Genomic DNA, 72,089 nt, shown 5'->3' on the forward strand with positions numbered 1-72,089 from the left:
TGTAAGATATTTAGTTGTTACTAGTAGTTTATTTTTCTGTGAAACCTACTTTATTTAATGCTTAAATGAGTGTTTCTGCCTCTTTTTGAAATTAATGTAGAAAGGAAATATTTTGTCCTTTTAATGGCAACCTTTCTATATCATTTTTGAATTTACTTTTTTTAATTAATGTATATTTATTTGACAGGTAGAGTTTTAGATAGTGAGAAAGAGAGACAGAAAGAACGGTCTTTCTTCCATTGGTTCACCCCCCAAATGGCCGCCGTGTCCAGCACTGTACCAATCCAAATCCAGGAGCCACGTGTTTCCTCCTGGTCTCCCATGCGGGTGCAGGGTCCAAGCACTTGGGCCATCCTCCACTGCCCTCCTGGGCCACAGCAGAGAGATGGACTGGAAGAGGAGCGACCGGGACCAGAACCCAGAGCCCATATGGGATGCCGGTGCCGCGGGTGGAGGGTTAACCAAGTGAGCCATGGCGCTGGGCCCCTGAATTTACTTTCTAAAATAATAAATATACTTATAATAGTTTCCCATTGCACTAGTCTTTGCCTTTGCACTCATCTACTAAACAACCACTTTAAGGTACTCATTAACATGTTGAGTCTTCAGTTTGCCAATTTGTATGTTTTCTGTTTGTTTCATTTCTTGCTTTTTGTTTCTATTTCTTTTTATTTTTGTTCATCATCCTCTGAATTACTTGAATTTTTAAAAACAATTTAATCTTATTTTTTAAGGCTGTTGATTTGTTTTGTTATAATGTATTGCATCATGTTATAGTGGTTGTAATGATTATGATGTTCAAGGATAAGTTATCACGATTTTTGAAAATTTTACCACATATAAAGTGTAGAAAATATATCAATGGTCCCTCTTCTCTCCCAGTTATTACATTCAATTATATTAAGTACTCATTCTGCATACAATGACATAACATCAGATGGTGTTAAAATTTTTAAATTATTCCAAAATCTAACTAATTTATGAGAACGAGAATCTTGTAGACTCAGCCCCAAAATTTCCTGTTCTGATAGTCTTAACTATTTTTATAACTTTTACCCCTTTGCAGAAAGATTATCTGTGTTTATTCATATTATGGTATTCTTGGTTCTTAGTATTTTGTAGTTACTTTTAGTGTTTTTAAAATGTATTCTGGCAAATATGTTTAACATTTTAGAAGTCCCAGGACCCTATTAAAACGTATTTCAGTCGGCATTAACTCTATGTTGATTGGGAAAAAAGGCCTGGACTTATTTTTGTGAAATATGGTTTTAATAATCATTTGATTTTCAAAGCTTTGGAAGTATTACTTTGGATTCCATGTTGGATCTTTTGCCACTGGGCCTGATCTGTTAGAGATAGTGCACGTTTCATGAGCCAGCAATTCACTTACCCTAAGACTTCAATATTTTTAGTTGGGGAGGGTGCCATGCTTTCAGACTCTACAAGCAAAGACAGCATATCCCATACTTACTTTCTGTTAGAGTTTGTCATTCCTCTCTTGACAATAATTCCAGACTTTTATGGTGATAGGAAATCATCTTTCATTGAACTGGGGTGGTGAGGGGGGAAGATAAGCTTACTGCAATGCCTTTTGTTGTGCATTTGGAGAAAGGAAATGATAGTTCTGTATCATCTTATTCTTATGGGGAATGAAGAGGGAATTAAGATGCTCTGTTGCTTTGTATTTCTCCTAGTTGTGTAGCTTTACTCCAATTTGTCTGCTTCTTTTCACATGTCAGAATTAACCTTGTTTGTCTCATAATTGCAAGGGTCTTTAGATTATTTAGTGGAGAAGAGCTAAAAGACACTGTTCTTAATCATCTTATCTAGATCTGAATTCTCTATTTTCTGCCTCAAATTTCAAGCCTTTGCTTCCAACATCTTTAAATTTTGAGAATGTCCTTTAGCTATTTTTTTAAAAATATATTTACTGTCAAAATTTCTCTTAGATTTCTATGATCTGAGAATTTTAATTTATCTTTCTTTTGACATATAATTTATATAAGTATATAGTTCGAGACCATTGCTGTGGCATAGTTGGTGAGATTGCCACTTGTACCAGCATAAAATATGGGCACTGTTTTAAATCCTGGCTCTCCCACTTTCTATCCAGATCCCTGAAAATGTACCTAGGAAAGCAGAGGAGGATGGCCCAAGTGCTTGGGACCTTGCAGCCATGTGGAAAACACAGAAGAAGCTCCTGGTTTCAGACCAGCCCAGTTCTGACCATTGCAAACATTTGGGAAGTGAATCATCGTATGGATGACCCCGCTCCCCATCTCTCCCTCTGTCTTTATGTCATTCTGAATTTAAAGTAAATAAATAAATCTAAAAATATAAGTATATAGTTTGAGTTTATTATTTTCTCCCTAAGGTTTGTAAAATATTGTACCACGTTCTTCTGTCCTTCATAATTTTATATAAAAAATCAGCTGTAATTAGACATAGTCATATTTTATAATGTAGAATTTATCTCTAGCTTCTAGGAATCTTTTTTCTTTGTCTTAGCTACCAGAATTTTAATTATGATATATTCGTTGTAGATTTCTTTTATCTTCTTTTTGGATTTCACTAAATCTGTTGGATGTATAGATTTATCTTTTAACAAATTTGTAAAGTGTGTTTATTTCTTTGAATATGTTTTCAATCCTGCTCTCTCCTCCTGCTCTCTATCCAATGGCACAAACCTTACTTCTGGTTTTTGTCTTTGTGGTTCTGAGGCTCTGTTTCTCAGTCTGTTTTCTCTGTATATTCAAATTGTATATTTGATGGTAAATTCTATTTTCTGCTGGTGAGTTTATTTTTATATCTGTTTATGGTTTAGATCATCAATCAAGTTTATTATTAATATTATGTTCTATTTGATATATTTGAAACATAGATTTCACTGCTAAAAAGTACTGTATTTTTAGTTTCCTTCTAAATAACTCATATTTGCTAGTTGTAATGTTTCATGAAAGCTGTTAGGAATCATGGACCAATAATCTGAGTTTCTACTACCTGTGCATATTTATTTCTTGAGATTGTTATTTATTTATTTATTTATTTATTTTGACAGAGTGGACAGTGAGAGAGACAGAGAGAAATATCTTCCTTTTCTGTTGGTTCATTCTCCAATGACTGCTGCAGGAAGCGCACCGTGCTGATTCGAAGCCAGCAGCCAGGTTCTTCTCATGGTCTCCCATGTGGGTGCAGGGCTCAAGGACTTTGGCCATCCTCCACTGACTTCCCGGGCCACAGCAGAGAGCTGGACTGGAAGAGGGGCAACCGGGACAGAATTCGGTGCCCCGACTGGGACTAGAACCCGATGTGCCGGCATCGCAGGTGGAGGATTAGCCGATAGAGCCATTGCGCCAGCCAAAAACAGAAGATAAAAAAATCACTGTCTGCATGGTTAGGGAATAAGCTCATCTCTTCTAGGAGGTGATTCACACTGGTGGCGAGGGTGGTCAAGCAGTGTCAAATAATCTGGCTTTGCATCACCTTATTCTACTTTCTCTGTAGCAGGTAGGTGGTGAAAGCTGAGTTCCTCAGAAGGTTATATCTATTCTGAAATGGGAGACACTGAAACACACAACAATGCTGACATACACTGCCTAATTCAGATCCATTAGCAATTGCTGTTGTTTTCAGGTACCCACTGAGCCTTAGTGGCCCCAGGAATGTATGGAGATTAGAATGTTGACTAAATTGAGCTCTCATTACCTTATTACATTTCCTTGAAGCTGCATGGATGTGTGTGGATGCAAGCACACAGGTGTATATAGAAGGCACCATAGCCTCTGTCCCTCATAGAACATTCTAAACTCTGGAATTTCTAAAAAGGTTATATTAGCTGGCAAATGGAACATTGAAGATATAATTAATGTTATGGACATATAGATTATATATGTAGGTCAAATAGGATAGCATTGTCTTTAAATATGGAAAATTTCCCCTTCCTAGATCTAAGGCCAGAGAGAAGCAGTAAAAGAAGTGTAAGAAGTTAAAGAGGTCAGACATAAGGTAGGGGTCTTGATTCATACTTCCATATCTGGACATCCAGTTTTCCCAGCACAATTTGTTGAAGAGACTTTCCTTGATTCAGATATTGGTTTTAGTTCCCTGATCAAATATAAATTGCTTGTAGACATTTAGATTGATTTCTGGTGTTTCTATTCTGTTCCATTGGTATATACATCTATTTTTTGTACCAGTACCAGGCTGTAATGATTATAACTGCCTTGTATTATGTCTTGAAATTTGGTATTGTGATGCCATGGGTTTGTTATAAATTGCCTTGATTGTGTTGAAAAATGTTTCTTCTATACCCAATTTACTTAGTGCGCTTACTAAGTGTATTGTAAAAATAGTGTATTGTATTTTATCAAATGCTTTCTCTACACCTATTGAAATAATCACATAGTTTTTGTTCAGTAGTCTGTTTATTTGATACATTGCATTGATTGATTTACAAAAGATGAAAAATCACTGCATACCAAGGATAAATCCCAGTTAGTTTCGGTGGATAATCTTTCTGATGTATTGTTGGATTTGATTGGCTAGAATTTTGTTGAGTATTTATTCATCTGTGTTCATCAAGGAAATTGGTCTATGATTCTCTTTCTCTCTTGCACCTTTTTCAAGTTTAGTATAAAGGTGATACTGGCTTCATAGAAAGAATTTGGGAGGATTCCCACCCTGTTGATTGCTTTTAATAAACTTAGAAGAATTGAAGTTAGTTCTTCATTAAATGTCTGGTAGAATTCAGTAGTGAAGTCATCTGGTCCTGGGTTTTTCTTTGTTAGGAGGGCCTTTTTCACTGATTCAGTTTCCTTCTTGGTTATGGGTCTGTTTAGGTTTTCTAGGTCTTCATGGCATGATTTAAGTAGGTTGTATGTATCCAAGAATCTATTAATTTCTTCCAGGTTTCCCAGTTTGTTGGCATGCAACTCTATGTAGTAATTTCTAATGATTCTTTTTATTTCTGTAGTGTCAGTTGTTATATTTCATTTTTAATTTCTAATTTTAAGGTTTTGATCTCTCTCCTTTTTTTTGGATTGTTGGGCCAATGATACATCAATTTTGTTTATTTTTTCAAAAAAAACCAGCTCTTAATTTTGCTGATCTTTTCTATTTTTTGCACTCAATTTTGTTGATTTCTTCTCTAATTTTTTTTCCTCTTACTAGTTTTGGGTTTGGTTTGCTGTTGTTTTTTGAGATCCTTAAGATGCATTGATAGCTTATTTATTTAGTACCATTCCGATTTCTTGATATAAGCACCTATTGGTATAAACTTTCTCCTTAGCACTGCTTTTGCTACATGCCATAAGTAGTGTTGTCTTCATTTGTTTCCAGAATTTTTTTTATTTCTTTTTTGATTTCTTCTAGGAATCACTGTTCATTCAGGAGCATGTGTTCAATCTCCATGTGTTTCCATATTTTCAAGAGATTTATGAGTTCATGATTTCTAGCTTCATTCCATTGTGGTCAAAGAAGATGCATGGTATGTTTTTGATTTTTTTAATGTGCTGAGATATGCTTTATGGCCTAATATGTGGTCAGTCCTAGATAACGTTCCAAGTAGTGCTGCAAAGAGTGTGTATCTGCAACTTTAGGATGAAAAGTTCCATTGATATCTGTTAGGCCCATTCTGTCTATAGAGACGATTAAATCTGCTGTTTACTTGGTGATTTTCTGTCGGAATGATCTGACCATTGCTGAAAGTTGAGTATTGATTTCCCCCAATTCTATTGTAATGGAGTATAAATCTCCTGGTAAATCTTGTAACAATTCTTTTAAATAGCCACATGACTTGTAATGAGGTGTATATATGTTTATAATAGCTACATATTCTTGTTGAATTGATTCCTTAATCATTACATAGTGCCCTTCTTTCTTTTATTCCATTGTTCCACATATATGTCCTCATTGGGGTATCACAATGTTTTTATTATTAAGCTTGTAATTTGAAATTAAGGGGTATAAGATTTCAACTTTATTATTATTAATTTATTTACTATTGTTTAATGGGATTCCTGGACATTCCCCATACACTTAATTTTTTTCTTCTTTTGTCAAAGGATGGTATTGGATGTTTGATAGATATTGTATTAAATTTCTAGGAAAATTATAGTAGTGTGAATATTTTAATGAGCCTTAAATTTTCCAATTTCTGTGCACCGCATTTTTCTACTATTTGTGCTTCTTAGCTCTTTAATTTATTAGAATGTTTTCATTGTAAAGTAGTTTGCCTACTTTGTTTATTATGAGATATTTTAATTCTATGCTACTGTAAGTTAAATTATTTTCTTAATTTCTTTTCAGATCATTTATGGATACTTTTTAGAAATGTAATTGATTTTTAAATATTCATTTCTATACTATCTCCTTTATTTCTCTTGTATGTATCTGTGTAAGCATGCACACTATATAATGCTTCACATATTAAACAGTATCATTTGAGAACAGAGAATATCTTACATTTTCCTTTATACATTGGATGGATGACTTATTTTTTTCTTTTTCTTTTCCACCTCCCCTAATTAGATATTTCAATACTATGTTGAATATCAGTGGTGAATATGAGCACTTTCGTCTTGGTTCTAGTCTTAGAAAAAAATCTTAGTTTTCACCATTAATTACAGTGTTCACTGTGGTCTTTATACTGTTGCAGTGGTTTCAATCTCTTCATAGTTTGTTGAGTATTTTGAAATTTTAAAGTGGTTTGAAATTTGTCAAATGCTTTTTAAGAATCAATTGAGAAGGCCCTGAGATTTCTGCCCAACACACTGTTACTCTGCTGTCTTACATTAATTGCTTTTTGTATATTTAAGCAAAACAACACTTCAGACAAATGTGGTCATGATCAATTTAATTTCTAGTCCTTCTTAGGGATGTTTCCCCTGACAGTCACCATAGTTATTGACCTATCAGTTTCTGTTCATGCAATATGCTTATTAGGCTTAGGTATCAGGTTAATTTTGGCCTCATAGAAGGAGTTTGGAAATATTATCCATTCTTCAATTTTTTATCAGTTGCATAGCTTGTGAATATTTTCTGTTATCCTATTGGTTGCTTCTTCACTTTGCTGAGTGTTTCCTTTGCAGTTTAGAAGCTTCTTAGCTTGATGTAATCAATTTGATGGTTTTTATTGCCTGCTCTTCCTGGGTCTTTGTAAAGATAATTTTGCCTATGCCAATATCTTGCAGCTTCCATGATAGATTTAGATCCTTGATCCATTTTGAGTTGATGTTTGTATAAGATATACAGTAGAGAATCTTGTTTCATAATTCTGTATGCAGAGATCTGATTTTCCCAGCACCATTTGTTGAAATGATGGTCCTTTCTCCAAGGACTGATTTTAGCTCACTTGTCAAAGATAAGTTGATGTAGATATTTGGGTTAATTTCTGGAGTTTCTATTCTGTTCCATTGGTCCACATATTAATAAAGTAACTGTTTTGCGTTGATTTAATTAATAATTTTAGGAATCTTATGGTAGGAAAATTACAATAAACTTATCTGAAAATTAATGATAGAATAATTAATAAATAAAATCAAAGAGTCCAGATAGCACCCATCAAGATTAATAGAACATAAGGTCACTTAAGTTAAACATGTGATTGAATAGAGAAAGCTGTTTTCTATTTTTTTGTCAGATTTATTTTAAAAGTATAAACTAGGGAAAGTAAAAGAGACACATTCTCTGGTTACTAGGATCCATTGTGTTTCCCATTGCTTTCTAAACTATTGTTAGATAATTGAAAAATATTGTGTTGTTCATATAACTCCATCATTGCTTCTTTTTTTTTTTTTTTTTTTTTTTTTTTTTTGACAGGCAGAGTGGACAGTGAGAGAGAGAGACAGAGAGAAAGGTCTTCCTTTGCCGTTGGTTCACCCTCCAATGGCCGCCGCGGCAGGCGCGCTGCGGCCGGCGCACCGCGCCGATCCGGTGGCAGGAGCCAGGAGCCAGGTGCTTTTCCTGGTCTCCCATGGGGTGCAGGGCCCAAGCACCTGGGCCATCCTCCACTGCACTCCCTGGCCACAGCAGAGGGCTGGCCTGGAAGAGGGGCAACCGGGACAGAATCCGGCGCCCCGACCGGGACTAGAACCCGGTGTGCCGGCGCCGCTAGGCGGAGGATTAGCCTAGTGAGCCGCGGCGCCGGCCTCATCATTGCTTCTTAGATTATAGTGTCAAACCTCTCAGTACACACAAAGATTTATCTCTCACCTATGACACAACACACTATTTTAGTACATGTATATTTTTAATATAATTTTATGAAAATTTTAGCTATACAAGCATTTGAAGATTCCATTATAATTGATTTCTAAGTGATATTCAAAGTTAGTTATACAGAAAACCATAATTGCCGATTTTCCTGAAAATGTTTGTTTTCTTATTATTAATTATTTTATTTCATTTGCATAGTTATGCTTTAAACACGATTTCCACTCAGAACACTCCAACTGGGGCCAGTGTTGCAGCACAGGAGGTTAAGCATCTACCAGCATACCATATGTGAATCACCTCCAGTCCTTGCTACTCCATTTTGGGTCCAGTTCTCTGATAATTCATCTGGGAAAGTATCAGACGATGATTCAAGTTCTTGGGTGCCTGCATCTACATGGACACCTAGATGGAATTTTAGGTGCCTGGCTTTTACCTTGCTCAGTTCTTGCCATTGCAGCCATTTATGGAGTGAACCAGTAGATGAAGGATATGTCACTCTCTCTCTTTGCTTTTGAAATACATAAATAAATCTTTAAAAAAGTAATTCCAACTAACTTCTTCAAATTTCTCTACCATTTTGAAATGGATAAGTGTTATATAAATATTGTATAATAAATTAAACACCTCCCAATCCAAAAGTTTGGCTCCAAATTTAACAGGTTATATCATATACCCTGGACACACCTGTCATCTTATTTTTCTTGTCTCTCAATGTGGGGACTCCATTTTTTCTTTTTTTTACTGGACAAAAAAATAGTGTGTAATGTATACTATGCCTCTTTCATTTTGTTTATATATTCATTTTGGTTGCACACATCTTCTACAACTTTCTGAGGGAGGATGTCTCAAGAAAGTGTTTTTTTTTTAATATTGATGACTAAAAAAATCTATATTCTATATTCAAAATTGATTACCAGTTTGGCTAGGCATAAAATAGTATATGAGAAATATTTTTTATTCATATTATTTATTGAAATTCTTTCTTACTATAAGGGTAAACCTTACAAATATCAGGTAAAATGAAAACAGATTGCTGTAAAAATTCAGAGAAAACAGGACTAAGAGGAGAAAGAAGGCTTTGAGCATGGGCAGGAGGGGCAGTAGGGTGGAAAGTATCACTATGTTCCTAAATCGCTATGTACATAAAATGTATTAAACTTATATAAAATGTATGAAACATATAAAATAAAAAATCATATATGAGGAATAACAAAGGACATAAAGGAAGAGAGAGTTTGACCTCATTTCAGACATTGTGCAAATACACATGAAATTGTTTCAATGGGGAACAAGATGACACATTTACATTCTTTGGAAATCAATTTGACATATGCAAAATGGAATAAGGTGGAGCAAGTGGGTTGTCAGTGAGAAAAATTAAGAGTAAATTGTAGGAATGATTCTAGTCAGCTGGGAAAAGTAGAAGTGTCATTGGAAGGCAACAGCACTATTTTTGTAAATTTGACCATTTATATATAATATATAAATGAAGAGAGTAAATAAATGAGAAATAAGAATTGTTCTCTTATAAGGGAAAATGGTAACCATGACCAAACTATGGAAAATCACCAGAATGGAATAGTTTGGGATATTGCTGTGATTGAAGAGCCCAACATCATTAACATAATTCATCTAATTATACAAAATTTCTTGCTCTCTTATTCCCACTCTGATATTTAATGGGGATCACTTTCCAGTTAAATTTAAACACCTAAGAATAATTGTGTGTTGATTAAAGAGTTCAACCAATGGCATTAAGTAGATCAAAAAATACTAAAGTAATAAATAGTAAGTTGTTCTTCAACAGTCAGAACAAGGGTTGAACAAGACATTGTTTTTCATAGTGTCCTTTTACTTCAACAGGTTTTCTTTTAGGTGCTCCATTAGTTGTCACAGAGCAGGGAAAACATATGATATCTGTCCCTTTGGGACTGGCTTATTTCACTCAGCATGAAGTTTTCCAGATTCCTCCATTTTGCTGCAAATGACCAGATTTAATTGTTTTTTATTGCTGTATAGTATTCTATAGAGTACACATCCCATAATTTCTTTATGCAGTCTTCTGTTGATGGGATTTGGGTTGATTCCAGGTCTTAGCTATTGTGAATTGAGCTGCAATAAACATTGAGGCACAGAGAGCTCTTTGATTTGCAAATTTAATTTTCTTTGGGTAAAAGCCAAGGAGTGGGATGGCTGGGTTGTATGGTAGGGTTATATTCAGATTTCTGAGGAATCTCCAGACTAACTGCCATAGCGGCTTTACCAATTTGTATTCCCACCAACAGTGTGTTAGTGTCACTTTTTCCCCACATCCTCGTCAGCATCTGTTGTTAGATTTCTGAATGTGAGCCATTCTAACCGGGGTGAAGTGAAACCTCATTGTGGTTTTGATTTGCATTTCCCTGATTGCTACTGATCCTAAACATTTCTTCATGTGTCTGTTGGCCATTTGGATTTCCTCTTTTGAAAAATATCAATTTAGGTCCTTGGCCCATCTCTTAAGAGGGTTGTTTGTTTTGTTGTTGTAGAGTTTCTTAATCTCTTTGTAGATTCTGGTTATTAATCCTTTATCTGTTGCATAGTTTGCAAATATTTTTTTTCCCAATCTGTTGGCTGCCTCTTCACTTTCCTGACTGTTTCTTTTGTAGTACAGAAACTTCTCAATTTGATACAATCCCAAATGTTAATTTTGGCTTTGATTGCCTGTGCCTATGGGGTCTTTTCAAGAAGTCTTTGCCGGTACCTATATCTTGCAGGGTTTTTCTGATATTCTCTAATAATTTGATGGTGTCTGGTCATAGATTTTGGTCTTTAATCCATGCTGAGTGGATTTTTGTTTAATGTGTAAGGTAGGGCTCTTGCTTCATACTTCTGCATGTGGAAATCCAGTTTTCCAAGCACCATTTGCTGAATAGACTGTCCTTGCTCCAGGAATTGGATTAGATCCTTGATCAAATGGCTGTACGTGTTTGGATAGAGATTTCTGGTGTTTCTATTCTGTTCCATTGGTCTATTCATCTGTTTCTGTACATGCTGTTTTGATAACAACTGCTCTGTAGTATGTCCTGAAATCTGGCATGTGATGCCTCTGGCTTTGTTTTTGTTGTACAAGTTTACTTTAGCTATTGGAGGTCTTCCATGTCTCCACATGAATTTCAGCATCATTGTTTCCAGATCTGAGAAGAATGTCTTTAGCATTTTGATTGGTAATGCATTGAATCTATAAACTGCATTTTGATGATATTGATTCTTCCAATCCATGAGCATGGACGATTTTTCAATTTTTTGGTATCCTCTTCTAGTTCTTTCTTTAAGATTTTGTAATTTTCATCATAGAGATATTAACGTCCTTGGTGAAGGTTATTCCAAGGTTTTTGTAGCTATTGTGAATGGGATTGATCTTAGAAGTTCTTTCTCAGAGGGTTCTTTGGATTCCCTTAATAAAGAATCATATAATCTGCAAAGAGGGATAGTTTGACTTCTTCCTTCCCAATTTGTATCCCTTTAATTTCCTTTTGGCTCTGGTAAAAACTTCCAGAACTATAATTAATAGCAGTGGTATGATTGGCATCCTTTCTGGTGCCAGATCTCAGTGGAAATACTTACAACTTTCCCCATTCAATAGGATGCTGGCCGTGGGTTTTTCAGGGATTGCTTTGATTATACTGAGGAATGTTCCTTCTCCACCCAATTTGCTTGGAGTTTTCATCATGAAAGGGTGCTGTATTTTATCAAATGCCTTCTCCACATTTAGTGAGATATTCATATGCTTTTTCTTCTGCAGTTTGTTAATGTGGTATATCACATTGCATGATTTGCAAACATTGAACCATCCCTGCATACCAGGGATAAATCCACACTTGGTCTGGGTGGATGATCTTTCTGATGTGTTGTTGCATTCTACTAGCCAGAATTTTGTTGAGGATTTTTTCATCTATGTTCATGAGAAATATTGGTGTGTAATTCTCTTTCAATGCTGCATCTTTTTCAGGTTTAAGAAGTAAGGAGATGCTGGCTTCATAGAAAGAATTTGGAATGATTCCCTCTTTTGTGATGTTCTGAATAGTTTGAGAAGAATTGGAGTTACTTCTTTAAATGTCTGGTAGCATTCAGCAGTGAATCCATCTGGTCCTGGGCTTTTCTTTGTTGGGAGGGCCTTTATTACTGTTTCAATTTCTGTCTCAGTTATGGGTCTGTTTAGGTTTTCTATGTCTTCATGGTTCAATTTATGTAGGTTGTACATATCCAGGAATCTATCCATTTCTGATAAGATGCAGGATACACACCAGACTCATAGAATGGCAGATGTCCTGAACAGCACTCTGGCCTCAGAATCAGCCCTTAAGGTATTTGGATCTGGATGAAGAGCCCATGAGAGTATTTTATACATGGAAAGCCAAGATACTCTGGCAAAAAACCTGACTTAAATGAAAAATCTCTGTGAGTGAGATCCCAGTGGAAAGAACGGGTCATCAAAGGAGGAGTTACTTTTCTCTAAAGGGAAGAGAGAACTTCAACTTTGACTATGGCCTTGTCTAAATGAGATTGGAGTTGGTGAACTCAAAAGGCTTCCATAGCCTTGGCAACTCATAACAAGAGCTAGGTGATAGCTGATGTCATTAATAAGATCATCAGTTGTTAAATAACACCAGGAGTCACTGTGCAATTACTCCCCATGCTGAATCTCTGTCCTTAATATGCTGTACTATGTGACTTAATGGTATAACAAGTACTCACACAGTACTTTATACTTTGTGTTTCTGTGTGGGTGCAAACTGTTCAAATCTTTCCTAGTATATACTAAATTGATCTTCTGTATATAAAGATAATTGAAAATAAATCTTGATGTGAATGTTATGGGAGAGTGAGTGGGAGATGGGAAGGTTGTGGGCTGGAGGGAGGTTATGGGGGGAAAAAGCTGTAATAATCCAAAAGTTGTACTTAGAAAATTTACATTTGTTAAATAAAAGTTAAAAAATGTCCTTGCAAGTAATTAAGTTACACTGAATTTGCACTGCCGTTTATTATACTTTTTCAAATTTTCAAAACATCAGAAAATTGCTTTATAACACTCAGTTGACCTCAAAATTGGATTATCCATTTCTTAGTAACATAGAGTAAAAAATATAAGCAGGTACATTATAATCTAGTTTGGGAATGAGCGTTTATTTTTCTATGTGAACCTACACAATTAACTTATTTAGTGTCTCAAAGACCTAGTATTTTTATCTGACCAACAATGATCACAAAGATAGTATAAATCCATCCCCACTTCATAGAATGATTATGAAAACTAATTTAATTAAGACACACGAGATGCTTAGAAGAGTGCTTGGCATTACCAAGTATCAATTATGTTTTTTATTGTGTTATTCATTTTAGCCCACAGGTTCAGTTATCCAAAAGTATACTAAATATTATATTAATAAAAATATTGTATATTAATTACATATTAACACCTCTATATTTTACTTACAAATATATATTACCACTTAATACATACAAAAGTGCAGAATTGGGTCCTGGTAGATCTATTAGCTGTGATCTTTATACAATATATCAAAATATTTATCTTTGTCAGAAAAGAGATCAATAATTTTTCAAATATTTACAGAATATATAAATCATTTTATAGCTATTTAGTCTTATTGAAATAGGAAAAAATCCTCTGTTCATTATCACACCACATGAAAATCTTTATTTATGAATTTCTAACCAAATGTAGTGCAAGTAATATGATCACAGCCTAATATGCACCCTTAGGAAATTATAATTTTTTGAAAGCTATGTTGACCTTTCTAAGCCACTAGGGTATCATTTAGTGTAATGAGTTCTTATTTCCTAAGTGGTATCCCGGTGACCTAAAATAGTTTGCACAATTTCTAAAAGTTCTTCTTCATCCCTACAGTATAGTTAGAATAGTGGAAAAATACAGTTCACTATCTCACAAACATACATTACAAAGTACTTAATAGACACAAGGACATTTTGCTCAGATTAAACTGATTAACTATATAAGAAATGTGTTTCTAAAAATAAATAAAAGTTATCTGCAGAAAATAAAATATCATCCATTTTTTCATTTTGCTGAATTTTACCAAAAAGTATCCATTTATAAAGTAAGTTTGTTATTACTGTTAATTATAAAGTATAAATGAGCATTGGAAGGAGGGAATATCTGAAACTAACTTCTTTAGTATTCTCAGAATGATGATTTTCATCTTTTCTTATTGCTCTCTAAGGCCTTTTTCTGGTTCTTCAAACTGATGTTTTGCTGTTTTCAAGCATAAATGGCAATCAGAACATATTTTTTGCTTGAATGAATTTGTACCCAGGCAAATTCCTAATTGCCTTCCATGAACAAATTCTTTGAGATTTCTGTAGAAAATATTCCTATAGAAATTATTGATGCTGCAGAATTAAACGTTAATAATAGGAAAAAAAGAGTAATGGAATTAACAACACATTATAAATAATATATTTATCTGGCATTTCCCTTTTGTACCATAATTATGAAGACCTAACTTAAGACTTTCGAAAATACCCTTTTTCTGTTTAGCATCTTTAGGCTAAAATCATAAAAAAATATTTTCAGAGTAATGATTCATTTTGAAACCATTGCTTTAGAAATGAGAGTAGACGGGGATGGCATTGTGGCACAGTGGTTAAGCTGCTTTCTGCAATGCCAGCATCCAACATGGATTCTGGGTCGTGTTCTGGCAGCTCAACTTCTGATCCAACTTCTAGATTATAAGCTTGGTAAAGTCAGTGGAAGATAGGCTAAGTTCTTGGCCCCTGCACTCATGTGGAAATTCCAGAAGAATCTCCTGTTTCCTGGCATCAGCAGTCTGAACGTATTACGTAGCTTAACAAATCCTTTTTTTAAACCTAAATTGTGGAGTGCTGTTTAGGACATCTGCCATTCTATGAGTCTGGTGTGTATCCTGCTTCCCATGTTGGATTGTTCTCTCCTTTTTAATTCTATCAGTTAGTATTAGCAGACATTAGTCTTGTTCACATGATCACTTTGATTCTTATTCTTATCATTATGAACAATTATGAATTTAACTGATCACTTTGATTAGTAAAATGGCATCGGTATATTACACTCATAGAGATACTAGAAATAAAACTATTATGCATTTTTTGCTTCATACTTCTGCATGTGGAAATCCAGTTTTCCAAGCACCATTTTCTGAATAGACTGTCCTTGCTCCAGGAATTAGTTTTAGATCCTTGATCAAATATAAGTTGGCTGTAGATGTTTGGTTTGATTTCTGGTGTTTCTATTCTGTTCCATTGGTCTATCCATCTATTTCTGTACCAGTACCATGCTGTTTTGATAACAACGGCCCTGTAGTATATCCTAAAATCTGGCATTGTGATGCCTCTGGCTTTGTTTTTGTTGTACAAGATTCCTTTAGCTATTGGAGGTCTTCCATGTCTCCACACGAATTTCAGCATCATTTTTTCCAGATCTGAGAAGAATGTCTTTGGCATTTTGATTGGTAATGCATTGAATCTATAAATTGCTTTTGGGAGAATGGACATTTTGATGATATTGATTCTTCCAATCCATGAGCCTGGAAGATTTTTCCATTTTTGTTATCTTCTAACATTTCTTTTTTTTAGGTTTTGTAATTCTCATCGTAGAGATCTTTAACATCTTTGGTTAAGTTGATTGCAAGGTATTTTTGTGGCTTTTATGAATGGGATTGATCTTAGAAGTTCTTTCTCAACCATGGCATTGCCTGTGTATATAAAGGCTGTTGATTTTTGTGCATTGATTTTATATCCTGCTACTTTGCCAAACTCTTCTATGAGTTCCAATAGTCTCTTAGTAGAGTTTTTTGGATCCCCTAAATAAAGATTTTCCTGTTTGCTGGCATACAAGTCCTTGTAGGAATTTCTGATGATTCTTTTTATTTCTGTGGTGTCTGTTGTTACATTTCCTTTTTCATATCTGATTTTATTGATTTGGGTCTTTTCTCTTCTTTTTTTAGTTAGTTGGGCCAAAGGGGTTTCAATTTTGTTTATTTTTTCAAGAAATCAGCTCCTCCTTTGGCTGATCTTTTTTTAATGTTTTTTGGATTCAATCCTGTTGATTTCTTCTCTGATTTAATTATTTCTCTTCTCCTACTAGTTTTGGGTCTAGTTTGCTGCAGTTTTTCTAGATCCTTTAGATGCATTGAAAGCTCATTTATTTGGTGCCTTACCAATTTCTTGATGTAGTCACCTATTGCTATAAACTTTCCTCTTAACACTGTTTTTGCTGTATAACATAAGTTTTGGTATGTTGTGCTGTTATCCTTATTTATTTCCAGAAAGTTTTTGATTTTTCTTTTGATTACTTCTATGACCCAGGGTTCATTCAGGAGCATGTTGTTCAATCTTCATGTGTTTGCATATACTCTAGGGATTCCTGAGTTGCTAAATTCCAGCTTCATTTCTTTGTGGTCTGAGAAGCTGTATGACATGATTTCAATTCTTTTGAATTTGCTGAGACTTGCTTTATGGCCTAGTATGTGTTCAACCCTAGTGTAGCTTCCATGTACTGCTGAGAAGAATGTAAATTCTTTATGTGTAGGATTAAAAGTTCTGTAGATATCTGTTAGAGCAATTGGGCTATAGTGTCAATTAAGTCTGCTGTTTCCTTTTTGATCTGTCCGGTTGGTCTGCCTTTTTCTGAAAGCGGAGTTTTGACGTTCTCCAATCCTATTGTATTGGGGACTTAGTCTCCCTTTAAGTCCCTTAACATACTTTTAAATAAACTGGTGCCCTGTAATTAGGTGCATACACATTCATTATAGTTACATCTTCCTGTTGAATTGATTCCTTCGTCAGTATATAGTGCCCCTCTTTGTCTCTCTAAACAGTTTTTGTGTTAAAGTTTATTTTGTCAGATATTTAGATGGCTACACTAGCTCTTTTTTATTTCTGTTGGCATGGAATATCTTTTTCCAACCTTTCACTTTCAGTCTGCAGGCTTCTTTGTTGGAAAGATGTGTTCTTGTAAGCAGCAAATAGATAGACTTCATTTCTTAATCCAGTCAGGCAATATTTGTCTTTTAACTGGATAATAGTGGCCATTAACATTCAATGTGTCTAGTGATAAGTAGCAAAAGATATTTCTTACATATTCTTTGAACTTTCTGTGATCTTTTATTGTGAGGTTTTCTTCCTTTACTTTCTTTCATATTGCTGGCCGTGTTTCTGTGTTTCTAACACATCTTTAAGCATCTTTTGCAGGGCTGGATGAGTGGTGACAAATTCTTTCAATTTCTGTGTGCTATGAAACATCTTTATTTCACCTTCATTCACAAATTAGAACTGTGGTGGAATGAGAAGGCCATACCAAGTTGGCTGCTGGTAAGCGAGCGTCAGTTACTCAGGAATGGCTTTGAATCTCACATGGCCAACGGAGCCTGCCTGGCAACAGGCTGTGATTGGTTGGGGCATAGACCGCCCCTTGACCCGATTGGCTTTGGCTGGTCTTGGCTATTTAAACTGTTGTACTAACTGAAATAAGTGAGTTTGCAGGCTGCTTTCCTCAAGCCCGCTTTCACCCGACTCCCAGGGTCTGTGTGGTGACTCCGTGCCTCTTGCCCCCACCACACTCCTCCTCTCAGAAATTAATCTACTGCAACATTGTTGAGAAATCAACTGCAACAGAGAACTTTGAAGGATATAATATTCTGGGCAGGCAGTTTTTTTCTCTTAGTACCTGGACTATATTTTGCCATTCCTTCCTAGCCTGTAGGGTTTCTGAGGAGAAGTCTGCTGTGAGTCTAATTGGAGATCCTCTGAGAGTAATCTGACATTTCTCTCTTGCACTTTTTAGAATCATTTCTCTATGTTTTCCTGTGGTGAGTTTGATTATAATGTGTCGTGGTGAGGATCTCTTTTGGTTATGTTTATTGGGGCTTCTATGAGCTTCCAGTACTTGGATGGCTCTGTCCTTCTCCAAACCCGGGAAGTGTTCTGCTAGTATCTCACTAAAAAGGGCTTCTAATCCTTTTTCTCTCCCATGCCTTCAGGAACTCCTAGAACCCAAATGTTGGGTTTTTTAATAGTATCCTGTAGATTCCCAACAATATTTTTTAGATTTCTAATTTCCTCTTCTTTTCTTTGGTTTGATTGTATACTTTTCTGTGTTCTGTCTTCTAAGTCTAATATTCTCTCTTCACTGAATCTGTTTTTAGGCTCTCTAATGTGTTCATCATTTGATCTATTGCATTCTTCATTTCATTATGAATTCTCTTCAATATCACAATTTCATGTTCTACTAGATTCTTCATTTCATTTTGATTCCTCCTTAAGATTTCATTTTCATGAGAGAGATTTTCTATCTTGTCCATTAAGAATTTCTGTAGTTCAAGAATTTGTTTTTGAGAATTTCTAAATGTTCTTATCATAAATTTTTTGAAATCCATATCTTGCATTTCTTCTATCTTCATAATCTTGAATTGAAGTGTCATGTTCATTTGGAGGCATCATAATGTCTTCCTTTTTCTTGTTTCATCGGTTTCTGAGTTTGTTGTTTGGCATTGTGGAGATATTCTTTGGTTTCTTCTTCCCTCGCTGTGGTGTTTTTTTTTTTTTTTTCTCATTATACTATGGTTGTATTTAGTGGACTGTATGATTTTGATGGATCCTTAGAGGCTTATGATGGGTGTGGCCAGAGAGTTCTGTTCATTTCTTCAGAGTTAAGGGTGTGTCAAAGGTGACACACCCAGGATTGGCATGGTAAATCTTCTCTCTCTCTCTCTCTCTCTCTCTCTCTCTTTTTTATTCAGGAGGGAAGTAATTCTGCGCAGCTGTGCTATTTTACTTGAAGGCAATCAGTGTCTGAGCACTGGCCCCTGTGGGTATAATATTCGTCTAATCTGTAACGAGAACCACACAATGGATCTGTGCAGTCCTCAGTGTAAGCTCAGATTCTCCTGCAATCTCCCACCAGGTTGCCAAGGTTACTGAGTTTGTGGCATCTCCCAGTGAGTACTCATGTCTCAGGCACTCCGTGAGTTCTCTCACACACCCTCAGTTTTTTTTTCACAGTCTCAGTTCATAAACTCCACACATTCACTAGGTCTTAACCTCCTATTATTTCTCACCACCAGAGTCAGATTTTTCTGCTTGGGTGAGGGCGGGCCCAGCCCTGAGGTGGCACAGCTCTTACGTCTATCCAAATGGCACCTGCTCTTTGTCTTGCTTGGCTTTGTAAGGTGAGTGGAGAGAGAGAATCGTGTCCATACCACTCCCTTTATTTTTTTTTTCTCTCCTCTAGTTAGCCTGGTGAATTTCCCCCACGGGGTTTCAAGCCTCATTCCCTCTAGGCTCTTCCTGCTGCTTCTCCGCCAGTGTCTCAGGCTACTGAAGTTTCAGCTCACCTCCCTTTCCAGCACTGGTGCATAGACTCGGTGGCTGGGGTCTTGATCTGTGGGCTCCCGTGCCCTCCATGTAGGTCCACTGTGTCCCACTAGTTCCAGAAGAGTTTCCTCTGCAGTTTTTTCCTAACTCTTCCCTGAGACTACAGCATCTCCACTTTTATTAAACTATCTTTTCCTAGACTACCAGTGCACTTCCTCCCTATTCCGCCATCTTGAAGGACTCCCAAACTAGCTTTTTAAATAGATTTGGGTATTGTTTCTCTCCTTGCATTCCTTCCTGAGATGTCTCACTGGGTGAGAGACTTTCCTGAATTTTCTCCCTGAGCTTCCTATTGGACCTAAAAGTTCCTTGAGGTAAGGCAGATGAGCTTCCCCTAAGGTGCCCCCAGTTAGAGGGCTAAGACCTAGTGAACAGAGCAATTGAACAATTGCAAAATTGTGAAAACAATAATACTTGTTTGTTGCTACATTTGTTCTCCGTTCAACCACACAAGATACCACCCAACAAGGTTATCAAATAAGAACAAGGCTCAGTATGTAAATGCTGTTCTCTACCCAAGGCTTATTTTCTTGTTCCATCACACAAAAGTTCCCAATTTTATTCAAAACACTTTCCATCTTTGCTGGTTCCTTATACACATGTAGGCTAATGCCTACCTATCAAACTAATATTCCCCTCTCAAGAAATGTAACCCATAATCCTATGGAGGTAACATGGATGAAGCATTTTCTTTGAGCAGAAATATGAGTATAGAGCTGCATACATGTATTCTCCTTTGTTGTCTGTTCTATGGTGTTTGGAAATGGCCTGGGAAAATATTGTCATGAATGGCCCATGGCCCTGTTCAAATCACCCAAAAGAATAGGCAGGGAACTCTGTATCATGACTAGCAGGAACAAGAAAGCTTTTATTCAGTTACAGACAAAATGAACAGGAACATTGAAGACTCATGGTATAAAGAGAAGCAATTAGAGTGAGGAAGCTATAGGATTAAATAGATACAACAACCAGATTTCTATGATCCATTGCTGAGCCAGAAATTCTGTGTTTGTTTTGATCCTGGGAGTTGTATGGCCTTATTCATGAAATAGCAAATATGGTTTTGCATCTGTCTCTTTTGATCCCAAAACAACATTTTTGGAAGATGGCATGGATACCCACCTGGGTAGCAATTAGCATGTCTAGTTGGCCACTTTTAAGTAGTGGGTTTGTCAACCCTAGCACAGATGCCCTAGTCATAATAGTTTTTACCTTGGTAAATATTGTGTTTTATTCTTTCCCAGAGGAGGGATGATTGTTCCAGCTTGGTTTCTGGATCACTAGGTTATGATCCCTGGGTACAAAGAAATAGCAAAGCTCCTGTATGAGTTTTCCCAGAGCAACATGTGTACCTTTGATTCCTTCTTATCACACATGTTACCTTCTGTAAAGATATAATCAAAGTCCTATCCTGCCACTTACTGTTCTCTAACAATTCTGATATTACTGGCACACTATTTTGAAATTTTCCTACTCTATGTTTGGGATTTTTTTTAAGTTCTAATATTTCATTCTGTACAAGTTCCTTATTCTCCCTGCTTGTACTTTCCTTGAAGTTACCTGTTCTTTTTTTTATTTTTTCTCCATTTATGAGGCAGATATGGTAAAATGTGCCTGCTCATAGTCTCCAAAGTTTTCTCATCCCTATTCATATACATCCTATGGCATCATTTTTTTTTCATTCATTTGCTTCTTGTTGTTAAATTTCAAACAGTTTTTATTCTAGTGTCAGTTTTTTGATATCACATTTCCCTTAAAATTTAGTGTCTTCTAATGAATTTGATTGCCATTATCTCCATGGAATAGTTACCATACTCAATATTTTTCTGAGATATAGTTCTATGTTTAAATTTGCTTCATTTCTGGGAATTTTCACTTCTTTGTCTCACCTCACCACCCTTCATGTAGTAGAAACTACCTAGAACCTATAAGTATTATGAGTTCTTAAGCAATGCAACTTATTATTTATTTATTTTGGAGACATATAGAGAGAGCTGTAATTCACTGTTTCTTTCCCACAATGGCCACAACAAGCAGGGCTGGACCAGGATGAAGCTGGGTACCCAAAACTAAATCCTGATTTCCCATACTAGAAGTGGTGTCTTAACCACTTGAGTCATTGCATGCTACTTCACAGAGTGCACAAACTGAGTCTTAAAGACTATGCAAAAATACGCACCACATATCACTTTTTAAGACATTTTACCTGAAATTTTTCCAATCTTTGATAATTTTCTAACTATTTGAAAGGTAGCAGCTATTGATTTTACAGCTCTATCAGCTATTGAATTTGATAATGTTAAAGTTCATCTGAACCCTGAGACCCTGGAGAAAAGTCATGGTTAAAGAAACTCCCTATCATTATATTTTTGGAACTAGTTTGTTGAAAAGAACTGTTCTTCCCCTAAAAATTAGCATAATATTTATGGAAGACCCTCTTGATCATTTTCAATGCAGTCTTTCCAATATGCTATGCCTCAATCAAGATTTGGAATATTTATTTGCTCCCACTGATTTACAGGAATAAAATTCTAATTAAATGACTTGACCAAGGTTTATTCAAGATTCTTTCCTCTTCACAGGACTATGAACATTCATGCAACCAGAGCCTGAATACTGTCTTCTTTAAGAAGAATCTATTGCCCTCAGCAAAGTGGCATTCATTCCTTCATTGTGTCACAACTCTGTACATGGTTCATTTTTATAGTTTTTATTGCTTGTTATTAAATAAAGCTATTTTATGCATAACATTTGAGATGCATGAAGATATTATGATTGGAAATTGCCCCTTGAAAAATATTTGAACTCTTTATTGCCATAGTGGGTTCCTGACCATTGCAAAAACTTTTTAAAATAAAATCTTCTTGTGATTATATTTGTTTTCACTCTTACACTTGTAAATGGAGCAGTTGGCTTTAGAAATTGTCACTGTCTTGTAAGAGCTTGCTAATTGCAAGCCATATTGTTGTTCACACATTATTGACATTATGCTTTCCAACCTCTTCCCCTTGGGGATTTCAAGATTAGAAGGCATAAGATTTGCTTGCCAGTTGATTCCAGGCAACAATTTACTACATATTTTGCTGTGGCTAACATGGATTTATATCTGTTAAGGTTTGGCTATCAGTTTAGGTGCTATATAATTATGTTTCTCTTTGTGCTTACATATTTGTAAACATTATACACAGGCTCAACTTTCTACAAGAATAAGCATAATATTAAGCATGATACAGAATGGGCACTCCATACAACCTGCAAATAAAATGTTTTGGTTTTTGTCTGTTCTGTGTTCACTAAAGGCACTCGGTTTTGCTTTACCTGCAAATTAGATAAGTGATTCCCAAAGTTCTCATCTCCCCTTCCCAGGTACAGACAGACATCATGTCCATCTACAATCTACTGACTAGAAATAGACACTTGGTGGGCCAGCGTTGTGGCTCAATTAGTTAATCCTCAACCTGCGGCACCGGCATCCCATATGGGCACTGGGTTCTAGTCACAGTTGCTTCTCTTCCAGTCCAGCTCTCTGCTGTGGCCCGGGAGGGCAGTGGAGGATGGCCCAAATGTTTGGGCTCCTGCACCTGCAAGGGAGACCAGGAAGAAGCACCAGGCTCCTGGCTTCGGATCAGTACAGTGCCGGCTGTAGCGACCATTTGTGGGGTGAACCAACGGAAGGAAGACCTTTCTCTCTGTTTCTCTCACTGTCTATAATTCTACCTGTCAAATAAAAAAAAAAAGAAATAAACACTTGGCCCAATGTAGCCAGTCGAATAACTGGTAATGTACTGCTGTAATGATATTTTGGGGACAGAAAATTTTCTCAGACATAACAATATTAATGAATATTTTGAAAATTTCAGAATAATTCACATTGAGACATGTACACTGCTTCATCAATTGAAAATGAAATGTGTAACATGAACTATTTTCTACTTTAATGCATGATACTTCAAAAATTATGTAAAGCCCCTGGGCAAAGCATATTCACAATCTACAGCTGTGTCTCCAAAAACTTCTTCTGCAAGGCCCAGTCATCATTATTGCCTTCCTTCTGTGAAGGCAGGTCATCATTCAGGATATCGATTGCATATCTCACTGAAAATGCTGTTCATTGCTGAGGCTAAAAATGTGAAGAATAAGTTTGTGTGGTGAAAACAATCTCTGATAAGTAATTAAAATGGCTTGAATAAATTGCTTCTGAATTGAGAAACATTTATTCTTTTGTTATAGATTATTTTCCAGATAAATGTGTGTTGGTCTTACTTGTTTGGTGATGATCAAAGGATGCACTATTATAGGTAACTTGAATACAATTCATTAGAAGTGAGATATCAATATATTGTAATTTTTTTCATAAAAATTACTATAATTAAAGTGACATATTCTTAACACTCTCCCTCCTGGATTTAAAATTACAAATAAAAATATTTCACATCTCCTGAATTCCTACCACAGTTTAAATTCAACCCTGCTTGATTAAAATCTGTTTACTCAACTCTTCACCAAAAGAAAATATCAGAGTCAACTAATTTTAAGGAGTTTCACATCCAAAATCAGGCAGCCTTATTATTTTGGCTCTAATGAAGGAGGTAGATAGCAGTGGTAGAGTGTGTGTGCAAAGAAAGAATTACATGAGAAGCCAAGAAGCTAAGAGAATGTGGGGGCCCAGACTTGGGATTTATAATGACGTCATTATAACTGAAGAAGTCAATGAAAGCTGCCTTCTCAGTGCACACCTCCAGTGATCCTAAGGTCTTCTGTTACGCCCCAGTTCCTAAAGATTCTACCACGTCCAGTAATTCTTCTGTGGGGATCAAGCTTTAACACATGATACAGTGGGGGCCTTCGACCTCCAAACTAATATCCAAAAAATAACAGAGGCCCATAAAACTCAAATATTTTATTTTCTACCACAAACATCAGTTTGCCAATTGATCTTCAGCTTTTTTTTTATCTAAGTGCCTTCCTAGAACATCCAAATTTTCCCATAACTCAGATCAATTGGTTTATTTTTTTGTTTGTTTGTTTGTTTTTTTGACAGGCAGAGTGGACAGTGAGAGAGAGAGAGACAGAGAGAAAGTCCTTCCTTTTTGCCGTTGGTTCACCCTCCAATGACCACCGCAGCCGGCGCGCTGCAGCCGGTGCACCGCAGCCGGTGCACCGCGCTGATCCGATGGCAGGAGCCAGGTACTTCTCCTGGTCTCCCATGGGGTGCAGGGCCCAAGCACTTGGGCCATCCTCCACTGCACTCCCGGGCCACAGCAGAGAGCTGGCCTGGAAGAGGGGCAACCGGGACAGAATCCGGTGCCCCGACCGGGACTAGAACCCGGTGTGCTGGCACCACAGGTGGAGGATTAGCCTAGTGAGCCGCGGCGCCGGCCTAAGATCAATTGGTTTTAATAATCGTGTTCCAACTATCATCAAGCATACACATGAATTCCTTATTCCACTAAGGTCTCCACATAATTGTTACCTCTGAGAAAAGTCTTTTGCGACTACCCACAGTATAATACACCCCTGTTATTCCATGACTAAAATTTAAATTTCAATAGAACTTGAATACTCCTTAAAATAAAAAAAAATTTAACCATTATATTTTGCTTCTGTGTTTGAATGTCAGCTCAATGACTTTTTTTGTATTTTCTAATATATATACAATTACTAGAAAAGTCTGTTACAAAATAGACGCACAACATATTAATTTTTTATAGATTCATTTATTTATTTGAAAGACACACACATACACACACACACACACAGAGAGAGAGAGAGAGAGAGAGAGAGAGGGAGAGAAAGAGAGAGAATCTTATGTCTGCTGGTACACTTTGCAAATGGCCCCAGTAGCCAGAACTGAGGCAGGCAAAGCTGAGACAGGAATACCATCAAATGTATGGCCCAGGGGCCCAGGTACTTGGGCCATAATAGGATGTCTTCCCAAGCACATTAGCAGGAAGCTAAAACAGAAGCAAATCAACAAGATCTCAAACTAGCACCCTACTACTGGATGCCAATATCACAAGCAGAAGCTTAACCTACTAAGATACAACATTTGGCCCAAGATCCATTTTTTTAAGTGGCTGTAAAAATGTCAGTCTTTAACAGATATTCACTATGTATTTACTGATTCAACCAATTAGTTTAATCAATTAATTTAATTTAGAGGAAATAATTTAGGTAAATATCTATTATATAGGCATAATCAATACAAGATCACATAAAATTATAAATAACACTTTCTTCATTTTACAGAAGGTTAGTTGAAGTCCTTATACATGGATACCATGAGTGAGATATTGTAAGATTTTAAGAGCTTAATGTAATCAAGTTAAGATGGGTCATACTGGATTGTGGTATGTTCTACTTCATTGTCTGATATTATAATAGGAGGCATATGTGAACACAGAGACATAGTTGGGCAGAACACCATGTGGAGACAATGACACTGAACGGAGTAAATTATATATAAGCTGAATAATAATGTTTGTTGGCAATCACTAAAGTTGGAAGAAGAAAGTCCTTTCCTACAGTCTTAAGAGAACATGGCACACTGCCACTTTAAAGCTCTATCATCCGGAATTATGAAAGAATATTTTTTTTAATTTTAATCCATTGAGTGTATGGCAATTTGTTATGATACACTCAGGAAACTAATGCATTTTCCAACTCCTTGTTCACTAAGATCACATTTGAATGTTGAAAACAGTGTAGGGCTGGTGTCATGGCTCACTTGGCTAATCCTCCACCTGCAGCACCAGAACCCTGGGTTCTAGTCCTGGTTGGGGTGCTAGATTATGTCCTGGTTGCTCCTCTTCCAGTCAGCTCTCTGCTGTGGCCTGGGAAGGCAGTGGAGGGTGGCCCAAGTGCTTGGGCCCTGTACCCTCATGGGAGACCAGGGGAAAGCACCTGGATCCTGGCTTCAGATTGGCACAGTGTGCCAGCCGTAGCCATGGCAGCCATTTGGGGAGTGAACCAAAAGAAAAGGAAGACTTTTCTCCGTCTCTCTCTCTCTCACTGTCTAACTCTGCCTGTTCAAAAAAAAAAAAAAAAAGAGAGAGAGAGAAAACAGTGTAGTATTTACACACAGAAATCAGCAAGTGCGACAAATCAGAGTTTAATTCTGGTACTGAAAGAAGTTTGATTTTAATAAAAGAGATATATAAGATTTTATAATGGCCTTTGAGTAGTAAGCCAGCAACAAATGGTTGATATCTCTGTCTTTTGATAATTAAAATAATCAAAATTCACCCTGACCTCACATTCAAAATAAATAAATAAATAAAAGCATAATATGGGAAATGGTGAGATTGGGATGTGACTGCACTTGTCAAATTTTAGTTAAATTTCCACAATAGATCAATTATAGTGAGAATCCATAAAATAATCCAGTAATTAATTAGCCATATCTAACTTGCCATAATTGGCATTATGCCATTGTATGAAGATGAACATTTTTATTGAAATGATGATAGAGCATGCTTCAGTTCTCCAGTGGCACCAAAGTGATGTGAGGTTACAAAAGCATTTCATAGGGACTATAAAAGTCATGCCAGAACAATACACAATGCTTGTTCTCTGGAGATCCAGATGTACAATATGGTAAACGGGGAATTTAAAAACAGAAATCATGGCTCACATCACAGAATATTTTTAAAGTTGATGACTAGACTGCAGTCTTCTTTTTATGTGGCTTTATTTGCTTGCTATTTATTTATTATTTATCAATTTAAAAGAAAGAGTGACACAGAGAGGAAGAGAGAGAAAATCTTTCACTACTATTCACTCCCCAGTTTCATCCACTTATTCACACCCAAGATGCCCAAAACAGTCAGGAGCCATCAATTCCTTCTTGGCCCATCACGTGAGGGCCAGGAATGCAGGTTCTGCCTCTTGGGGTATGCATTAGCAAGAAGCTATTTCAGAAGCAAAGTTGAGACTGTATCCCCAGCAGGTCTGGACCCAAGGCACCCCAATATGTGACGCATAGTGCCTTAATCTGCGCAAAATAATGCCTGTCAGACACTAGCACTCCTTTAAAAAAACTGAAGCTCTGGTCTATATCCTAAACTTATCAAATTTGAATAAATAGAATACAGTAGCATGAATTAAAATATCTCAAATGTGACCAAGTTATTATTTCTAATTACTCAGGTCTCAATATTTTAATCTAATTATGAGATTCACAATTCAATGTTCTGTTAATTTCTTTTCTAACAATCTCTCTGGGAAGAATGGCACAACCTCCTCTATTGACAATATTTTTTTGTTATGTTTGCAACCAGAAAGCTCAATATGTCTCTAATGTTCTCTATTCCGGGTCTGTATCTGCAGGTGGAATTCACAAAGCCTTATATTAAAGCCTTTGCTCACAGGATCATCCTCATCCAGCCAAACGCTAGACACACACATTCCACCTGCAGCTTCCCCAGCAGGTTCCTGTGTGCTGTTTTGCTTAGAATGCATTTGAGGAGATTATAGGAAAACATCTGCCAATCTACCACCTACCATTAGGCGTCCATTTGATTTCCATCGTATAAAACCAGTTTTCTGCCGATGGTTTCTATCAATTATGCATTAGATAGTGGTATTTAATATTAGTAGACTGGTTTTATCTCAATCTGTGTTCAGCGTCTTACCTTGTAATTTAATCAGATATGTTCATAGGTGAAGCAACACCCCCCCCCCAAAAAAAAAGCGAGTTTGGCAGCAATCACAATGAAGGTGCTTATTTCATGAATGTAATAGTTGAATGAAACAGAATGCAATTGTATACTGGAAGCACATCATGTGCTCATCTCTCAAAATATTTGTTAGTGTTGTGTTTTCAGTTTGCATTTCTGAGAGTTAAATATATAATCATAGGATGGAGAAAAGCCTTCAATGATCATTTTCAGATCTTTATTACCTGTGAAAATTACAAGCTTAATGATCTGTTTCTCTCATGCTGGCTGGTTGGTCATAACAGACTCATTTAACTTGGCCAGCCATCCAAAACATAGTGCTGATTCTGCAAATTAATTAAATACTCTTGGAACACCCTCCCCTGCACATGCCTTATTTGTCCTGTAGGATAAACACTACAGGTGAAACAAAATATTTCAGGTGAATACTTACATAAAATTGAATAAAATTTTATGTCCACAAGTATATCTGTAATTTTATATTATTTTACTGGAATTCGATGTTATTTTTATATCAGTTATTTGAGATTTTGGGAAACAAGGATTGAACAATATATTAAGAAACCCTTACATGTTGCGTCACTCCCAAATATCCATGATCCATGATGACTGGGACTAAGTCAAGGCTAAACTGGAAGCCAGAAAAAGATTGAGATCTCCTACATGGGTACAGTAGGAAGCTAGAGTCAGGAGCCTGAGATCAGTGTCGGGCCTAGGCACTCTGAAATTGGTCATGTGTATTAACCACTAGCTCCAAGATCTACCATAGTTAGCATCCTTTCGTGAACTTTTAATTGGTGTGCAGAGAATAATATTTCTGTTGTCTAATGCAAAAACTAGAAAGTAGAACTCCAGGAGTTCCTGGTGACCCTTTTTTTCTCTCCATAGAGAAAATTGATCAGCAGGAATAGCAGATGGATGAGAAACACAGGAAGGAACAGTGACAAAAGGCAGAATAAAGGCAATGAGTTCCTTGTTGCCATTCTCTGATATACCCCTTCAGTCTTTTCCTGATTTCATTAGACATTTTAAGGAGAATTTTTGTTGTGCATTATTTTGCCATTGCTTAATAGTTCACAGAGTTTTTAAAAAGATTTATTTATTTATTTGGAAGTCAGAGTTACACACAGAGAGAAAGAGAGGTAGAGGTAGAGGGAGAGAGAGAGAGAGAGAGAGAGAGAGAAAGGTCTTCCATCACTGGCTTACTACCCAATTGGCCGCAATGGCCGGAGCTGTGGCCATCCGAAGCCAGGAGCCAGGAGCTTCTTCTGGGTCTCCCACGCAGGTACAGGAACCCAAGGACTTGGGCCAACTTCCACTGCTTTCTCAGGCCTTAGCAGAGAGCTGGATCAGAAGTGGAACAGCCAAGACTAATACTGGCATCCAAATGGGATGCTGGCACCGCAGGCAACATACTTACTGTCTACGCCACAGCACCACCCCTGTTTCACAGTTTTTTAAGCTGTCCATTCCAAATTCTTATCATTGGAAATGATATTAAAATGGTTATATTTTAGCATTATCAAAAGATTAAGGCAAATATTTGTCATATATATGACATATGACATACATGAAAAATAGCATTTATGTAATTATATAAATATGTTCTAAACATTATATTTATCTATGCCCAAACAAAAATGATTTAAATAATTATCATATTGTATCCTAGGAAGGCAGATGGACAATATTGACATGTTGTTGCTTGATAATGTCAGGCAAAGCACATTGCTTATTGATACCTTCTCTTTTTTTTTTAACTTTTATTTAATAAATATAGATTTCCAAAGTACAGCTTATGGATTACAATGGCTTCCCCCCCATAACGTCCCCCCCCACCCGCAACCCTCCCCTTTCCCACTCCCTCTCCCCTTCCATTCACATGAGGATACATTTTCTATTCTCTTTATATACAGAAGATCAGTTAAGCATACATTAAGTAAAGATTTCAACAGTTTGCTCCCACACAGAAACATAAAGTGAAAAATAATAGATGATTTTTTAAATGATGAAATCAGATCAGACCTATTGTCATGTTTAATCCTAGTGAGAGTCAAGTTGGGAATTGATAATTTCTTCCTTTTTTTTTTTTACAGAAGATCAGTTTAGTATGCATTAAGTAAAGATTTCAACAGTTTGCACCCCCATAGAAACACAAAGTGAAATATACTGTTTGAGTACTCGTTATAGCATTAAGTCTCAATGTACAGCACATTAAGGACAGAGATCCTACATGAGGAGTAAGTGCACAGTGACTCCTCTTGTTGACTTTACAAATTGACACTCCTGTTTATGGCATCAGTAATCTCCCCATGCTCCAGTCATGAGTTTCCAAGGCTATGGAAGCCCCTTGAGTTCTCCGACTCTTATCTTGTTTAGACAAGGTCATAGTCAAAGTGGAGGTTCTCTCCTCCTTCTTTGAAGACCTGTTCTTTCCACTGGGATCTCACTCACAGAGATCTTTCATTTAGGTGTTTTTTTTTTTTTTTGTTTTGTTTTTGTTTTTTTTTGCCAGAGTGTCTTGGCTTCTCAATCTGCTATGGATAAACCCTGTTTAGCAAGTGCGCTTTTTTCTCTGCCCCTAGTTAAGTACCTGCTGACTTCAAGTTTCAGTTTCTGCTGCCTTTATTCTTTCTTATAATATTCAGCCTTAATTCTGCTTGTTACTGATCCCTGGCAAAACAGGCGCTGGCATACTGCATGGTTATTGTCAAAGAGCTATAAACAAAATCACTGGCATTAAAATGTTATTTTATTTTTTCTGAATTGTTGGCTGTCATACAAGAGCATTCATTCAATGGGGACAGAAAAAATTAAATGTAACAGCAGTAAGATTTACTTATGCTTCATAAAGGCAGAAGTTTAATGTCTTCTATTACATAAATAAAAAAGAATTGGTTGATAATAGATCTCCCCAAAGTGTTCTAGAATCTATTTTTCAGCATTTTGTCACCTTATCTGGGTAATATTATTTATGTGACAAAATTGCTGAATGTAGCTTCTAAGGTAATTCTATGTTCCATTTCTAAACATAAGGTCATTTTGCTTTGTCTTTGACCTATTTCATATTTTCCTTTCACCTAAAATCAACCTAGAGTTTGTTTCCATATCACTGTTCCTTGGCCATTACTGGAGGTCATGCAACATAGATATTTACTTTGAGAAGTGATAAGAATGATTCATGGAAATGTGCACTTTATGTGAAATGGAAATGTGCCCTTTATAATGAAAAATAAGCAAAATAAGCATGCCAGTAATTTCTAGAGGAAAAATTTGTTGATATTACATTCCTTTCCTTTTTAGAGAAAGCTTCAACATCCACATTGTCAATAAGATTCGTTATATGAATGTTTACAAGAAAGAAATAAGCATCCACACAATGCAATAGTGCATTTCAAAGTGTTTTTTTATGTTTGTAATGTACTAAATGCAATAAAATTAAACTTTGTATATCCTTGTAATTTTTAAATAAATGGATGGTGTAAGCTGATTATTTTCAAAAATTATCATATTTTTGCTGCAGGTGACACTTAACAAATGTTTTTTCATAAGTAAAATTTCTTTCTGAATATTCAATTATGCATTAGTTATTTCACCATATAATATTCTGTATTAGGCACTAGAAATACAAGAAGTAAATGAACATAAATTATTAATGTAAACAAAGTAACTATCCCTTTATAAAAAGTTACAATGAACAAGAAATATATTTAATTGACTCTAGAGGGATAGAACACATATTTTATTCTCTAGGTAAGGAGAATTCCAAATATTGCCCCTTCCAGGTCTCTAAGACATACTTATCACATACATTGTACACAGGGAAGTCACAAACAAACAATTCAAATTTACATATAGACAAAATTCACATAAAAATTCCTAACTTCAAGGTTAGGAAATTTGGTAATCATATTAGTAGTTGACACTGTGGAAGATGTGCATAAAACACAAATAGAACTGGTTTAGAAGAAATGATCTCATTTTTTCCCAGGGGAAGATAAAGCTTAGAAAAGCTATTGGATTCTATTCTAGGCTACCAGGAACCCAAACACATACATGCACACACAAAAACATTTACACATCTATTTTGGATATACTTGTGTTTTATTTTTCACTTTGAAGTATGTGGCAAAATATTCAAACACACACACATAAAATATATTCTTTCTTTCATTGTCTCAATGTAAGAATCTCTACCCCTGATTTATATATTGGCATATTAATGAATCCAGAACTTATAATTGCCTCCACAAAATAAACATTTCAGGGCAGGAGATTAAGCAATATAGATAAAATCTAAATCTCAAATAAGTTGATGAGCTAGGTCCAAGCAGATGCTACAGGTGGAGAAATACTGAGATTTGGGGAAATGTTAGAGCACGAACATAGAGAGGTGTTTTTATTTATTTATTTATTTATTATTTTTTGACAGGCAGAGTGGACATTGAGAGAGAGAGACAGAGAGAAAGGTCTTCCTTTGCCATTGGTTCAGCCTCCAATGGCTGCCAAGGCCGGCGCGCTGCGGCCAGCGCACCTCGCTGATCCGATGGCAGGAGCCAGGTACTTCTCCTGGTCTCCCATGGGGTGCAGGGCCCAAGCACCTGGGCCATCCTCCACTGCACTCCCTGGCCACAGCAGAGAGGGCAACTGGAAGAGGGGCAACTGGGACAGAATCCAGCACGCTGACTGGGACTAGAACCAGGTGTGGGAGCGTCGCAAGGTTGAGGATTAGCCTAGTGAGCCGTGGCGCCGGCACAAGAGAGGTGTTTTGAAAACTTCATGGAAAATGCATATTATAAAACTAAATGATTTTTTATTAGAAGGCAGAGAAACAGGGAGAGAAGAAACATAGATGTAGGGATAATTTTCATCTACTGGTTCACTTCTCAATGATCACAGTAGCCAGGACTCTGCCACATTGAAGCCAGGAGCTAGAACTCAGTTCAGGTCCTGCATAAGGGTGGCAGGGATCCACATACTTGAAACATAAATGCTGCCTTTCAGTGCACATTAACAGGAACCTGGAACTTACGCAAACCTGTTACTCAAACCCTTTCACTCTGAAATGGGATTTGAGCATAACAAGTGGAATTTTTAGCTGCTGTGCTAAACACTTGCACAAAGCTTATTTGCATGTCCCTTTTCTTCACAAACTTTCTGAAGAATCCAGTAAAATCAGCCCTACATATCCATAGGTTCTGCAGCCATGAATCAAAATTTCAGCTACATCTAGCAGGGTTTTCCAATGCTCTCTAATAATTTGATGGTTTCAGGTCATAGATTTAAGTCTTTAATCCATGTTGAGTGAATTTTTGTGTAAGGTGAAAGGTAGGGGTCTTGCTTCATGATTCTGCATGTGGAAATCCAATTTTCCCAGCACCATTTATTGAATAGACTGTCCTTTCTCCAGGGATTGGTTTTGGATCCTTGATCAAATATAAGTTGGCTGTAGATGTTTGGATTGATTTCTGGTGTTTCAATTCTATTCCATTGGTCTATCCATCTGTTTCTGTACCAGTACCATGTTGTTTTGATTACAACTGCCCTGTAGTATGTCCTGAAATCTGGTATTGTGATGCCTCCGGCTTTGTTTTTGTTGTACAAGATTGCTTTAGCTATTCGAGGTTTCCTGTGTCTCCATATAAATTTCAGCATCATTTTTTCCAGATCTGAGAAGAAGGTCTTCGGTATCTTGATTTGTATTGCAATGAATCTATAAATGGCTTTTGGGAGAATGGACATTTTGATGATATTGATTCTTCCAATCCATTAGCATGGAAGATTTTTCCATTTCTTGGTATCCTCTTCTATTTCTTTCTTTAAGGTTTTGTAATTTTCATCGTAGAGATCCTTAACGTCCTTGGTTGAGTTTATTCCAAGGTATTTGATTGTTTTTGTAGCTATTGTGAATGGGATTGATCTTAGAAGTTCTTCCTCAGCCATGGCATTGCCTGTGTATACAAAGGCTGTTGATTTTGTGCATTGATTTTATACCCTGCTACTTTGCCAAACTCTTCTATGAGTTCCAATAGTCTCTTAGCAGAGTTCTTTGGGTCCCCTAAATAAAGAATCATATCATCTGCAAAGAGGCATAGTTTGAGTTCTTCCTTCCCAATTTGTATTCCTTTAATTTCCTTTTCCTGCTTAATAGCTCGGGCTAGAACTTCCAGAACTATATTGAATAGCAGTGGTGAGAGTGGGCATCTCTGTTTGGTAACATATCTCAGTGGAAATGCTTCCAACTTTTCCCCATTCAATAGGATGTTGGCTGTGGGTTTTTCATAGATTGCTTTGATTGTATTGAAGAAGGTTCCTTCCAAACCCAGTTTGCTTAGAGTTTTCATCATGAAAGTGTGTTGTATTTTATCAAATGCTTTCTCTACGTCTATTGAGATAAGCATATGGTTTTTCTTCTGCAGTCTGTTAATGTGGTGTATCACATTGATTGTTTTGCGCACATTAAACCATCCCTGCATGCCAGGGATAAATCCCACTTGGTCTGGGTGGATGATCTTTCTGATGTGTTGTTGCATTCTATTGTCAAGAATTTTATTGAGGATTTTTGCATCTATGTTCATCAGGGATATTGGTCTGTAGTTCTCTTTCAATGCTGCATCTTTTTCTGGCTTAGGAATTAAGGTGGTGCTGGATTCATAGAAAGAATTTGGGAGTATTCCCTCTTTTTCGATTATTCTGAATAGTGTAATTAACACACAATTATTCTTAGGTGTTTAAATTTTAACTGAAAAGTGATCCCTGTTAGGAATTTGGAAAACATTATGCTGAGTGAAATAAGCCAATCCCAAAGAGACAAATACCACTTGTTATCCTTGATAGGTGACAACTAACTGAGCACCAAAAAGGAAACCTGTTAAAGTGAAATGAACACTATGAGAAATGGTGACTTGATCAGCCCTCATTCTGACTGTTGATGAGCAACTTGATATGTTATCCCTCTTAGTATTTTTTTGTTTCTTCTACTTAATACTTTTGGTTGAATACTGTAATCAATACACAATTCTTCTTAAGTACTGAAACTTAACTGAAAAGTGATCACTGTTAAATGTAAGAGTGGGAATAAGAGAGGGAAGAGATGTGCAATTCGGGACATGCTCAAGCTGACTTACCTCAAACGGTAGAGTTAGAAACATACCAGGGGATTCCAATTCAATCCCATCGAGGTGGCATGTACCAATGCCATCTCACTAGTCCCAGTGATCAATTTCTGTTTGCAACTGGTCATAATGATAGGACTAAGAACCAAAGGGATCACATAAACAAGACTAGTGTCTGCAAATACTAGCTGATAGAATCAAAAAAGGAGAGAATGATCCAACATGGGAAGTGAGATACACAGCAGACCCAAGAATGGCAGATGTCCTAAACAGCACTCTGGCCTCAGAATCAGCCCTGCCTGAAAAGCCCATGAGAGTATTTCAGGAATGGAAAGCCAAGACACTCTAAAAAAAAAAAAAAAAAAAACCACCTAAATGAAAGATCTCCATGAGTGAGATCCCAGTGGAAAGATCAGGTCATCAAAGAAGGAGATACCTTTCTCTGAAGGGAGGAGAGAACTTCCACTTTGACCATGGCCTTGTCTAAATATGATCAGAGTCACTGAACTCAGGGGGCTTCCATAGCCTTGGCAGCTCATGACAAGAGCCTAGGGTGATTACTGATGCCATAAATAAGAGTGTCAATTTGTTAAGTCAACAACAGGAGTCACTGTGCACTTACTCCTCATGTAGGATCTCTGTCCTTAGTGTGCTGTACATTGAGATTTAATGCTATAACTAGTACTCAAACAGTATTTTTCACTTTATGTTTCTGTGTGGAAGCAAACTGTTGAATCTTTACTTAATGTATGCTAAACTGATCTTCTGTATATAAAGAGAATGGAAAATGAATCTTGATGTGAATGGAAGGGGAGGGGGAGTGGGAAAGGGGAGGGTTGCGGGTGGGAGGGATGTTATGGGGGGAAGCCATTGTAATCCATAAGCTGTACTTGGGAAATTTATATTCATTAAATAAAAGTTTAAAAAAAAATTTCAGCTACACCTAAAATGAACATATGCAGACCCTTTATTTTATCATGTCAGCATCTTCTACTGATAAAGTACAGTGACTTTATGGTGGAATTACATATCATTAGTAATCTGCAGTTGACTTAAAATATGTTGTAGCATATACATGCATTATTAATAAATAATATGCCATATCACATTAAGGACTTCAATATCATCAGATACTGGTATTCTTGGTCTTTGGGATACTCCTAGAACAAGTTTTCAGCAGGTACTAGGGATGATTGCATTTTCAGATACTGGAAGAATTCATGATACACTAATGATATGAGCATGTTCACACATGTTCTAATGACCACATGGTTACTTGTGCATGGATTGACAAAAGATACTGAGAAAAATGAGTAGAAATAATGTAGAGATTAAACAGCACAATTTGATGTTAATTAAAATGCCCTACTGGGATACACAAAAAGTAATGCTGGTTAAAATACGATGTTAGGCATACACATTGTCAGAGATAAAAGAGGAATTTAAGTAATGTGATGTGAATTTTCATCCTGAAATTTCTGGCTTTGAGGCTGGGGGAAGGAGACTACTAGTCGGGAAAGACGGTGGCCTCTTGAAGACCTAAGGGAATAGGGTCTCCCTTAGAAACCCTAGAATGCAACATAACACTGCAGAGCCCAATAAGACAGAAACATGGACATCAATATGAAGGAAGGTAAAGGAATGAAAACACACAGTAAAAGATCACAGGGAGTTCAAAGCATATATTTGAAAATATCTGGGAAATGGCAGGGCAAAGTTACTACTTATCAATAGTCACATTGAACATTAATGGCCTCAAATCTCCAGTTAAAAGACACAAATTTGCTGAATGAGTTAAGAAACAAAACTCATCTATTAGCTGCTTACAAGAAACACATATTTCCAACAAAGATATATACAGACTGAAAGTGAAAGGCTGAAAAAAGATACACCATACCAACAGAAATGAAAAAAGAGTGGGCATAATCATCTTAACATCGGACAAAATAAACTTTAACACAAAAACTGTTAAGAGAGACAAAGAGGGACACTATATAATGATTAAGGGATCAATTCAACAGGAAGATATAACAATTATCAATGAATATGCACGTAATTACAGGGCACCGGTTTATTTAAAAGACTTGTTAAGGGAATTAAAGAGAGACTTAGACTCCAATACAATAGTACTGGGGGAATTCAATACTCCGCTCTCAGAAATAGACAGATCAAACCGACAGAAGATCAACAAGGTTACAGTAGATTTAAACGACACTATAGCCAAAATGGATCTAACAAATTCTACAAAACTTCTCATCCTACACTTAAAGAATTTACGTACTTCTCAGCAGTACATAGAATCTACTCTAGGACTGACCACATACAGGCCATAAAGCAAGTTTCAGCAAATTCAAAAGAATTGGAGTCATACGATGCAGCTTCTCAGACCTTAAAGGAAAGAAGTTGGAAATTAGCAACTCAGGAATATCTAGAGCATATGCAAACACATGGAGACTGAACAACATGCTCCTGAAAGAACAATGGGTCAAAGAAGAAATCAAAAGAGAAATCAAAAACTTTCCTGAAGTAAATAAGGATAACATACAGCAAAAGCAGTGTTAAGAGGAAAGTTTATATCAATAGGTGTCTACATGAAGAAATTGGAAAAGTGTCGCTCCCCCTCTTCGTGGAGGAGCAACACAGGACCCTGCGCTGTTCTTTCGTCTGCTCGGCCCTCCCCGGGTTTGCTGCTGGTTCTTCCCGGGTTGGCTACTATCCCTTCCACCTCCGTGGAAGGGCAGTTCCCCCTGGCCACATTCCCCACTTCCGCAGGGGAGCGGCACTCCGCCGGCCGGCTCTCTCGGGGGCTGCACAGGTGTTCCTCTTAGATGTTCCCCTTAGATGTTCCTGGTGCATGCCGTCTCTCTCCTCCTTTATAGTCCTCCTCCGCCAATCCTAACTCGGCTGCCCACACGCCGAGTACGCTGCTCTCCAATCAGGAGCAAGTCCTACAGTTTATTGGTTGAACTGGAGGCAGCTGTGCAGAAGCTGCTCACTTCTCTCCCAGCGCCATATTGTGGGAGAGCAGATGCACAGAATAAGTCTTAATTCCAGTAACTCAGTCCAGTCCGGGCTGCTCCCCACAGAAAAGCACCAAATAAATGAGCTTTCAGTGCATCTCAAAGATCTAAAAACTGTACCAAACCAGACCCAAATCTAGTAGGAGAAGAGAAATAATTAAAACCAGAGAAGAAATCAACAGGATTGAATCCCCCCAAAAAATTACAAAAAACCAGCCAAGCGAAGAGCTGGTTTTTTGAAAAAATAAACAAAATTGACACACCTTTGGCCAAACTAACTAAAAAAAAAGGAAGAGAAAAGACCCAAACCAATAAAATCAGAGATGAAAAAGGAAATGTAACAACAGACACCACAGAAATAAAAAGAATCATCAGTAATTACTACAAGGACTTGTATGCCAGCAAACAGGGAAACCTATCAGAAATGGATAGATTCCTGGACACATGCAACCTACCTAAATTGAACCAGGAAGACATCGAAAACCTAAACAGACCCATAACTGAGACAGAAATTGAAACAGTAATAAAGGCCCTCCCAACAAAGAAAAGCCCAGGACCAGATGGATTCACTGCTGAATTCTACCAGACATTTAAAGAAGAACTAACTCCAATTCTTCTCAAACTATTAAGAACAATCAAAAAGGAGGGAATCCTCCCAAATTCTTTCTATGAAGCCAGCATCACCTTAACTCCTAAGCAGGAAAAAGATGCAGAATTGACAGAAAATTGCAGACCAATATCTCTGATGAACATAGATGCAAAAATCATCAATAAAGTTCTGGCAAATAGAATGCAACAACACATCAGAAAGATCATCCACCCAGACCAAGTGTGATTTATCCCTGGTATGCAGGGATGATTTAGTGTTCACAAAACAATCAATGTGATACACCACATTAACAGACTGCAGAAGAAAAACCATATGGATATCTCAATAGATGCAGAGAAAGCATTGGATAAAATAAAACACACTTTCATGATGAAAACTCTAAGCAAACTGGGACACGTACTCTATAGAATACTATAGAGTTGTCAAAAACAATGAAATCCAGTCATTTACAACATAATGGAGGAATCTGGAAAACAGCATGCTGAGTGAAATAAGCCAGTCTCATAGGGGCAAATATCAAATGTTCTCCCTGATTGGTGACAACTAACCAATCACAAAAGAGGAAAGCTGTTGAAGTGAAAGGGACACTATGAAAAACAGTGACATGATCAGCCCTTGTCCTAACTGTTGATGTACAATGTAATACTTTTTCCATTTTAGTATTTTTTCTTCTAGTTAATACTATTGGCTGAACTCTGTAATTAACACACATTTATTCTTAGGTGATTAAATTTAACTGAGAAGTGATCCCTGTTAAATATAAGAGTGGGAATAAGAGAGGGAGGAGATGTATAATTTGGGACATGCTCAATCGGACTTGCCTCAAAAGGTGGAGTTAGAAATGTGTCAGGGGATTCCAATACAATCCCTTCAAGGTGGCATGTACCAATGCCATCTCACCAGTCCCAGTGATCAATTTCAGTTCACAATTGATCACACTGATAGGTCTAAGAGTCAAAGGGATCACACAAACAAGACTAGTGTCTGCTAATACTAAATGATAGAATAAAAAAGGGATAGAACGTTCCAACATGGGAAGCGGGATATACAGCAGACTCATAGAATGGCAGATATCCTAAACAGCACTCTGGCCTCAGAATCAGCCCTTAAGGCATGCGGATCTGGCTGAAGAGCCCATTAGAGTATGTTAGGCATGGAAAGCCTATACAATCTGGAAAAAGAAGACCTAAATGAAAGATCTTTGCGAGTGAGATCCCAGTAGAAAGAACGGGCCATCAAAGAAGGAGGTGCCTTTCTCTGAAGGGAGGAGAGAACTTCCACTTTGACTATGACCTTGTCTAAATATGATCAGAGTCAGTGAACTCAGGGGGCTTCCAAAGCCTTGGAAGCTCATGACTAGAGCCTAGGGAGATTACTGACACCATAAACAAGAGTGTCAAATTGTGAAGTTAACAATAGGAGTCACTGTGCACCTATTCCCCATGTAGGATCTCTGTTCTTAATGTGTTGTCCAATGTGAAGTAATGCTATAACTAGTACTGAAACAGTATTTTACACTTTGTGTTTCTGTGTGGGTGCAAACTGATGAAATCTTTACTTAAAAAAAAAAACTAAATGGATCATCTGTATATAAAGATAATTGAAAATTTATCTTGATGTGAATGGAATGGGAGAGGGAGCGGCAGAAGGGAGGGTTGTGGGTGGGAGGGAAGTTATGGGGGGGAAGCTATTGTAATCCATAAACTGTACTTTGGAAATTTATATTTAGTAAATAAATGTTTTAAAAAAAGAAAATAAAAATAAAAAAAAAAACAAAATAAAAGACTCATGTCAGACTGTTTTGCTACAGATCTGAAGGTAAAGACAAAAAAAGTGGAATTTTAAATGACCAAGCCTGTGGTAATTTATGAAAGCAGCAATATCTAATAATATAAAAATAGAAATGTGGTGCCGGAGCCGTGGCTCATTAGGCTAATCCTCCGCCTGCGGCGCCGGCACACCAGGTTCTATTCCTGGTCGGGGCGCTGGATTCTGTCCTGGTTGCCCCTCTTCCAGGCCAGCTCTTTGCTGTGGCCTGGGAGTGCAGTGTAGGATGGCCCAAGTTCTTGGGCCCTGAACCCGCTTCGGAGACTAGGAGAAGCACCTGGCTTCCAGCTTCGGATCAGCGTGGTGTGCCAGCTGCGGCGGCCATTGGAGGGTGAACCAACGGCAAAAGGAAGACCTTTCTCTCTGTCTCTCTCTCTCACTGCCCACTCTGCCTGTCAAAAAAAAAAAATAGAAATGCGGGTGCTAGACATTGAGTAAGATGCCAATACTCCATATTAGAGTACCAGAGTTTGAGCCTTGATTCAATTCTCAATCCCAGTTTCTTCCTAATGCGTGGGAGACTTGAATAGAGTTCCAGGCTTCCCAATTTAGGCAGTGTCAGAGATTTTTTTTGTCATTTGAGAAGTGAATTGGCAAGTGGGAAATCTGTCTTTCAGCCTCCCAGTCCCTCAAAAAATTATAAATTAATAATAACGCAGGGATTTTGAAAATGTAACTTAATACTAAGAATTTCACCATGGACTATCAAAAAAGTTTTAATATTTTAAAGGAAAAGATATGGTTTTAGAAAACATTAGGAATGTCCATGAAAAAACAGAAACTATAAAACAGAAGGAAATGGAAGTTCTAGAATCAAAAAGGACAATATCTTAAAGGAAACATTCACAGTTTATGCTTCGTAAATGATGGTGTCTAATGAAAATATCAGTTAATTCGAAGTAAAATCAATAGTCTAACTGATGGAATGCAGAGCATTGAATGTGATAAATATTTGGCTAATGTGAAAGGACTCTGTTATGAGTCTACATATAGTTGTTTTTACTTCCTTCTCTCTTCATGCAAATCTGTGTATCCTATTCCCTACTGATATACAGTTTATTAGAAGACAGCAAAAGTGACATTCTGAGACTTTGCATGGTTTGACACTTTTTTGCATGACAATTTTTCCATAGTTTGACACTTTCTACTTTCTTTCTCTTAGATCCCTGCTATCATGATTTTAGCATCTCCAGAGGTAGTAAAAGGTCACATCTGGGATATACTGCCTCAGATGAACTCTCAGTGAAGAGTAGCAGCAAGTGCCAGCCATGTGGAGATCAATTTTCATTATTTTAGTCCAAAATTGTCCAGAAACCCACAGCCCAGATAATGCTATGTGTCATGGAACCAACTACCCAAGCCCTAACCTTCCTAACTACCTTATTTGGCCAATTTTCTAGTCAATCTTTACACTTTCAGATAATCCCTACTATAGGCTTCCACCTTTGTTAATTACTTAGAACTACTCTTTACTAGTAAGTTAAATAGCACAGAATATGGTCTCTCAACACTGGACATTCAGCTTCGCGAAGTGACCCCTGCCAAGGCTAGTCAGTGATATACAATGGCTGATCATGGGTTCCTGAATTTGGAGTTTCCATCTATCACATCTGCTGATATCCAGCACCCTGCAGGAGTTTGTTTTTCAAGTGAAGCTGCATGAACTTCATTCATATGTAGTAATTCTAAGTATTTTATATATAACAATAGCGCCATATCCCCTATATCTGATAATATTGCACTAAAAAATCCCTTAGTGATCCTGTTGACATGTTTTCCCTTCTTCTACACAGACCTTCTATTAGGATACACTATCTTTAGGATAATAGGAAACACAATCCAGTTCAGTCCATTTTTAAAGCTGATAGCTGAACCAAATACTGTCACCTTGAAAATGATCTGAGATGAGAAATACATTAACTACAAAAGACAATCGATCTTTTGAGCTTGGAAAGGTCAAATGACCTAAAAAGTCATAGGCACTTTTGCATACTTAGATATCTAACTAGTGGCTCTGTAAAGCTTGGAGATGGGGCAAATTTCAAAGTTAATACAAACAGCTGCTACAAAGAACAACAGCACAAAGAAACTCAAATTTGTGAGTTACAGAAAATGAATGCCTGAATGGGGAACTCCAAGTTCAAAGCACTTTTATGTACTGAACATTGAGTGTTCAGAAACTTAAGTGAGCTTTCTTAAGATTATTTTATCAACATTTTTATGGAATCATAATACCTCCAAGGAAATTCCCAAGAAAATTATCAGATATGGATATAATTATGTCCACAAAAATGTTTTTATTTAAATAAACAGTTGAAGAAAATCATACAAAAATGAGATGAAATTTCCAAAGTGGAAAAAGTATTCTTATATTTCAGTAATGAAAAAGAATGCATCAACTTCTGTTTTATGTGCATATAAAATAATATGAATATACATTAAAATATAATATTAATTTGATACTGGATTAAGAAATTACTAAGCAATATAATTGTGAGGTTAGATGAGAAAGAGTTAGAAGTGAACTCATTGCACTTCTATAATGATTATCCTCCAGGACTATTTTTTAAGGATTTATTTATTTATTTGAAAGGCAGAGTTACAGAGAGGCAGAGGCTGAGAGAGAGAGAGAGAGACAGAGAGAGAGAGAGAGAGAGAGAGAGGTCTTCCATCCGCTGATCCACTCCCCAAATGGGTGCAACTGCCAGAGTTGGACCGACCTGGAGCCAGGAGTCAGGAGTTTCTTCCAGGTCACCCACATGGGTTCAGGAGCCAAAGGACATGGGCCATCTTCTACTGCTTTCCCAGGCCATAGCAGTGAGCTGGATTGGAAGTGGAGCAGCCGGGACTTGAACCAGAGCCCATATGGGATGGTGGCACTGCAGGTGGCAGCTTTACCCACTACACAACAGCGTTGGCGCCTCTAAGCCTATGTCAATAAAATGTGTTTACAATATCTCAGTGTTTGTTTTTCAATTTTATTGCCGTGAATTAATAGTATAAAAAGCATTTTAAAATACAAACCCAACACACAAACGTGCAAACTTACATTGTCATATATAAAAATATATGCAAAACAAAATCTTCAGAACCTTTGAGAGAATCCAATTTTTCCATTGTACATTATGTGATGTTATAACATGACACCCTTTACTACCATCCACTATTTTACTCAATATTTAAATATATTCTCAAGTATATTTTTATTTATTTGAAACAGAAATGAGAGAGAGAAAAATTTCCCATTTGCTGATTTTCTCCTCAAATACTAGCAAGGACCTTGACTGGGCTACTAAATATTTTTCAGTTAGCTGACTCATCAGTTGTAAAGCTCTTACAAGTGTTCCATCACCTTCTAAATCAGTCCACCGTATATGTCCTAACCTAATGTTACTATCTGTTTAATCTTTGATATTTGCTTATCTACTAATTGCATTTCTAACTCTTTCCATTAGAATACACAATTAATGAAAATAGTCCCTTCTGAGGGCAATGTGGTACAACAGGTAAAGCTGCCTCATACAATGCCTGTGTCTCCATCAGTATGCTGGTTTGAGTTTTGTAAATTCGGCTTCCAATCCAGCTTCCTGATCATGATCTGGAAAGGCAGCAAAAGATGACGCAGATACACGGTCCTGCCACCCTGGTGGGAGACTCGAACGGATTTCCTAGCTGCTGGCTTCTGCATATCCAAGTCCAAGCAGGTGGGTGATTTGGGAGGGAACCAACACTGCAAGATTGCTCTCTTTTTCTGCACTTTCCCCTCTTTGACATTCTTTCAAATAAATACGTGAATAAATATTTAATAAAAAAAGAAAGCTGTTTCTTCTGTACTGCTTAGAAAGTTTTTCACACATAAAATTTTATGTAAGTGAGCAATTGAAAAGGATGATCCTAAAAGTTTAGTTACAATTGTTAAATGTTATAAAATCAAAACTTTTATCTTTAAGTAAAATAATCAGGAGAGATAAATAGAAGAAAGCAAAGGATTATGTAAAAAATAAATATTTATTAAATTCATGTACCACAGTCCAGGAATAACAGATGCTATTGGAGATTCTAGATTATAAAGATTTTTAGAGAATAAAAAGAACTTAAATACATTCCAAGGAAAGATGATAAGCGATTATTTAATTTTATAGACTTTTAAAATCAAAACTCACTGGGAAATATTTGAAATACAAATTTAACATCGAGATTCACTAAAAATTTATATTCCTCAGGGTATTGGCTTTATTTGTATTTAAGCTTAGTTTTATTTATCTTATTTTCTTTTCTCTAAGTTTAATATCATTCTGGCTCATATAACAACATAATAATACATTTATTAGCTAGTTGAAAATGCTGACAGTTACCAAAAATGACAGTATTAATGCATTCATTCTAATTTAGATGTGTGGAATTACAAATACACTATTTTCTAATTCATTTACATTGCATATCACTGTGCTACATTACTGTAAATGTGTAGACTTGTCAGAACTGCTTTTATAAAATGTGACAGCAGACTATTAGCTACCTGTATGCATACAGTGAATTAAGCCCAGTGAGATGTGAGTGTAATTTGAAATTAGCTGAATATTTAAATTGAATTTTTAACTTCTTAATGATAAGATGTCTTATAGTCTGCTATGTTAAAATGGCTGAAACTAATCTAAAGAATATGTAAAATGTGATGCTTGTTAAACAGCAGTAGGGTCCCATTACAATTACATTGTTAAAATGGTTTCACATTGTTTAACAAATGCAATTGAGTAGAATTTATCTCTTTAGTCAAAATAATAAAATAAATTTGAAATCTGCACATTTATTGATAATATTAAGAAATGTTAGCAAGTGGCTTTCCTGAGAGCCCCAGTGAATAATCACCAATATGCAGATTCATCTTACTAGAAATACCAAGAAAAAATTACTCCCCACAAAACACAGAAATTGCATGTGAATGAGGTCAGTTCTCCCAATGATAGAATGAAAAGTTCTGATTCCTCTATCCTCACATACTAAGTGTTGATAGATTTATATTTAGTTTTCATTTAATAAAATTACTAAAAAGGAAGTTGCATTTTGTTATAGATTCAACATGCTTAATTCTGACATTCATGAGTTTTTGTTTTCAACTTTGGCTGTGACTTATTTGCTGTCTTGTGTGAAATCCACAGATGTTTTTCAACCACTTTTCTATTCGGTAATTATTTCTATTGATTCTTATATGATGCTTTTATACTCACAATGGAGATTCTTTGTTGGTTATAGCAAAGTTGATTTTGGCAATATGTGGTCTATACTTTTCACTCAGTGCAATTTCATAAATTGACATTATCAATTATTTCCACATAGTTTACAATTCTTCGTTGTATGGAAAACCTGGGTAGGGAAATACGGGAACTCTTCACAACTGCACAATTTTTTATATAAATTTAAAATTATTCTGAAGTAGAAAGTTTAAATAAAGAAATAATTCCTCCCTAAATTCACAGCATAATCTCTTAATCTCTTATGTTGCTTTTAAATGTCATATAATTTTTGCATTTTATATTTACTTCTCAACTCAATTATTATGATTGTTTTTATGTTATGATAAGGACTACAGTTTCATTTTTTTTCTCTGATGAGCTCATTTCATGAGTAGTGGGTGTGAATATGAAAAGATCAGTCACATTTCTTCTATTGACAAGATGAAAATATCCAAGTGTTCCACTTCCTTAAACCCTAACTTATGACTGTAAAGTTAATATCTACAGTTTTAGTCACAAAACCTTAAAATTAAAACTGAAATAAGAGTTCCTTCTAGTATTTTTCTTCAATAACATCGGGATAAGTCCTTTATATCATTGATTTGGAACAGAGGAAATTTTGCTTACAGTGAGACTCCTGGCAATGTCTCAAAATCTGTTTGCCACAAATGGCATTTGATAGGTTAAGACCAGGAATGTGGCGAAATTAGCCAAGAAGGAACGGGATAATCCCTGAAAATCATCATTTAACTGGTTCAAAAAATGAATAGTCAAGTTGAAAAACTTGCTCTATGTGGATATTAAAATCAGTTGTTCAATAATTCTTCATTTAAATGTCTTTAAACTCTTTGGAGATTAATTTAGAGATCTTTTTTTATGATCTACACTCTTCAATACTCTTATCCACAAACAGGCATTTATCTCTAGATAATTTTAACGTCATTCAATATTTTGAAAGTGTCCTTCAATAATTGCATAATTTATTAGATTATTAATAAAGATTTACATTATTTGTTAGATGTCAAAAAATTACTAATTTAAAACTAAATTTCCTGAGGCAAGTGTTGTATCACAGCAGGTTAAACAAGGGCTAGCAATACAATAGTCAAAGTGAAAGTTCTCTCCTCCCTTCAGAGAAAGGCACCTCCTTCTTTGATGGCCCCGTTCTTTCTACTGGGATCTCACTCACAGAGATCTTTCATTTAGGTTTTCTTCTTTTTTTTTCCAGAGTGTCTTGGCTTTCCATGCCTCTTCAGCCTGATCTGAGTGCCTTAAGGGCTGATTCTGAGGCCAGAGTGCTATTTAGGACATCTGCCATTCTATGAGTCTGCTGTATATCCCGCTTCCCATGTTGAAACGTTCTATCCCTTTTTTATTCTATCAGTTAGTATTCGCAGACACTAGTCTTGTTTGTATGATCCCTTTGAATCTTAGACCTATCAGTGTGATCAACTGTGAACTGAAATTGATCACTTGGACTAGTGAGATGGCATTGGTACATGCCACCTTGATGGGATTGTATTGGAATCCCCTGACACATTTCTAACTGCACCATTTGGAGCAAGTCTGATTGAGCATGTCCCAAATTGTACATCTCCTCCCTCTCTTATTCCCACTCTTATATTTAACAGGGGTCACTTTTCAGTTAAAATTTAAACACCTAAGAATAATTGAGTGTTAATTATAGAGTTCAACCAATAATACTAGAACAAAACAAAATGCTAAAATGAAAAAAGTATTACATTGTGCATCAACAGTCAGAACAAGGGCTGATCAAGTCACTGTTTCTCATAGTGTCCATTTACTTCAACAGGTTTAACCTTTGGTGCTCAGTTAGTTGTCGCCGATCAGGGAGAATATATGATATTTGCCCTTTGGGACTGGCTTAATTTACTCAGCATAATGTTTTCCAGATTCATCCATCTTGTTGCAAATGACCAGATTTCATTGCTTTTGACTGCTGTATAGTATTCTATAGAGTACATATCCCATAATTTCTTTATCCAGTCTACTGTTGATGGGCACTTGGGTTGGTTCCAGGTCTTAGCTATTATGAATTGAGTTGCAATAAACATTAATGTGCAGGCAGATTTTTTGTTTGCCATTCACTTTCAATCTGTATTCATCTGTTGGAAAGATGTGTTTCTTGTAAGAAGCAAATAGATGGGCTTTGTTCCTTAACCCAATCAACCAAAAGGTGTCTTAACTGGACAGTTCAGGCCATTAACGTTCAATGTGACTCTTGACAAGTTGTAACTTTGCCCTGCCATTTGCCAAAGATATTTTCTGATATATGCTTTGAACTTCTGTGATCTTTTTCTGTGAGGTTTCCTTCCTTTACCTTCTTTCATATTGATGACCATGTTTCAGTGTTTCTGTGTGTAACACATTTTTAAGCATCTTTGGCAGGGCTGGACGAGTGGTGGCAAATTCTTTCAATTTCTGTTTGCTCTGAAAGGTCTTTATTTCACCTTCATTCACAAATGAGAGCTTTGCAGTATATAATATTCTGGGCTGGCAGTTTTTTTCTCTTAGTATCTGGGATATGTTTTGCCATTCCCTTTTAGCCTGGAGGGTTTCTGATGAGAAGTCTTCTGTGAGTCTAATTGGAGATCCTCTGAGAGTAATCTGACGTTTCTCTCTTGCACATTTTAGAATGTTTTCTTTATGTTTCACTGTTGTGAGTTTGATTACAACGTGTCGTGGTGAGGATCTCTTTTGGTCATGTTTACTAGGGGTTCTATGAGCTTCCTGTGCTAGGATGTCTCTGTTCTTCTCCAAACCCAGGACGTTCTCTGCAAGTATCTCACTAAAAAGGCCTTCTCATCCTTTCTCCCTCTCCATGCCTTCAGAAACTCCTAGAACCCGAATGTTGGGTTTTTTAATAGTATCCTGTAGATTCCCAACAATAATTTTTAGATTTCTAATTTTCTCTTCTTTTCTTTGGTTTCATTATATACTTTCCTGTTCTCTGTCTTCTAAGTCCAATATTCTCTCTTCTGTTTCACTGACTCTGTTTGTAAGGCTCTCTAATGTGTTTGTCATTTCATCTATTGCATTCTTCATTTCATTTTGATTTCTCTTCACTATCACACTTTCCTGTTCTACTACCTTCTGCTTTTCATTTTGATTCCTCCTTAAGATTTCATTTTCTCGAAGGAGATTTTCTATCCTGTCCAGTAAGGATTTCTGTAGTTCAAGAATTTGTTTTTGAAAACTTCGAATTGTTCTTATCATAAATTTTTTGAAATCCATATCTTGCATTTCTTCCATCTCATCATCTTCATAATCTTGGCTTGGGGTGTCTTGTTCATTTGGGGGTGCCATAATGTCTTCCTTGTTTTTGTTTCCTCGGTTTCTGCATTTGTTGCTTGGCATTATGGAGATATTCTTTGGATTCTTCTTCCCTCACTGTGGTGTTTTTTTCTTGTTATACTATGACTGTATTAAGTGGACTGTCTGCTTTTGATGGAGCCTTAGAGGCTTGAGATGGGTGTGGCCTGAGAGTTCTGTTTGGTTCCTCAGGGTTAAGGGTGTGCCAAAGGTGACACTCCCAGGTTAGGTGTGGTAAATCTCTCTCTCTCTTTCTTTCTTTTTTTTTTTGATTCAAAAGGGAAGTAATTCCACACAGCTGAGTGGAATTGGAGGTAGTTAGCAGGCGAATGATATACCCACAGGAGCCAGAGATTGGAAGCTCTTTCCCAAGGACCACACAGGGAATCTGTTCTGAACTCAGTGTGGGCTCAAATTCTCCTGCAGTCTCCCACTGGGTTGCCAAGATTACTGAATTGTAGCATCTCTGGAGAGTACTCACGTGAATTCTGTGAGTTCTCTCGCCCACCTTCTCTTTTTTCACAGTCTCAGTTCATTAGCACCACACATTCACTAGGTCCTAATCTCCTGTTATTCCCCCCCCCCCCCCGCCAGAGTCAGGTTTTTCTGCTAGGCTGAGGGTGGGTGTAGCCTTGAGGTCACCCAACTTATGATGTATGTCCAAAATGGCGCCTGCTCTTTGTCTTTCTTGCTTTTGAGAAGTGAGCGGAGAGAGAGAAACTAGTGTCCGTATTGGTTACTTTTTTTTTTTTTCCTCTCTCTTTTAGTTAGCCTGGTGAATGAACTTTTCCCCACAGTGTTTCAAGCCTCATTCCTTCTAGTCTCCTCTTTTCGGTTGCCCACTGGTGTCTCGGGCTATTGAGGTTTGGCTCACCTCACATTCCAGCGCTGTTGCGTTGATTCTGCTGCTGGTGTCTGGAATTGTCTCAAGTGATTTCTTAATCTCTGCACCAAATATTCTTCCCATTAACATTTTGTCATACACCATGGTGCTTTGTGTTTTGTTTCTGATTCTTATAAAATGAAAATTTTTTCCCAGTTTTCAGGTTTGCTAGGTGTTTTAAAAAATAAAAGCTTTTAATTTTTATTCATATATCTTAAACAAATTTTGTGTAATTCATACATACAAATTTAGGAGGATAGTGACACTTAACACCCCACCCTCCATCTTGCAAAATTTCTGTTTGTTGAAATGACATTTCTTGATATGTCTAGGAAATTACATGTTAAATTTGTTTCATCCCATTCCCATTAAAATGGTTGTCCTACAGAAATCAGCAATCAACAAACACTGACAAGTATGTGGGGAAAAAGTTACCCTAATAAACTAGTACAACTTGTACAACCATTATGGAAAACAATATAGAGATTCCTCAGAAATCTAAAAATACATCTAACATATGAGCCAGTCATTGTACTCCTATGAATTTACCCAAACCGAAAGAAAGCAGCATCTGAAAGAGTTCTGTACTTCCATGTTCACTGAAGCTTGATTCACAATAGCTAAGATACAGAATCAACCCAGATACCCATCAACTCTTGAAAATATTATACACACACACACACACACACACACACACAATGGAGTACTACTCAGCTATAAAAAAGAAAATAAAATCCTATTGTTTGCAACAAGATGGATGCAAATGGAAACCATTATACTTTGTGAAATAAGCCAGTCCCAAAAAGACAGGTGTCATATATTTTCCCTGATATGAGGTAAATAATAGAGTACCTGAAATATAATGTATTGGAGTGGAATACATATTTTGAGATTTGATAATTTTTTCTTGTCTCTTCCATTGAGGAAAAATGTATTTTATTTTCAATATTTTATCTTCATGCTATTTTTAAATTATTTTACATAGTGTAGGTTTAACTATGTGATCATTAAGTAAACGGAAAATAGATTTGTAAAAATTAAGAGTGGAAACGTGAGAGGGAGGAGAAGGTAGGGTTTGATGTGTGGCTGGGAGGGAGGGTAAGAGGGGGAAATGTCACTAAGTTCCTAAATCTTTATGTATGAAATACAGGAAACTTCTATGTCTTAAATGAAATTTTAAAAATGAAAGTAATAATTGAATGACTTAATCTGGCACATAGTGATACTCATATTCTCCAATATATTTATGGAGCAAACATGCAGCTGGAAAAATGAAGTTATGCATATAAGCTGTCTTCAAGAAGTTCATAGAAAATATGTCATTATGCAACAAGTTATACATAAATTTCATTTAACTCTAAACAAAAAAGGTTTATCTGTTTATTTGAAAGTCATAGTTAAAAAGAGAGAGGGAAAGTCAGAGAGAGATCTTCCATCCATTGGTTCACTCCCCAGATGGCCACAATGGCCAAGGGTGGACCAGCCTGAAGCCAGGAGGCAGGAGCTTCTTCCAGGTCTTCAACATGTTTAGGAGGTCTCAAGCACTTGGGCCATCTTCCGCTGCTTTTCCCAGAACATTAGCAGGAAGCTTGACTGGAAGTGAAGCAGACAGGACATGAATCAGCACCCATATGGGATGTTAGTATTAGAGGCTGTGGCTTTTACTCACTATGCCACAAAGCTGGCCCCCTAAACTTATCTATTAATTCCTTTCCCACCGCCTTTTAAAAATTCTGTTTTATTTTCATGTACTTGAAAAGCAGAATAACAGAGAGGAGAAAGGGATAGACCAGCAGACTGAGGTATTGCATTCACTCTAGGGGCTGTCCAAGCCAAAATAACGAACTTAGATTCCTTCTGGGTTTTGTACATAGGTTATAAGGTCCCAAGCACTTGAGCCACCATCTGATAACTCCCAGGATGCATTAGCAGGAAACTGTATTAGAAACAGAAGAGAAATGACTCCAACCAACACTCTGGTATGAGATGCAGACATTTTTCTTTTCTTTTTTTTAATATTTATTTTTATTTTTTTGAAAGAGAGTTACAGAGAGGGAGAGGCAAAGAGAGAGGTCTTCCATCTGCTGGTACACTCCCCAAATGGCCACAATGGCCTGAGCTGTGCTTATTGAAGTCAGGAGCCAGGGGCTTTCTCCAGGTCTCCCATGTCTGTGCAGGGGCCCAAGCACTTGGACCATCTTGTACTGCTTTCTCAGGCCATAGCAGAGAGCTGGATCAGAAGAGGAGCAACCAGGACTAGATCCTGCACCCATATGGAGTGCTGGCACTTCAGGCCAAGGTTTGAACCTGCTGTGCCACCTTGCCAGCCCCAAAGACATTTTTCAAGCAGTGGCTTAATACCCTGCAACGCAACCCTATTCCTTGCACTAACTTTTTCAAATCCCCTTGTACAGATAACTTTACGAGGTCCACAATAAAGACCATACTTACATAAAATATAGGTGCATAATGATCTACATCAGGGTTGCAACTGTTATCTACACTCTTGCAAGACCTCTAGATATTTCCAACATTAAACAGATGTCATGCAAGTGCAGATAAATCGGCAACTAAGATCAAAATAGTGATAACTAATAAAAAGTTTACCCACACTGTTGTGTTTTAAAAAGACAAAGATACACTGAGGAAGAATCTGCGGGAACAGAAGCCCACACCATCACCAGCAGTGCATACACACTAACTCGCCCATCCACAGGAGGCAACAGAAGCAGCCTTTCCAGCTGTTTGCAAATTAAAGGTAGAGACTTAAAAACTTCTAAAGGAATATGCTTTAGAAATAGCTGTATAACCCAGAACAGAAATTTTTTTTCTGAAAACCCATTTAAATTTTTTTCTCATGTTTTTAGTTTTCTAAATAAGTACCCCACTCAAACATAAGATTCACTTGAGGGATTAAAAGGTGTTTTATTAAGAAAATTGATTTTTATAAAAGTTATACCGTGTTCTTCATCATCCAGTTAATGAATGTGCTTTTTCTCTAGTGTGTCTTTATCTGTTCAGGAGAAAAGAATATAAACATTCCCTGAAGAAGAAAATACAACTTCTTGCTTCAAAACTCTTCTGTCCTAGACATCTAACACTCTAAAACATGATTTGGCTGTTTTTCTTTTTCAAGTCATATTGGCAAACTAGGTAGCAATTGACAGCTTTTTGCTTAGTCTATGCTGCAATTTGGAAAAAAAAATCTGGAAAGGTAGAATATCCTTCTTGGTTATGTTTAATTAGCATAGTATCTGGCATCATTATCCCCACCAACAAATATTATAACTCAAATGATGACAGGATATAAAGGAAATAATTTATTTTTCTTCCCAGATGCCACTTTCTCTGAGAATTTTTCATAAAGTAGTATCTCAAATGCTCCCATTTTCCTACCAGCCTTTTCTTCATAGCATTTATTCATTTCTAAATATATCATGTAATCATCATTTTTTTGTCTCCACTAATAATAAACTCCTTTGGAACACAGAAATCTCCAGTTTCAGTCACCTCTATTAGTGCTTAGAACTTATAAAGAAAAGCCTAATACTGTGAGATGAAAGCAAGATCTTAGGTTTTTGTTGGAAAAGAAGAGAAAAAAAAAAACAAATCAAAAATTCAAGAAATCTAGACTAATATTGTGGTTTGAAATTGTTTATCTTAAATAGAAACCCAATGAACTTAGAAAAGATAATTCTGAACCACAGTAAAAAGTGCTAAGATTGGAAGCAACCCAGATGTCCATCAACTGTTGACTGGATAACGAAAGTATGGCATATATACACTATGGAGTCCTACTCAGCAATAAAAATAAAAAAAAATCCTGTCTTTTGCAACAAAATGGATGCAACTGGAAATCATTATAGTTAATGAAATAAGTCTGTTTTGAAATGACAAATACCATATGTATTCCCTGATCAGAAGTAACTAATAGAGTACCTAAAATGTAATGTATTGGAGTGAAATGGACATTTTGAGATTCAATGACTGTTTACAGCCCTTTTCTCTTCTGTTCAGGAATATATATTTTAATATATTCATACTTTTTGTTGAACCCCTTTACTTAGTGTGGGGTTAACTTTATAATGATTAAGTAAACTGAAAGTAAATCTTTGCAAAAATTAGGAATGGGAATGAGAGAGAGAGGAGGAAGAAGGGTTACAGTGTGGGCAAGAGGCAGGATAGCATGGGAAGTATTACTGTGCTCCTCAATCTATGGATATGAAACAAATGAAACTTGCACAAACTAAATATTTTTTTAAATTGTTAACATAAAATATTCTGTTTATTAATAATTATTTCAGAGCATGAATACTTGATGTGTTTCTCAATAATTAATGTACGGTATACCTATATTTTCAGTGAAATTAAATGTATTTTTCTTTAGTCAATCTATTTTCATTGTTTTGATATTAAGTTTATGTTTTTTAAGATAGCATAGATGGCTTAGATATTCCTTTTGCAAAGACATTTTTTCTAATAGTAGAATTATATATTTCCTTAATATTTGGTTTAATATTCACCTGTAGAACATTCTATATTTTACCATATGCTCCTTTGTGTGGTTTATTTTTATATTTCTTTTTTTTATTTTTTTATTTTTTGACAGGCAGAATGGTCAGTGAGAGAGACAGAGTCTTCCTTTTGCCATTGGTTCACCCTCCAATGACCTCTGCGGGCACCATGCTGTGGGTGGCGCACCACACTGATCCGAAGCCAGGAGCCAGGTGCTTCTCCTGGTCTCCCATGGGGTGCAGGGCCCAAGGACTTAGGCCATCCTCCACTGCACTCCAGGCCATAGCAGAGAGCTGGCCTGGAAGAGGGGCAACCGGGACAGAATCCAGTGCCCTGACTGGGACTAGAACCCGGTGTTCCAGTGCTGCAGATGGAGGATTAGCCTATTGAGCCGCAGCGCCAACCTATTTTTATATTTCTAATTAGATTGAATTAATTTTGTTGTAGGTTTTCATTCTATTTCTCATTGAGTCAGTTTTTATATGATATATTTACTTTTGGAATTTATTTATTTCATTTATATTGCTTGCTTATTTGCATAGAACATTCCTAGTAACCAGTCAAGTGTTCATATTTGTCATGTGATTATGTGTGTGCATGTGTGTGTGTGTGTGTGTGTGTATGTGAGAGAGAGAGAAAGAGAGAGAGTGAGATCTTCTATCTGGCATCTCAATTAAGTTATTTTATTTCTGCTTTTCTTTTCTATATAGTTTTTATTCTTTTTCTTTTCCTCAACCATCTCCCAACTAATTATCTAATAATGATAAAACCCATAAACTATAACCTTGTAAAATCTATGGTATTTTGAATGATTAGGTTTTGTGAGCTTTGTACTGATCTAAAGAAATGAATTTTGTCACAGATTTATTTAAATTTAGAAGGTTTAAAATATTGTATATTAACAGAAGACTACTCCTAATTCCTTTAAATGGGTTTATTTCCTGGAGTGTATTGCTTGTCAATTTGAAACTATCGTGAGCCCAGATGTTTACTTTAGAAAGAATAGAATCCTGTATATTTTGAGAAATATAAGTGATTGCATTGGATGGACATATTGGGAAACTTAATTTTTAAAATGAGAAAAATAATGAAAAGGACTTAAAATTCTGAATCAGAGAAAATAGTGTATAAATTTATAATGTTATAAAAAGATGAATTATATTTAAAAAGCCACATAATATTTGGAGACTTATTAACTTTTTGAGTAAAATGGGAATAACAGTATCTGGCAAACTTAGACCTTGGTCACCATTAAGAAAGGGCAACTAGTAGTGAAATTCTAAAATAACTTGCAGATGGTCCTATAGTACCCTGAAATTATTAAGTATTTCTGAATACACTAACATAGAATCATTTTATATTACATATTCATGGCTTCATGCCAAAGGAAATAAAGTAATCAATTCTATTGCTAAGAGTAATTGTAATTCAGAAAGGAGTAAATGATATAAATTTGAGACAGCAGTCAAAGGCATTTTTCCAGTGTAACTCTTGGCATTTAAAAATTGGCAGTGTTTACATATGTTCATTTTCAATGCGTCTAACACAAGCTCTGGCACATACTCAATGCCCAGAAATCTATTTACTAATTCCTTTCAGAAAAATGAAATGCTTTCATCAGACGTAGACTGATATAAATATGTCATCTTTTTATGAAAGAAATTCTGGAAACTGTCTTTACTGTTGCAAAACCTGTATTAGAAAGCAATGGAAATTAAAGTGTACAGAATTGGTTTTTCCATTATTGTCTGAGGTTTTGCAAACAATTTCTGAACATTCATATTCCTCAGTTTTCTAATTCCATAATATATTTTCTCCTTCACAAACTCCCAATTTGAAATCTAAGCACTAGTTATCGTTCCAAATTTGAGAATGTCTCATTGTATAATAGCTTCCTGATGTTCTAAAAGAGAGATCACTTTTTTCTTTTGTTATTTTACCCTTTTCCAATCGACTTTTGTTTAATTTTTTATTTAGTAAATATAAATTTAGAAAGTACAGTTTTTGGATTACAATGGCTTACCCCCCCATAATTTCCATCCCACTCGCACCGCTCCCAGCTCCCGCTCCCTCTCCCATTCCATTCACATCAAGATTCATTTTCGATTTAGTATATATTAAGTAAAGATTTCATCAGAAACACAAAGTGTAAAATACTGTTTCAGTACTAGTTATAGAATTACTTCACATTGGACAACACATTAAGGACAGATCCCACATGAGAAGTAAATACACAGTACTCCTGTTATTGAATTAACAATTTGAAACTCTTGCTTATGGCATCAGTAATCTCCCTTGGCTCTAGTCATGAGTTGCCAAGGCTATGGAAATCTTTTGAGTTCGCCGATTTTGATCTTATTCAGACAGGGTCATAGTCAAAGTGGAAGTTCTCTCCTCCTTCAGAGAAAGGCACCTCTTTCTTTAATGTCCCCATTCTTTCTACTGGGATCTAACTCACAGAGATCTTTCATTTAGGTCTTCTTCCTCTTCTTTTTTTTTTTTTTTCCAGAGTGTCTTGGCTTTCCATGCCTAAAATACTCTCATGGGCTCTTCAGCCTGATCCGAGTGCCTTAAGGGCTGATTCTGAGGCCAGAGTGCTATTTAGGACATCTGCCATTCTATGGGTCTGCTATGTATCTCACTTCCCATGTTGGATTGTTCTCTCCCTTTTTGATTCTATCAGCTAGTATTTGCAGACACTATTCTTGTTTATGTGATCCCTTTGACTCTTAGTCCTATCAATATGATCAATTGTGAACAGAAATTGATCACTGGGACTAGTGAGATGGCATTGGTATATGCCACCTTGATGGGATTGCATTGGAATCCCCTGGCATTTTTCTAATGCCACCATTTGGGGCAAGTCCGATTGAGCATGTCCCGAATTGCACATCTCTTCCCTCTCTTATTCCCACTCTTATATTTAACAGGGATCACTTTTCAGTTTTAATTACAGAGTTCAACCAATTGTACTAGAACAAAACAAAACAAAATACTAAATTGGATAAAGTATTACATTGTACCTCAACAGTCAGGAAAGGGCTAAACAAGTCACTGTTTCTCATAGTGTCCATTTCACTTCAACAGGTTTCCCCTTTGGTGCTTAGTTAGTTGTCACCAATCAGGGAGAACATATGATATTTGTCCCTTTGGGACTGGCTTAATTCACTCAGCATGATGTTTTCCAGATTCCTCCATCTTGTTGCAAATGACTGGGTTTCGTTGTTTTTGACTGCTGTATAGTATTCTATAGAGTACATGTCCCATAATTTCTTTATCCAGTCTACTCTTCATGGGCATTTGGATTTGTTCCAGGTCATAGCTATTGTGAATTGAGCTGCAATAAACATTAAGGTGCAGACAGCTTGTTTGTTTGCCAATTTCATTTCCTTTGGGTAAATTCTAAGGAGTGGGATAGCTGGGTTGTATGGTAGGGTTATCTTCAGGTTTCTGAGGAATCTCCAGACTGACTTCCATAGTGGCTTTACCAGTTTGCATTCCCACCAACAGTGGGTTAGTGTCCCTTTTTCCCCACATACTCTCCAGCATCTGTTGTTGGTAGATTTCTGAATGTGAGCCATTCTTACGGGGTGAGGTGAAAACTCATTGTGGTTTTGATTTGCATTTCCCTGATTGCTAGTGATCTTGAATATTTTTTCATGAGTCTGTTGGCCCTTTGGATTTCCTCTTTTGAAAAATGTCTATTGAGGTCCTTGGCCCATCTCTTAAGAGGGTTGTTTGTTCTGATGTTGCGGAGTTTTTTTATTTCTTTGTAGATTCTGGTTATCAACCCTTTATCTGTTGCATAGTTTGCAAATATTTTTTTCCCATTCTGACAGTTGCCTGTTCACTCTCCTGACTGTTTCTTTTGTAGTAAAGAAACTTCTCAATTTGATGCAATCCCAATAGTTAATTTTGGCTTTGACTGCCTGTGCCTCCAGGGTCTTTTCTAGGAAGTCTTTGCCGGTACCTATAACTTACAGGGTTTCTCCAATGTTCTCTAATAATTTGATGGTGTCGGGTCATAGATTTAAGTCTTTAATCCATGTTGAGTGAAATTTTGTGTAAGGTTGGGGTCTTGCTTCCTGATTCTGCACATGGAAATCCAATTTTCCAAGCACCGTTTATTGAATAGACTGTCCTTGCTCCAGGAATTGGTTTTAGATCCTTGATCAAATATAAGTTGGCTGTAGATGTTTGGATTGATTTCTGGTGTTTCAATTCTGTTCCATTGGTCTATCCAACTGTTTCTGTACCAGTACCATGCTGTTTTGATTACAACTGCCCTGTAGTATGTCCTGAAATCTGGTATTGTGATGCCTCCGGCTTTATTTTTGTTGTACAAGATTGCTTTAGCTATTCGAGGTCTCCTGTGTCTCCATATGAATTTCAGCATCATTTTTTCCAGATCTGAGAAAAATGTCTTTGGTATTTTGATTCGTATTGCATTGAATCTATAAATTGCTTTTGGGAGAATAGACATTTTGATGATATTGATTCTTCCAATCCATGAGCATGGAAGATTTTTCCATCTTTTGGTATCCTCTTCTATTTCTTTCTTCAATGTTTGGTAATTTTCATTGTAGAGATCTTCAACGGCCTTGGTTACGTTGATTCCAAGGTATTTGATTGTTTTTGTAGCTATTGTGAATGGGATTGATCTTAGAAGTTCTTCCTCAGCCGTGGCATTGCCTGTGTATACAAAGGCTGTTGATTTTTGTGCATTGATTTTATACCCTGCTACTTTGCCAAAATCTTCTATGAGTTCCAATATTCTCTTAGTATAGTTTTTTGGTGCCCTAAATAAAGAATCATATCATCTAGAAAGAGGGGTAGTTTGAGTTCTTCCTTTCCAATTTGTATCCCTTTAATTTCTTTTTCTTGCCTAATAGCTCTGGGTAGAACTGCCAGAACTATATTGAATATCTGTGGTGAGAGTGGGCATCCCTGTCTAGTACCAGATCTCAGTGGAAATGCTTCCAACTTTCCCCCATTCAATAGGATGTTGTCTGTGGGATTTTCATAAATTGCTTTGATTGTATTGAGGAATGTTCCTTCCATACCCAGTTTGCTTAGAGTTTTCATCATGAAAGGGTGTTGTATTTTATCAAATGCTTTCTCTATGTCTATTGAGATAAGCATATGGTTTTTCTTCTGCAGACCAATGGTCTTAATCCCAGGGAGAAAAAGGAATTTCTGTGATCCAGATTTGGATCCCGTGATTTTTTCCATAGGAGAAAAGTGGTGCAGGAGTGAATTTATGGTCTACGGAGACTAATAATTGAAAAGTTAGAAAGCATCATTATGTTGTTCATTGTAATAAAATAAAGTGTTTTCTTAAATGTTAAGTCAATATATGTCAATATACCCAAAATGATCTATACTCTTAATTTCATTCAGATAAATAAAAAGAAGGAAGAGATAAAAGAAGACCCACTGTTAAGCTACAAATTACATCCTTCATTGTGGTGATATTGAAAATTCAGAGAGTTTCACTGTGACAGTAAATAGTACAATAATCATAACATCTGATTTCTCAACTGTTTTCTCTAATTTCTAAGCCTTTTTTTCTCTTAATCAGTGATTTAGGGACTGTTCAGTATGAGGTTTCTTTTCAGGAAACTTTCTCCATTTTCAGTTCACCATTATGAAAATAAACTGACAAGATTTTACCTTAAAGGAATTAATAAGATATATGGAATTTGGTATGCAGTATGTGGTCATATTAATTTCCTTTATAGTTACATGAAAAAAAAACTTTAATGATGATATTATAATATGTAAATAATGTTATTATACATGGAACCTTTGTTTAAACTTATATTTTCTTTCTAAAACATGATGATGGCTGGCGCAGTGGCTCAATAGGCTAATCTTCCACCTTGTGGCGCCGGCACACCGGGTTCTAGTCCCAGTCGGGTTGCCAGATTCTGTCCTGGTTGCCCCTCTTCCAGGCCAGCTCTCTGCTATGGCCCGGGAGTGCAGTGGAGGGTGGCCCTAGTCCTTGCACCTTGCACCTGCATGGGAGACCAGGAAAAGCATCTGGCTCCTTTCTTTGGATCAGCGCGATGCACCGGCTGCAGCGTGCCAGCCGTGGCAGCCATTGGAGGGTGAACCAATGGCAAAAGGAAGACCTTTCTCTCTGTCTCTCTCTCTCACTGTCCACTCTGCCTGTCAAAAAACAAACAAAACAAAACAAAACAAAAAAATGATGATGACTAAAAGTCTGAAATAGTTCTGAATAGCCAGAAAGGTCAGAAAACTCTGCAGTTAAATAGCAGAAAATGGCTCAACACTTGTCTGAGTAAAGTACATATGTCAAACCTATTTAAATGCATGTGTAGATTTCCTCAGATTCTGAATGTTAATTCATATAATAAGGCATAACTGTACAATTGAAGAAGTGTATTTGATTATATGTTAAATAAATTTTCTGCTCATAGAAATAAAAAAAATTACTTGAGAATGACTCAACAGCACTGACATCACCCATCTGACTTCCAATTCCTCATTACATTACAATGAAAACCTAAGAATAGCTGTCTGTGACCACTTAATTGAGTAATTCATGTATTTTTTTTCATATTTCTTACATTATAGGATACTTGGGAATAAAAATACTTTGATAAATTCTCTAAATATTGATCAAAAGTCTGATTTTGGTTTTTGCAACATATTTCTGTCCTCAAACAACACTGAGAGACTATTTACCAAATGAAGTAGTGTGGAAAGAGGAGTAGGCTGTATCTTTTCTTCCACAGACACTTTGGAAGTTTCATTGTACAGACACATCAGCCTTTCATGACGTAAGTGAGAGCAGATGCTATTGAGTTATTTCAATGAGCATGCAGGAAGTATTTAACCAGACAGACAAAATCAAATCTGTTAATCCTTAGTAGTCTGTGCCTGGATAATGGAAAAAGCCTAATTAAATAGGTAACAAATTAATCAATGCACAGCATTAAATATATTATTCTATGAATTTTATATTTTAATTGATGATTTACTGTTGCGATGAAATACATTTAGAGTACATACACCTTTTATTCAAACTAATGTGTGATTGTAGTCAAAGCTGAACTACTATCCAGTTAGGCAGAGATCAAGCCTCACCCAAAAAAGGGATGGACAGAAGCCTTATTTGCTGCCACTAAGCATGCAGATCCTGTGTGCATTTATGGTCTTTATTTAATAAGTATGAACCTTAATATAGACTGCTGATTAAAGAGAACAGCATCCTTATCAACATTCACCCACCCAGAAGAGCAGTCGCACTGTGCAATCAAATCCGCATGAAAGTGATCGGAGGCCAGTTGACATAGAAATACAGGTGAATGCAAGAAACTTGCCTTATTGGCAGGGAAAGAAGATAGGTTGTTGCTTCTGGGATCATGTCAATCTTCTGAGAATTCTAGCCACTAGTCACCCTCTCCACTGTTTCCAAATGTGACAATCTCAACATTTCCCAGTGTATATTCTGCTAAAATGGCTTAATTAAAAGAAGGTACCCAAAGCAACTTACAGAAATTGCCTATCTCTGGAATGTTCAGGTTTCAGACATGCTTGAAATCTTTCTCACTCTATTTTATATGGATTAGAAAACTATCTGTGGGCCAAATAGGACCACCTGTTTGTTTTTTATTTTTTTAATTTATTTTATTTATTTGAAAGACAGAGTTACAGAGAGAGGTAGAGACAGATAGAGAGGTCTTCCATCTGCTAGTTCACGTCCAAGATGGCCACAACTGCTGGAGCTGCGTAGATCCCAAGCCAAGAGCCAGGAGCTTCTTCCGGGTCTCCCACGTGGGTACAGGGGCCCAAGGACTTGGGCCATCTTCAACTGTTTTCCCAGGTCCTAGCAGAGAGCTGGATAGGAAGAGGAGCAGCTGGGACTAGAACCAGCACCCATATGGGATGCCAGCACTGCAGGACATGGCTTTAACCTGCTGCACCACAGCACTGGCCCCCACCTGTTTGTTTTTGTAAATAAAATTTTACTTATATTTAGCAATGTCCACTTATTTAGGTATTGCATATGGCTGCCTTGTTCTACAATGTTAACTGTTGAGTAGGTACAACATAGATCATCTGTCTATTTATAGATCCCATTTGCTGACATCTGCTGTAATTAATGGGAGAAAAATGAACATATTACCATGGTTCTAGCATTTAAATTGTAACCTCACTGTTGGTGGGAACTAAAGTTGGGAATTCTTGTAATAAAACTGAAGTACAGATTTCAAGATAACAGGGCTTTGATACTAAGATGAATACAGTATGAATAGATTATATCATTTTTCTCGATATCATTATTCATTTCCATTATATAACATTAACCCCAGAAACCATCTTATCAAATATGTTATTAGAGACTTAATATCAACAACACATAAGAGAGATGTTGGGCGGGGCGGAGCCAAGATGGCGGAATAGTGAGGGCGCACACCGATAGTCCGGGAAAATTTAGTTTAATAAAAGGGGAGTTACGGTAGCCGCAGAAAAAAGAACCAGGAAAAAATTGCACGGGAATCGTGAATCGGAGGACCTACTGGGAGAACAAGGTCGCCCACCGCTCGGAAGCCAAGTCGTGGGACCCAGCCGCAGAAGCCCCAGTGCTCCAAGGGAAGTGCATGCCACACAGACAACAGCGGGGAGACTTGGGACGCTCAGGGCTCCGAGTCCACACATCGGCGCTGGAAGGGGAGGTGAGCTCAATAACCCAAGACATTGGTGGGGAAACGGGGGTCAGAATCTAGAGGGGGGCCAGAAAGTGCAGCAAACTCACTACCGGAAAGAAGGAAAAAAAAGCTTCGGGGTTTCTCTTCCCCCTAACCTTGCAAAGGTTACAAGGCTGTGAGGCTAGAAGAATTCCCAAGAGACAAAGAGCAGGCCTGCTCTCTGGATTTACATATCAATGGGGGAGAGCTAAGGAACTGAGTCACTACAATTCAGTAGCCTAGGCAACCCAGTGGGAGTCCAGAGGAGCCAAAGACTGGAAGCTAAATACCATCAATTCTGCACAGCCATGCCCTGCGGTGTTACTTACCCCCTGAATAAATAAAATAAATAAATAAATAAAAAGAGAGAGATTTACCACGCATAACCTGAGGGTGTCACCTTTGCACACCCTTAACCTGGAAGAACCAGGCAGAGCTCTCAGGCCGCACCCATCTCAAGCCTCCAAGGCTCCTCCAACAGCAGGCAGTCCACTTAACACGGACACAGTATAAAAAAAAAAAAAAAAGAAAAAAAAGAAAAAAAAAAAACGCACAGTGACGCAAGAAGAATTAACTATGCCGAGTAACAAACACAGAAATAGAGGGAGCAAGATCAACGATGACACTATGATGCCTCCAAATAAGCAAAACACCCCAAGCCAAGAGTATGAAGATGATGAGATAGAAGAAATGCAAGATACGGATTTCAAAAAATTTATGATAAGAACATTTAGAAGTTTTCAAAAGCAAATCCTTGAACTACAGAAATCCTTAATGGACAAGATTGAAAATCTCTCTCGTGAAAACGAAATTTTAAGGAAGAGTCAAAATGAAACTCAGAAACTAGTAGAACAGGAAAGTGTTATAGTGAAGAGAAATCAAAATGAAATGAAGAGCTCAATAGATCAAATGACAAACACATTAGAAAGCCTTAAAAACAGAATGGGTGAAGCAGAAGAGAGAATATCGGACTTAGAAGACAGAGAACAGGAAAACATACAGTCAAACCAAAGAAAAGAAGAGGAAATTAGAAACCTAAAAAATATTGTTGGGAATCTACAGGATACTATCAAAAAAACCAACATTCGAGTTCTAGGAGTTCCTGAAGGCATGGAGAGAGAGAAAGGATTGGAAGGCCTTTTTAGTGAGATACTAGCAGAGAACTTTCCAGGTTTGGAGAAGGACAGAGATATCCTAGTACAGGAAGCTCATAGAACCCCCAATAAACATGACCAAAAGAGATCCTCACCACGACACGTGGTAATTAAACTTACCACAGTGAAACATAAAGAAAAGATCCTAAAATGTGCAAGAGAGAAACGTCAGATTACTCTCAGAGGATCTCCAATCAGACTCACAGCTGACTTCTCATCAGAAACCCTACAAGCTAGGAGGGAATGGCGAGACATAGCACAGGTGCTAAGAGAGAAAAATTGCCAGCCCAGAATATTATATCCTGCCAAGCTCTCATTTGTGAATGAAGGTGAAATAAAGACCTTTCATAGCAAACAGAAATTGAAAGACTTTGTGGCCACTCGTCCGGCCCTGCAAAAGATACTTAAAGATGTGCTACACTCAGAAACACAGAAACACGGCCATCAATATGAAAGAAGGGAAAGGAAGAACACCTACCAGTAAAAGAGCATGGGAAGCTCAAAGCATATACTAGAAAATATTTCCGGGAAAATGGCAGGGCAAAGTCACTACGTATCAATAGTCACATTGAACATTAATGGTCTGAATTCTTCAGTTAAAAGACACCGTTTAGCTGACTGGCTCACAGAACACAACCCAACTATTTGTTGCCTACAAGAAACACATCTCTCTAACAAAGAGGCATGCAGACTGAAAGTGAAAGGTTGGAAAAAGATATTCCATGCCAACAGAAACCAAAAAAAAGCAGGTGTAGCCATATTAATATCAGACAAAATAAACTTTAATACAAAAACTGTTAAGAGAGACAAAGAGGGACACTATATAATGATTAAGGGTTCAATTCAACAGGAAGATGTAACTATTATAAATGTATATGCACCTAATTACAGGGCACCGGTCTATTTAAAAGATATGTTAAGGGACTTAAAGGGAGATTTAGATTCCAATACAATAGTACTGGGGGACTTCAATACTCCACTCTCAGAAATAGACAGATCATCTGGACAGAAGATCAACAAGGAAACAGCAGATTTAATTGACACTATTGCCCAAATGGATCTAACAGATATCTACAGAACTTTCAACCCTACATCTACAGACTTCACATTTTTCTCAGCAGCGCATGGAACCTTCTCTAGGATTGACCACATACTAGGCCATAAAGCAAGTCTCAGCAAATTTAAAAGAATTAGAATCATACCATGCAGCTTCTCAGACCACAGCGGGATGAAGTTGGAAATTAGCAACTCAGGAAACCCCAGAAAGTATGCAAACACATGGAGACTGAACAACATGCTCCTGAATGAACACTGGGTCATTCAAGATATCAAAAGAGAAATCAAAAACTTTCTGGAAGTAAATGAAAACAACAACACAACATATCAAAACTTATGGGATACAGCAAAAGCAGTATTGAGAGGCAAATTTATAGCAATAGGTGCCTATACCAAGAAATTGGAAAGGTACCAAATAAATGAGCTTTCAGCGCACCTCAAGGACCTAGAAAAACTGCAGCAAACCAAACCCAAATCTAGTAGGAGAAGAGAAATAATTAAAACCAGAGAAGAAATTAACAGGATTGAATCCAAAAAAAACATTACAAAAAATCAGCCAAGCGAGAAGCTGGTTTTTTGAAAAAATAAACAAAATTGACACCCCATTGGCCCAACTAACTAAAAAAAGAAGAGAAAAGACCCAAATCAATAAAATCAGAGATGAAAAAGGAAACGTAACAACAGACACCACAGAAATAAAAAGAATCATCAGAAATTACTACAAGGACCTGTATGCCAGCAAACAGGAAAACCTATCAGAAATGGATAGATTCCTGGACACATGCAATCTACCAAAATTGAACCATGAAGACATCGAAAACCTAAATAGACCCATAACTGAAACAGAAATTGAAACAGTAATAAAGGCCCTCCCAACAAAGAAAAGCCCAGGACCAGATGGATTCACTGCTGAATTCTACCAGACATTTAAAGAAGAACTAATCCCATTTCTTCTCAAACTATTCAGAACAATCGAAAAAGAGGGAATCCTCCCAAATTCTTTCTATGAAGCCAGCATCACCTTAATCCCTAAGCCAGAGAAAGATGCAGCACTGAAAGAAAATTACAGACCAATATCCCTGATGAACATAGACGCAAAAATCCTCAATAAAATTCTGGCCAATAGAATACAACAACACATCAGGAAAATCATCCACCCAGACCAAGTGGGATTTATCCCTGGTATGCAGGGATGGTTCAACATTCGCAAATCAATCAATGTGATTCACCACATTAACAGACTGCAGAAGAAAAACCATATGATTATCTCAATTGATGCAGAGAAAGCATTTGATAAAATTCAACACCCTTTCATGATGAAAACTCTAAGCAAATTGGGTATAGAAGGAACATTCCTCAATATAGTCAAAGCAATTTATAAAAAACCCATAGCCAGCATCCTATTGAATGGGGAAAAGTTGGAAGCATTTCCACTGAAATCTGGCACCAGGCAGGGATGCCCACTCTCACCACTGCTATTTAACATAGTTCTGGAAGTTTTAGCCAGAGCCATCAGACAAGAAAAAGAAATCAAAGGAATACAAATCAAGAAGGAAGAAGTCAAACTATCCCTCTTTGCAGACGATATGATTCTGTACTTAGAGGATCCAAAAAACTCTACTAAGAGACTATTGGAACTCATAGAGGAGTTTGGCAAAGTGGCAGGATATAAAATCAATGCACAAAAATCAACAGCCTTTGTATACACAAGCAATGCCATGACTGAGAAAGAGCTGCTAAGATCAATCCCATTCACAATAGCTACAAAAACAATCAGATACCTTGGAATAAACTTAACCAAGGACGTTAAAGATCTCTAAGATGAAAATTACAAAACCTTAAAGAAAGAAATAGAAGAGGATACCAAAAAATGGAAAAATCTTCCATGCTAATGGATTGGAAGAATCAACATCATCAAAATGTCCATTCTCCCAAAAGCAATTTATAGATTCAATGCAATCCCAATCAAGATACCAAAGACATTCTTCGCAGATCTAGAAAAAATGATGCTGAAATTCATATGGAGGCACAAGAGACCTCGAATAGCTAAAGCAATCTTGTACAACAAAAACAAAGCCGGAGGCATCACAATACCAGACTTCAGGACATACTACAGGGCAGTTGTAATCAAAACAGCATGGTACTGGTACAGAAACAGATGGATAGACCAATGGAACAGAATTGAAACACCAGAAATCAACCCAAACATCTACAGCCAACTTATATTTGATCAAGGATCTAAAACTAATTCCTGGAGCAAGGACAGTCTATTCAATAAATGGTGCTGGGAAAACTGGATTTCCACGTGCAGAAGCATGAAGCAAGACCCCTACCTTACACCTTACACAAAAATCCACTCAACGTGGATTAAAGACCTAAATCTACGTCCTGACACCATTAAGTTATTAGAGAACATTGGAGAAACCCTTCAAGATATTGGCACAGGCAAAGAATTTCTGGAAAAGACCCGGGAGGCACAGACAGTCAAAGCCAAAATCAACTATTGGGATTGCATCAAATTGAGAAGTTTCTGTACTGCAAAAGAAACAGTCAGGAGAGTGAAGAGACAACCGACAGAATGGGAAAAAATATTTGCAAACTATGCAACAGATAAAGGGTTAATAACCAGAATCTACAAAGAGATCAAGAAACTCCACAAAAACAAAACCAACAACCCACTTAAGAGATGGGCCAAGGACTTCAATAGACATTTTTCAAAAGAGGAAATCCAAATGGCCAACAGGCACATGAAAAAATGTTCAAGGTCACTAGCAATCAGGGAAATGCAAATCAAAACCACAATGAGGTTTCACCTCACCCCAGTTAGAATGGCTCACATACAGAAATCTACCAACAACAGATGCTGGCGAGGATGTGGGGAAAAAGGGACACTAACCCACTGTTGGTGGGAATGCAAACTGGTCAAGCCACTATGGAAATCAGTCTGGAGATTCCTCAGAAACCTGAATATAACCCTACCGTTCAACCCAGCCATCCCACTCCTTGGAATTTACCCAAAGGAGTTTAAATTGATAAACAAAAAAGCGGTCTGCACCCTAATGTTTATTGCAGCACAATTCACAATAGCCAAGACCTGGAACCAACCTAAATGCCCATCAACGGTAGACTGGATAAAGAAATTATGGGATATGTATTCTTTAGAGTACTATACCGCAGTAAGAAACAACGAAATCCAGTCATTTGCAACAAAATGGAGGAATCTGGAACACATCATGCTGAGTGAAGTAAGCCAGTCCCAAAGGGACAAATACCATATGTTCTCCCTGATCGGTGACAACTGACTGAACACCAAAAAGGAAACCTCCTGAAGTGAAATGGACACTATGAGAAATGGTGACTTGATCAGCATAGCCCTGACTGCTAATGGACAACTTAATACATTATCCCTCATAGTATTTTTTTTTTTGTCTGTTCTACTTAATATGACTGGTTTAATTCTGTAATTATCACACAGTTATTCTTAAGTGTTGAAAATTAACTGAAATGTGATCCCTGTTAAACATAAGAGTGGGAATAAGAGAGGGAAGAGATGTATAATTTGGGGCATGCTCGGGCTGACTTGCCCCAATTGGTAGAGTTGGAAACATACCAGGGGATTCCAATTCAATCCCATCAAGGTGGCATGTGCCAATGCCATCTCACTACTCCAAGTGATCAATTTCAGTTCACAATTGATCATAATGAAAGGACTAAGAGTCAAAGGGAGCACATAAACAAGTCTAGTATCTGCTAACACCAACCGATAGAATAAATAAAGGGGAGAGTGATCCAACATGGGAAGTGAGATACTCAGCAGACTCATAGAATGGCGGATGTCCTAAATAGCACTCTGGCCTCAGAATCAGCCCTAAAGGCACTCGGATCTGGCTGAAAAGCCCATGAGAGTATTTCAGGCATGGAAAGCCAAGACACTCTGGCAAAAAGATCTCTGTGAGTGAGATCCCAGTGGAAAGAACAGGTCTTCAAAGAGGGAGGTGCCTTTCTCTGAAGGGAGGAGAGAACCTCCACTTTGACTATGACCGTGTCTAAACAAGATAAGAGTCGGAGAACTCAAGGGGCTTCCATAGCCTTGGAAACTCATAACTGGTGCATAGGGAGATTACTGATGCCATAAACAGGAGTGTCAATTGGTAAAGTCAACAACAGGAGTCACTGTGCACTTACTCCTCATGTAGGATCTCTGTCCTTAACGTGCTGTACACTGAGGCTTAATGCTATAACGAGTACTCAAACAGTATATTTCACTTTGTGTTTCTATGGGGGTGCAAACGACTGAAATCTTTACTTAATGTACACTAAACTGATCTTCTGTAAAAAAAAAAAAAAAAAAAAAAAAAAGAAAGAAATTATCAATTCCCAACTTGACTCTCACTGGGATTAAACATGACAATAGGTCTGATCTGATTTCATCATCATTTAAAAAAAATCATCTATTATTTTTCACTTTATGTTTTTGTGTGGGAGCAAACTGTTGAAATACTTACTTAAGGTATACTAAGCTGATCTTCTGTATATTAAGATAATCGAAAATGAATCTTGATGTGAATGGAAGGGGAGAGGGAGTGGGAAAGGGGAGGGTTGTGGGTGGGAGGGACGGTATGGGGGGGAAGCCATTGTAACACATGAGTCGTACTTTGGAAATTTATATTCATTAAATAAAAGATTAAAAAAAAAAAAAACACATAATATTTTATTAAAGAATCATTGGCCAGAAAATGGATCAAATCATTTATTTCTAAAAAAAATATTTTCCAAGAACACTGACATGGATGCCTTTAATAGCATGAAGAATGAAAATAATTAAAATCAATATCTTTCATGTTGATAATTTCAGCAACTTTAAAACTACAGAGATTACACTTACACAAGGTAGAGAAAATAGGATGTTTTCACCAGTAACTGTGGGCTTTAGTCATTTTCTCTTTATGTAATTATAATCTCATAAAAATAAATTCAATATTTTGTAAAATACACACATTTAAATTTACTCTAAAACTTCCTTAAGGAGTTTATTATGATGAATTTTCAGAATTTTTACACTTTGAAAGTCTTGTAAAATTCATATAATAGTACTGAGTTTAATTTATTGGAATTCTTTCCTATGTATACAAATATAAAATATCCAAATGCATAATGCAATACCCTTACATTTAGTCATCTGTGCATAATATGAATTATTTAATATTTTCAAATAATGCTATAAATTGCAGCTTATATTTATCATTCTGTCTTTGATAAACTACTATGGGAGCAAGGAATAGCCCCAGCAATTAATATAGCCATTCATGTAAAATTTTTCAGTTATCATTCCAATATCTCATTATGGTAAATTTCCATTATCTCCCTCCCGGTATTTAAAAGAGGAATTTTAATTTCATGTTTCAGAAATGTAAGCCTCAAAAATTTATTTAGGGGAATTATAATATCTCTGAAAGAAAGCAAATTACTCATTACTAATAAGATTCCTGCATTGTTAAGATAAAGAAGCTGAATGTATCAAATATGCATATACTTTTAAATTTTGGATAAATAAACAACTCAAAAGAGTTTGCAGAATGTTTTTATTCTAACTTATCTCTTTGATTTATAGCCCAACAATAAAGTATTTTTTGAAGTTTCTACTCTTCTAGATTTTATTAAAAATGCCATTACCAAGGCAAAAAAACCACTGACAGTTTTTAAGATTGAGAGAATATATATATAGAAAGATGTGTACCAATCCAGAATGATCCCAAACAATATTAATCTGGGAAATATAGTACAAAATATGGTAATACTTAAAAGACCCTTTATTAAAATGCTTAAATCTGCATAGATTACTGCAAAATGATTAATAAATTAAAAAGTACCAGAACATATTTGAATATTTCATTGTCCATGAAGTTAGCCTTGTTTGAATAGAAGAAAATTAGTAATAAATGCATTTATGTAAAGGAAAAAATGAAAAATCATTTTACTAATTGGACCATTGTGGAAAATAGGTAAATTTTAATATAATTATTGTTTGATGAGAAATAAACACACATGTATAATTTTATATGCTGTATTTAACATGATATATATTAATAATCACACAATAAGTATGTGTAATTAATTTAATATTATCACATGGCTTTTTGTATATTACTTAGAAACCTTGGAATTATATGAAATAATGTGTAAACCATAAATACTAGAATTAGAAGGAACCTAAGAAATTATTTACACAAACTGCTCCATTTTGTGAGTTATTGAGCTGGAAATTTTTTTTCCCCTAACTCTGTTGAATTAACACAGTTGTCC

Source organism: Oryctolagus cuniculus, chromosome 4 (assembly GCF_051225735.1).
Source record: "Oryctolagus cuniculus isolate XC-2025 breed Fujian yellow rabbit chromosome 4, ASM5122573v1, whole genome shotgun sequence".
NCBI classification, from domain to species: Eukaryota; Metazoa; Chordata; class Mammalia; order Lagomorpha; family Leporidae; genus Oryctolagus; species Oryctolagus cuniculus.